General features: G+C 40.7%; 1 protein-coding gene across 6 annotated transcripts; it reads left to right on the forward strand.

The window, feature by feature from the left end:
* The first annotated feature begins 33,028 nt into the window (after window positions 1-33,028).
* On the forward strand, window positions 33,029-60,740 carry LOC126251654 (uncharacterized). 6 transcript variants are annotated; one of them, XM_049952217.1, is made up of 5 exons: window positions 33,029-33,151; window positions 34,089-34,145; window positions 35,240-35,408; window positions 56,778-56,858; window positions 56,959-60,740. In XM_049952217.1, exons 2-5 carry the CDS (start codon window positions 34,115-34,117, stop codon window positions 59,696-59,698), a joined length of 3,021 nt encoding a protein of 1,006 aa, XP_049808174.1. In that variant the 5' UTR covers window positions 33,029-33,151; window positions 34,089-34,114; the 3' UTR covers window positions 59,699-60,740. The 6 variants fall into 6 exon arrangements, with proteins under 6 accessions (XP_049808174.1, XP_049808176.1, XP_049808179.1 ...); XM_049952216.1 differs by lacking the exon at window positions 33,029-33,151 and adding an exon at window positions 33,551-33,881; XM_049952220.1 differs by lacking the exon at window positions 33,029-33,151 and adding an exon at window positions 33,551-33,881 and having other exon boundaries at window positions 35,312-35,408.
* The last annotated feature ends 6,388 nt before the right edge of the window (window positions 60,741-67,128 follow it).

The raw sequence follows: 67,128 nt of genomic DNA on the forward strand, positions 1-67,128 counted from the left end.
GTAAATCTTCAGACTCAGCTTCAAATCCAGACAGAGTCTATTTCAGTAACATGCATTTTTCTTATTGTCAAAAACCTATCAATGCCATGTATCCTGAGAATGGAATTCTTGAGACAGACGAAAGGTAAAATTGACATCGAGTGTGGAAACTGTTCTCTAGTAGTAGGTCAGAAACGAGTAATAGTAAATTTGTTAAGAAGTAAGGTGAAGACAAACTTTGGTGTGCTTCAAATAGCAGTACGACCATGGACTAAAAGACAACAGTACAGTCAGACAGGAGACATGACAGATCTTGAAATTGTTAATGACGATGAGTATAAAGACCTAATTCCCGGTCAGAATGAATTATACGTTAAAGCTAGTGAGTCCACTGAATTATCCAAACAACAGAAGAATGAGCTTTACAATTTGTTAACAGTTTACGTTCAAGTATTTTCTAAGAAACCTGGACTAATAAAAGGCTTTGAATATCGAATGGATGTCCTGCCCCATTCAACCTACTGTAGAACAAGCTATTCCATTCCATATGCGAGACGCGAAGCTGTCAAGTGCGAGATCAGGAAAATGTTACGCTGGAATGTGACAGAAGTATCTCATTCACCTTATTCAAGTCCTTTATTGTCTGTACTAAAATCAGATGGTAGCGTAAGGCTAGTCCTAGATGCAAGATTAATCAATAAAATTATAGTACCCATGAGAACGAGACCTGAGGCTCTTGAAGAGCATCTGCAGAAGTTTCATGAAGTTAAGTATTTGAGCACCCTCGATTTGAAAAGCAGTTACTGTCAAGTAAAACTTGCGTAGGAGTCTAGGAAGTACACTGCGTTTATATTTGCAGGTAGATCTTACCATTTCAAAGTTGTACCGTTTGGACTAAATGTGAGTTCCGGAATTTTTATTTCAGCCCTTGACTATGTACTAGGTCCTGAACTTTTAGATGAGGTAACAGTCTATGTGGATGACGTTCTTGTAGCATCGAAAAATTGGGAAGATCATGTGGCCCTTCTGCAAAAGGTATTTCAACGATTCAGAGAGTATGGTGTTACAGAAAATCTTACGAAATCCAAGTTAGGAAAAAGTGAAATTAAATTTTTAGGACATATTATCGCCCATGAAGGAATTGAACCTGACCCGGAAAAATTGCCTGTTATAAAAAAACTTTCCAACCCCTGTTACAAAAAGACAACTGAGGGGATTTATCGGTCTTGCGTCATTCTTTAGACGTTTTGTTTCCAATAGAGTATTGAACAATCCTGCTCTTCACAACCTTTTGAAAAAGAATTCACATTGGAATTGGACGCCGGAATGCCAAGACGGATTTCAGAAAATTAGAGACAGTTTGGTTAACAGTAACATTCTCCATCATACTCAGATGGATAGGGAATTTTGCATTACTGCAGACGCTTCCTTTGTGGGTATCGGCGCTTGTCTTTTCCAGATTCATTTAGTAGATGGACACGAGCAAATCCCAGTGATTAGCTTTGCGAGTCGAGTGTTATCTGAGTGTGAAAAGTCTTATTCGGTTATGGAGTTGGAGGCACTCGCCGTTGTATGGGCTTTTAGGCGATTTAACTATTATATCCGTGGAAGAAAAATTACAGTCTATTCAGACCATCAAGTCTTATCATTTCTCCTTACATGCAAGTTGGAACATCCCCGTCTTACTCGATGGTGCTTATTCCTACAGGAATATAACTTTGACATTATGTATATAAAAGGTAAAGACAATGTTATAGCAGACGCACTTTCTCGCTAACCTGAAGGCTTACCAGAAACCAGCGAACTGGTGGAACAAATGTCTAATTATAAAATTTTGTTAATGAAAGATCCAATTCACAGATTCTTCAAAATACAGATCCAAAATGAAAAAAGGTTAAACAAATTCTTCACAACAATCCAGCCCACAAGTTGTCAAAGTTTTATAAAGTTCATAACCAAGTGCTATTTCATAAGACGTCAGAGTCAATTGAGAGGTGGTGTGTTTGCATCCCTCGAAATTTCATTGAACATCTTCTGTAGTACACTCACATTTCATGGAGTCACTATGGACCAGAGAAATGTAAAAGGAAAATCTTGACTTACTGTTATGTTCCGAATCTACATCAGAGAATCCATAAATTATTGAGAAACTGTGTCATCTGTCCAAAGGCAAAATCCTTAAACATTTCCACTTCAATACCACTAAATCCAATAACTGCTGAAAGGCCAAACCAGCTTCTTAGTATTGATTTGGCAGGTCCACTACCCACCGGTAGGAGAGGCGCTAAATACTTAGTAGCAATCCTGGACAATTTTTCTAAGCACATAAGACTGTACGCAGTGAAATCTGCTTGTGCATATCCGATAATTCGTCGCATTGAAAGTGATTATTTCCCACGATTCGGGGTTCCTGAGTCAATCTTGTCGATAATGCTTCAGATTTCACATCACGCCCGTGCTCGCCATGGAATCAATCAAATTTTGATTCCCGGTTTCGAATCTGACAGAAAGAATCTTCAAAGAATTTAACAGATTTATAAGGACGTACATTTCGAATAACCAATCTAAGTGGGTAGACTTCGTGACACCTTTCGAACAGATTGTAAACCACCTTCCTCATCTGTCGACCGGATTCACGCCACATGAGTTAATGTCAAAATCAAAAGAAAGGAATGAGTGGATAGACCCCCTTCCAAAGTTACAAGACAACGAATTGGACCTAGACGCAAAAATCAGGCAAGCTCTCATATCATTGACAACGTATGCTAACCTCCGAAAAAAGGCATTTGATAAGAAGGTAAACAGAGTTATCAAATTCAAAGAAGAAGGTATTAGTCAGGACTCACTTTAAACCACCCCTGTTGTTAAAGAAGAATCGTAAGTGGCAACACATTTTTGAAGGCCCCTTTGTGATAATAAGGAAACAACACATTGGTAGCTATTTGTTATCTGACCCTGCCACGAATAAAATCAAAGGTTTGTTCCACCATCATGATTTAAGAAAATTTTATGACGCCAGGAAATAAGTTAATTTAAGCTTTCAGAAAATTCTAAGGAATTGGAAATCAGAATTAACGAATTAATGGCAAGAACTTAACTGAACTTACTACGGACGTTAACCGGTGCTAAAAGGAAACCTTATTTATTAAAACAATGTGTCTGGAAAATAAAATACAGAATAAGTTGTAGACAAGTATTTATATGAATAATCTTTATGTAAACAGGAGGTCATGTCCTAGAGGCGATTTCCAATTTTAGTTATAAGTTAGTATGTAAGAAAAATGATGTATTAATTAGCACCCAGGTACTAAAATGAGGAAAGAGGAAGGAGCGATAATGCACTTCTCTCGCTAAATAGTAAATATAAAAATGATGATTATATGCTCTTAGTAAGTGAAATTTAATCGAGGACAAATTAATGACCTGTTTTGAAAGAAAATACTTAACGTCCAGACAAAGGAGGAAAGTAGTGTGAAAATATTCGATTCCATGAGGTTATTCCCTAATTTCAAATGTGAAGTAAGTAAGGCACCACCTGTTAGCACAAAGCAGTCGGTAGAATTAACTTGTAAGTTCTAGCACAGGGCTGTGCCAGCGATAAAATAACATCTCTTTGAAGTAAACAGATACCTAGGATTAAGCATGAACAGCTTGATAACGCAGCACAATTGTTCTAAAAAGACCTGACGTTAACCTTAAGTAAAAGCGTGATGGAATAAAAAGGAAGTTAATTATATAACGCAAATTACATCTACATCTACATTTATACTCCGCAAGCCACCTAACGGTGTGTGGCGGAGGGCACTTTACGTGCCACCGTCTTTACCTCCCCCTTCTGTTCCAGTTGCGTATGGTTCGCGGGAAGAACGACTGCCGGAAAGCCTCCGTGCACGCTCGAATCTCTCTGATTTTACATTCGTGATCTCCTCGTGAGGTATGAGTAGGGGGAAGCAATATATACGATACCTCATCCAGAAACGCACCCTCTCGAAACCTGGAGAGCAAGTTACACCGCGATGCAGAGCGCCTCTCTTGCAGAGTCTGCCACTTGAGTTTGCTAAACATCTCCGTAAAGCTATCACGATTACCAAATAACCCTGTGACGAAACGCACCGCTCTTCTTTGGATCTTCTCTATCTCCTCCGTCAACCCGATCTGGTACGGTCCCACACTGATGAGCCATACTCAAGTATAGGTCGAACGAGTGTTTTGTAAGCCACCTCCTTTGTTGATGGACTACATTTTCTAAGGACTCTCCCAATGAATCTCAACCTGGTACCCGCCTTACCAACAATTAATTTTATATGATCATTCCACTTCAAATCGTTCCGTACGCATACTCCCAGATATTTTACAGAAGTAACTGCTACCAGTATTTGTTCCGCTATCATATAATCATACAATAAAGGATCCTTCTTTCTATGTATTCGCAATACATTACATTTGTCTATGTTAAGGGTCAGTTGCCACTCCCTGCACCAAGTGCCTATCCGCCGCAGATCTTCCTGCATTTCGCTACAATTTTCTAATGCTGCAACTTCTCTGTATGCTACAGCATCATCCGCGAAAAGCCGCATGGCACTTCCGACACTATCTACTAGGTCATTTATTTATATTGTTAAAAGCAGTGGTTCCATTACACTCTCCTGTGGCACGCCAGAGGTTACTTTAACGTCTTTAGACGTCTCTCCATTGAGAACAACATGCTGTGTTCAGTTTGCTAAAAACTCTTCAGTCCAGCCACACAGCTGGTCTGATATTCCGCAGGCTCATACTTTGTATTTCAGGCGACAGTGCGGAACTGTATCGATCGCCTTCCGGAAGTCAAGGAAAATAGCATCTACCTGGGAGTCTGTACCTAATATTTTCTGGGTCTCATGAACAAATAAAGCGAGTTGGGTCTCACACGATCGCTGTTTCCGGAATCCATGTTGTTTCCTACAGAGTAGATTCTGGGTTTCCAAAACCGACATGATACACGAGCAAAAAACTATGTTCTAAAATTCTACAACAGATCGACGTCAGAGATATAGGTCTATAGTTTTGCGCATCTGCTCGACGACCCTTCTTGAAGACTGGGACTACCTGTGCTCTTTTCCAATCATTTGGAATCCTCCGTTCCTCTAGAGACTTGCGGTACACGGCTGTTAGAAGGGGGGCAAGTTCTTTTGCGTACTCTGTGTAGAGTCGAATTGGTATCCCGTCAGGTCCAGTGGACTTTCCTCTGTTGAGTGATTCCACTTGCTTTTCTATTCCTTGGACACTTATTTCGATGTCAGCCATTTTTTCGTTTGTGCGAGGATTTACAGAAGGAACTGCAGTGCGGTCTTCCTCTGTGAAACAGCTTTGGAAAAAGATGTTTAGTATTTCAGCTTTACGCGTGTCATCCGCTGTTTCAATGCCATCATCATCCCGGACTGTCTGGATATGCTGTTTCGAGCCACTTACTGATTTAACGTAAGACCAGAACTTCCTAGGATTTTCTGTCAAGTCGGTACATAGAATTTTACTTTCGAATTCACTGAACGCTTCACGCATAGCCCTCCTTACGCTAACTTTGACATCGTTGAGCTTCTGTTTGTCTGAGAGGTTTTGGCTGCGTTTAAACGTGGAGTGAAGCTCTCTTTCCTTTCGCAGTAGTTTCCTAACTTTGTTGTTGAACCACGGTGGGTTTTTCCCGTCCCTCACAGTTTTACTCGGCATGTACCTGTCTAAAACGCATTTTACGATTGCCTTGAATTTTTTCCATAAACACTCAACATTGTCAGTGTCGGAACAGAAATTTTCGTTTTGATCTGTTAGGTAGTTTGAAATCTGCCTTCTATTACTCTTGCTAAACAGATAAACCTTCCTCCCTTTTTTTACATTTCTATTAACTTCAATATTCAGGGATGCCGCAACGGCCTTAAGATCACTGTTCCCTGTTCTGCACTTACAGAGTCGAAAAGTTCGGATCTGTTTGTTACCAGTAGGTCCAAGATGTTATCTCCACGAGTCGGTTCTCTGTTTACTTGCTCGAGGTAATTTTCGGATAGTGCACTCAGTATAATGTCACTCGATGCTCTGTCCCTACCACCCGTCCTAAACATCTGAGTGTCCCAGTCTATATCTGGTAAATTGAAATCTCCACCTAAGGCTATAACATGCTGAGGAAATTTATGTAAAATGTATTTCAAATTTTCTCTCAGTTGTTCTGCCACTAATGCTGCTGAGTCGGGAGGTCGGTAAAAGGAGCCAATTATTAACCTAGCTCGGTTGTTGAGTGTAACCTCCACCCTTAATAATTCACAGGAACTATCCACTTCTACTTCACTACAGGATAAACTACTACTAACAGCGACAAACACGCCGCCACCACCGGTTGCATGCAATCTATCCTTTCTAAACACCGTCTGTGCCTTTGTAAAAATTTCGGCAGAATTTATCTCTGGCTTCAGCCAGCTTTCTGTACCTATAACTATTTCAGCTTCGGTGCCTTCTATCAGCGCTTGAAGTTCCGGTACTTTACCAATGCAGCTTCGACAGTTTACAATTACAATACCGATTGCTGCTTGGTCCCCGCATGTCCTGACTTTGCCCCGCACCCTTTGAGACTGTTGCCCTTTCTGTACTTGCCCGAGGCCATCTAACCTAAAAAAACCGCCCAGTCCACGCCACACAACCAATGCTACCCGTGTAGCCGCTTGCAGCGTGTAGTGGGCTCCTGACCTATCCAGCTGAGTCCAGACTATAAACAAGCTGAGAAAAAGAACATATGAGTAACATGGATATATATATATATATATATATATATATATATATATATATATATATATACCGGGTGATCAAAAAGTCAGTATAAATTTGAAAACTGAATAAATCACGGAATAATGAAGATAGAGAGGTACAAATTGACACACATGCTTGGAATGACAGGGGTTTTATTAGAACAAAAAAAAAATACAGAAGTTCAAAAAATGTCCGACAGATGGCGCTTCACCTGATCAGAAAAGCAATAATTAGCATAGCAAAGTAAGACAAAGCAAAGATGATGTTCTTTGCAGGAAATGCTCCACCATCATTCCTCAACAATAGCTGTAGTCGAGGAATAATGTTGTAAACAGCACTGTATAGCATGTCCGGAGTTAGGTGAGGCATTGGCGTCGGATGTTGTCTTTCAGCATCCCTAGAGATGTCGGTCGATCACGATACACTTGCGACTTCAGGTAACCCCAAAGCCAATAATCGCACGGACTGAGATCTGGGGACCTGGGAGGCCAAGCATGACGAAAGTGGCGGCTGAGCACACGATCATCACCAAACGATGCACGCAAGAGATAAAAAAAAAAAGTTCAAATGTGTGTGAAATCTTATTGGACTTAAACTGCTAAGGTCATCAGTCCCTAAGCTTACACTCTACTTAACCTAAATTATCCTAAGGACAAACACACACACCCATGCCCGAGGGAGGACTCGAACCTCCGCCGGGACCAGCCGCACCGCAAGAGATCTTTCACGCGTCGGGCAATATGGGGAGGAGCGCCATCCTGCATAAACATCGTACTGTTCCAGCAGGTGTTTATCAGCCAGGCTGGGGATGATGCGATTCTGTAACATATCGGCGTACCTCTCACCCGTCACGGTAGCAGTTACAAAACCAGAATCACGCATTTCCTCGAAGAAAAATGGCCCGGTAACGGTAGATGTGGTAAATCCAACCCATACCGTGACTCTCTCGTCGTGCAATTGAGTTTCCACGACAGTTCTAGGATTTTCGGTAGCCCAAATTCTGCAGTTGTGGACGTTGACAGACCCTCGGAGCGTGAAATGAGCTTCGTCGGTCCACAACACGTTACTCAACAAATCGTCATCTTCCACCATCTTTTGAAAGGCCCACACCGCAAATGCCCTCCGCTTCACTAAATCGCCAGGTAACAGTTCATGACGCCAATGGATTTTGTACGGATAGCATCGGAGGGTACGCCTGAGGGCCAACCAAACAGTAGTGTATGGAATGCCGGTGCGACTACACGAGCGCTGACTTCCCCGTGCATAGACGAACCCACTACAGTCTCCATTTCTTCCTGAACTGTCTCAGCAGCATTACATCTTGTGCTCGGTCGGCCACTACGGGGTCTATCGTCCAAACAACCCGTGGCTTCGAACTTCGAAATCATTCTCGCCACAGCTGCGGTTATGAACGGACCTTTACCCGTTCGAATCCTCTTCCTATGGCGATAGGATCGTAACACTGAACTAGCACATTCCCCATTCTGATAATACAGCTTCACTAAAAGCGCCTTTTCAGGTAACGTCAACATGCTGCGACTGCTAGCGCATCTGATTCTCTCTCTCATTATAGCTCCTTTTATACACGATTGTCATGCGCAGTCACTGACGTTTTGCTGCCCAGCGCCATCTGTCGGACATTTTGTGATATTTTTTTTTTCTAATGAAACCCCATGTCATTCCAAGCATGTGTGTCAATTTTTACCTCTCTATCTACATTATTCCATGGTTTATTGAGTTTTCAAATCTATACTGACTTTTTGATCACCCGATATATATATATATATATATATATATATATATATATATATATATATATATATATATACCGGGTGATCAAAAAGTATATATATATATATATATATATATATATGTATATGTATATATACGAGGGCTATCCACAAAGTACATTACGTTTTGGAATTAAAAATAAGTAAAGTATTGGAAAAATTTTTATTATATACAGATGAAACCCACACTTCAATACTACTTTTCTACATAGTTGTCATTTAAATTAAGGCACTTATCGTAGCGATGGACGAGCTTGGAAATTCCTTCGTCGTAAAATTCGGCCGCCTGCGCCTTCAACCACGTGAAGGTGATGGCGACTGTCTTTTGGGACAGAAAAGGTGTGATTTTTTTGGCTTTCCTGGAAAGAGGCACTACAATAAACTCTCAAAGGTATTGCCAAACTCTGCACAACCTCTGTAGAGCAATACAAAACAAGCGCAGGGGAAAGTTGGGCTCAAAGATCTTGCTGATTCACAACGGCCGGGCCCAAACGGCAAATGCCACTCGTGAAGTTCTCGAATCTTTTTAAGTGGGAGTTGTTTCCTCATCCGCTGTACAGTCCCGACCTGGCACCGGGCGACTTCCACTTATTCCCAGCAATGAAGAAGTGGTTGGCTATGCAGCATTTTGATGACGACGCACAGCTTCAAGAAGAGGTAACCACGTGGTTGAAGGCGCAGGCGGCCGAATTTTACGACGAAGGAATTTCGAAACTCGTCCATCGCTACGATAAGTGCCTCAATTTAAATGGCAACTACGTAGAAAAGTAGTATTTAAGTGTGGCTTTCATCTGCATATAATAAAAAAAATTTCCAATACTTTATTTATTTTTAATTCCAAAACGTAATGTACTTTGTGGATAGCCCTCGTATATAAATTAATACACAAATGCGTTATGCATAAACTTTCATTATGCATAAACTTGACTTAGTCTAAGAAATGAACAAAGAGCAGTAAGCAAGCTGCAGCAAGATACATAATAGACACACATGCTTGAAGTGATAGATTTTATTTTAAGTGCGCACTGCAATATTTATTGTTTTCTCTGTGATGATGTGAATATTGAATCTCTTTCCTAAGTGCAAATCCTTTAAGATCATTGATCCTATCCACTCCCCAGGATCAACTTGCAAAGATGCACGTGTGCTTGGGAAGTGAGGCACTACGTATAAAAATGAGTAGGTTCGCGACGCGCAAATTGTTTTTGTATTGCGCAATGTAAATTAAATTTTCGACCTCGTTGAGGAGTAATTTAAATTCTGTCGACGATCCGCGAGTAGGCCCGCTTTGCCCACTATTCTTTTTCGACTGTTTGTATTTCTACACGAAATCCAGAGGCGGATTTGCTATTCTCAAATCTGTCCTCGAATTTTCTTTAAAGACAAGCACATACGAGAGAAACTTTGACATAAATGAAGCACCACTCACAAGTCACTAAATAAGATGAGCATTGAAAAATGTATTGGGCCTACAAAATGAATAAGAGAGCGTGATAAAGATTACTATGAATGAAATTAATTTGTATTTGGAATGAGTTTAGTCAAAAAAAAAAGGGCTTTTAATAGCTTACCTGTGACCATAGGCATAAATGGTAAAAGAAAAGACTAATTAAGAAACAATTGTTCTGATTCAAAGTGGTCAATTAGATTATTTCTCGATTTAAATCAACTCCTGTAAATATTAGCATGTAAATCAACTTGTAAACGCAGTGTAATGTTATGAAGTGAGGATTTAATCGAATACAACGTTAACGCAGACGCTCACCATAGTGCAAGTGAAGTTGTAAAGTTCGACGATTTTCAGTGGCAGTATTCTACTGCACCATATGTGTGATAAATTCATTGTGGTGTGCGGTGTGTCATAATCAGTGTCATCCCACACATGTAGTCGTAGCGGTAGCTACCACTCACCTGTGAATCCGTAACTGGATAGTGGACAGGAAGTGATGTGAGGCAGTTTCGATGGTAGAAGTTCCTTCCAGTAATCTAAAAAGCACAAAGCCACGATCCGACGAACAAACGCGACGCACGGCACATCAAACGAGAAATCAACGCTCTGCAAGTAAGCTACGGTCACACGCGCGCGCAGACTGAATTTCAAGACTACTCGCAACACTGGAGGCGGAGAGCCACCATGTGACGAAATAATGCAGACGGTCAACCACCAACAGCAGCTGCTGTGCGCTACATCCTGTACCAAAGACATTGACACCCAGTACTGAAAACATTTTTGTATATATCATAAACCTCCTGAGAGACTCTAAGATAGAGAAGTTAGCGTAATTAGTATAATGACTGATTATACACAGAGATAAGTCACAAGTTCACCTCAGAACACGGTTGAAATGTAAACTTTAACGAGAGGTCACGATTCGAATGAAAAGAAGCACTCGATCCTACCTATATCCCATCCCACATGTATATAAAATTAGTTTTGTAAGCTATTATAATATAAGATATTTTATACGTTTCATATGTGAAATAATTCAGGGAGCCACTCTCGAGCCCCGAAAGTGAAAGATACGGACTTTCTTGTCGAAGCCATCGCCAGTTGCCGCTCTACAATCCAAGTCTATCATAAATAGTGTATATGCGACGAAAATAAGTTTAAAATAAGTGCGATAAAGGACAAAGCAATCAATTGACAAGACGATGACAACATAATGAATACACTCAAAACAGAAAGTTGTGTACCAGTTGTGATAGTCAAATTACTTTTGCAATGATAAATGAAGTGTGACTCTTTTTCCTTATAAATTTTGTAAATATGTGTACTTATAACCTTAATTTTAAGAATCATTAAAAAAGACTGAATCCATACAAAGACTGATAGAAACACAGAATAAATTCACAATGATCTACCGTCAGTAATTACAAATTCTAATGTTAATTATTTTATTACGGAATGCATGTGAAATGAAAACTTTAAATAACCTGCATGTTACACCCGAAAATTACAAATATTCCAATGGGCATGAGGATGAAAGTAATACCTTCGGTATTCCTTCCCTCCTCATGGGAGGCAGTGTAATATTAGTAATTTTCGCCTCACAAACATTAATATACGCTCAATAGTAAACGCCTGATGGCCTAAAGTTATCGAACAATTATAAAGTAAAAGAAATGAACCATCGTATAGCAGCGACAGAATCTATTATTCTTTATCTTTGCCGTTCTTGCGCAGTGTCTGTAAATCTCTATGTACATGTATCGATTAATGATACAAAAAAGAATTCTGTTGTTTCAAGACAAATGAGGCATTGGACGCCTCACCTTTTACTGTTTGTATTTCACGAAAGGCGGATGCGGACTTGCTGCGTTCCGCATCGGTATTTTATACTTTATGTGAAAGTATTGAGTAAATAAGTTAATTTTTATTTTTCCAATCAGAAAACATGTAGTTTCTTGTAACTGATTACGAACAGACAGCATCAAAAGGACATTTTGACTGTTATGTGTAAAGTATTTAACCACAATGGTCATCTATTGTAATTTAATATGAAAAGGTACGTAGCATTAAAAAACGTTTGTTAAAGATAAGTGTGTTTATTTTAGTAAATTAACCTTGATGATTTCCATCTCCTCATTTACTTGAATGTTAATTATTTTGTGTTAGTTCATCACCAGAAATTACGATCACGCTGATGGGCCGAACGCAGCATGAGGCAGAAGGAACATTATCGTTTCCCTATTATTTCTGAATCAGCTCTTTTTTTTTTAATTGTGTAGTGTTGCATCTCTTTTAAAGTCTATAAACCTTCTGGTCCCTTAGTGTTGTTCCGGGTATGACTACATCGCGACTATAAAAATGCACAGAAATTATAATGTTTCTTCTGAGCGATCTCAAATAAATCAATCTGCTGCTCTTGTTCAAAATAATCCAACCAGGTATTTCATGCTCAACGTATGTTATTATAATAGTGTAATCAATCCATGATTCTGTGGCCAAGTGGCCCACCAAAATATTCACTTTCTCGACAATTTTCAAAAAATATAAAATAACAATTCTTTTTCTTTTCTTCCCGCCAAGAGCAACGCTACAAGTTGTGAAGGAATCTAGGTCCTAGTAAATTGGATGCAATTAAGAACTTTCTTACCGCGTACCAGAAAACAATTAAAATCTTTCCTGGATTTAGCGTCATTTTTAGGTGCTTCGTGCCAAATCAGTTTCTCAGCTTTTAAAGAAGACTCATGCTTGGGTTTGGACGGAACTATGTACACGAGATTTTAACAGAATAAATGAAGCACTGTTAAACTCAAATATTTTGAGTCATCCTGATCTTAATGAAGATTTCTGTATTGCAAGCGATGCATCATGCAGAGGACTTGGATCGTGTCTTTTTCAGGTAATAGGAACTGGGAGTAACCAAAAGGTAAAAATTAATGGTATGGCTGCTCGAAATCTGAGATGGAAACCTTGGGAATTGTATGGGCTTCTAAGTAATTTAACTATTTTTGGAAGGCTTCTGAAGGTATACACTGCTGGCCGGTGCGGCCGAGCGGTTCTAGGCGCTTCAGTCTGGAAACCGCACGACGCAGATTCGAATCCTGCCTCGGACATGGATGTGTGTGATGTCCTTAGGTTAGTTAGATTTAAGTTGTTCTAAGTTCTAGGGGACTGATGACCTCAGATGTTAAGTCCCATAGTGCTCAGAGCCATTTGGTATACACTGACCACCATGCGTTAACTTTTTTAATGACATGCAGACTCGTACATCCACGTTTACCGCGATGGGCAATGGCCTCGCAGAACTACTCGTTCGAAATAGTATACCTTAGAGGTAAAGACAACGTAACTGCAGACGCGTTTCACGGCTACCTCTGGGACCATCTCATGTCGTAGATAATCTGGAACATACGAACGATTATCACTTCATATCATGCGTCAGTATTATCTAGATCTGTGTAGGAATATGTCAACAATGCAGAAGGCTGACAGTAAGTGGAACAAAGTAAGATTGACAATAGCAAACAACCCTGACCATCCTATTGGAAAGCATTATAAACTTTATCATGACGTCTTATTCCACCGTCGTCGTTCAGATAGTAATCAATGGTGTGTCTTTATTCCACAAGAATCAGAAGCAAATCTAATCTGGCATACACATTTTGCTTGGGTACACTATGGCACGAAGAAATGTATACAGAAACTAAACACTTAATGTTATTTCACAAACATGCGGAGGAAAATCCACTAGCTTATCCAAACATGTGCTACTTGTCTAAAGGCAAAGCCTGAGAATCTAAGTTGTAAAGTAGAATCGCATCGGATTATTCCCAGTATAAACAAACCGTAGCAAACAGTCGTAAGTGGACCGTGTCCTAGAAGTATAGGCGGCGTCAGTTAAATACTCAGTCTGTATGATCTTTTCTCAAAATATGTGAAACTATATGCCATAAAATGCGCAACAGCGAACACAATCATTAAACGGGTAAGCAGAGATTACATACCTAGTGTTGTCAAACCTGTCACCATCCGCCGGCCGGAGTGGCCGAGCGGTTCTAGGCGCTACAGTCTGGCGCTACAGTCTAGGCGCTACAGTCTGGAATGTAGCGCCTAGAACCGCGCGACCGCTACGGTCGCAGGTTCGAATCCTGCCTCGGGCATGAATGTGTGTGATGTCCTTAGGTTAGTTAGGTTTAAGTAGTTCTAAATTCTAGGGGACTGTTGACCTCAGATGTTAAGTCCCATAGTGCTCAGAGCCATTTGAACCTGTCACCATCCTTTCGTACAATGCATAATATTACAAAGGTTGTTAGCGGAGGAAGTTTTAAAAATACAATGACATCAAAATTAACCTCATTTCAAGATTTAACCCTCAATCTAACCCGTGTGAAAGGGTATTCAAGGAACTAAACAGTTTTATGCTAACTTACATACCAGGGAATCATTCCAAGTGGGTAAGCTATCTGCCTCTTTTCAAGGACGTTTACAATAATTGGCCAACATATGACTTTAATTGTACACCTACAGAAATTATGTTAGATGTAAAGGAAAGTAGCAAATGGTGTGATCCTGCCGAGCGCTGTTGGCAACCGGCGTGCTCTTAGCCCTTGTGAGACAAATTGGGGAGCTACTTGATCGAGTAGTGGCTCCGGTCACGAAAATGGGGCGAATTGACATGCAGCTGTTGAGCCGCTGACTGCCCAGATGAAGCAAGGGGTTACCAATAGTGTCTCCTCAACGACTCTTCAGCAAACGTTGGTGCGTATGGGCCTTCGCAATAGCCTCCTGGTTCGTGCACCCATGCTTTTCATCGGAGACGAAGGCTGGAACTTGAACGCCAGTACCGCAGCTTGGCGTCCACTGAGTATCGACAGATGAATCACGGCTCCATCGGCGTGAAATGTCTGAAACACATGCAACAATTGTCGGAAGGGTCCAGGCCGGAGGAAGGAGCGTTATGGTTTGTGGAATGTTTTCATGGCATTCCCTGGGCGGCCTCAGCATTCTGGAGGCCACAGTAGATCAACAACAAGTGTGCATCTATCCTTGTGGACCACGTCCACCTTTGCATGGAGTTTGTTTTTCCTTGCCACAATAGCATCTACCAATAGGACAATACAACGTGACACAGCTCGCAGGCCACGTGCGTAGTTTGAAGAGCACAAGGATGTGTTTACCGTAGTCCCCGGACTCCAAACTCCCCCGCTTTAAACCCAATTGAGAATCTGTGGGGCTCGATGGATCGATCTGTTCGCACCATGAATACTCAACCGAAAAACCTAGCGCAGCTGGTCGCGGCAATGGAGTCGGCATGGCTCCAGATCCCTGTTGGTACCTTCTAGTATCTCACCGTGTCTCATTGACTTCCTGCACGTCTCGCAGCAGTAGGCGCTGCAAAAAGTGACTATTCAGGCTTTTGACAGGTGGGCACATTAATGTGACTGGAGAGTGTATGCATGTGTAGACGATCTAGCGTATAGCGCTGGAGGCTCCGTGACGCTATTTGCTGACGTTGCTATTGTTTATAGAAAGGTCGCAATGTCGTAAGACTGCAATGAAAAGCAAGAACACCTGCAGAGGTTCGACTGCTGGTGCAAGGACTGGCAGTTGACCCTGAACGTAAATGAACATAACGTATCGTGCATTTTCGTGAAGAGATCCACTTTTCTATCACTTTCTCCAAGTCACCTAATCATTTGAACCTGTCTTGATTTTTCTTTAGTCTTGCTTTCATTATCAACCGCAACGCCAGAACCGCCTCTCTGGTGCTTTTCCCTTTCCCAAAGCCAAACGGATCATCATGTAACACATCCTCAATTTTCTATCCCATTCTTCTGTATATTGTTCTTGTCAGCAGTTTGGATGCATGAGTTGCTAAGCTGATTGTGTGATAATTCTCACGTTTGTCGGCTCTTGCAATCTTCGGAATTGTGTGGATGATATTTTGCCGAAAGTCTGATGGTATTTCGCCAGTTTCATATATCGTACACACCAACGCGAATAGTCGTTTTGTTGCCAGTTCCGCGAATGATTTTAGAAATTCGGATTTATTTATTTATTTACACGTCCAGTTCCGTAGGACCAAATCGAGGAGCAAATCTCCAAGATCATGGAACATGTCAGTACATGAAATTACAACATAAAAGTAATAATATATAAAATAAAATCTTTATGAATCCAAAGAAGTCAAGCCATAAGTTTTAAACACAATCAACAATATAACACAAGAATCACGTTAATTTTTCAAGGAACTCCTCAACTGAATGGAAGGAGTGACCCATGAGGAAACTCTTCAGTTTCGATTTGAACCCGCGTGAATTACTGCTAAGATTTTTGAATTCTTGTGGTAGCTTATTGAAAATGGACGCAGCAGTATACTGCACGCCTTTCTGCACAAAAGGTAAGCAAGTGCCATCCAGATGCAGATTGGATTTCTGCCGAGTATTAACTGAGTGAAAGCTGCTGATTCTTGGGAATAAGTTGATGTTGTTGACAAGAAACGACAGCAAAGAATATATATATTGAGAGGCCATTGTCAAAATATCCAAACTAGTGAACAGGGGTCGACAAGAAGTTCGCGAACTTAACACCACTTACTGCGCGAACTGCCCGTTCATGAGCCAAAAATATCCTTTGAGAATGGGAAGAGGTACCCCAAAATATAATACCATTCGACATAAGAGAATGAAAATAAGAAAGGTAGATTAATTTCCGTGTCGAACGATCACTAACTTCAGATACCGTTAGAATAGCAAAAATGGCAGCATTAAGTCTTTGAACAAGATCCTGAATGAGGGCTTTCCACGATAGCTTACTATCTATCTGAGCACCTAGCATTTTGAACTGTTCAGTTTCCCTAGTCATATGGCCATTCTGTGAAATTAAAATGTCGCGTTTTGTTGAACTGTGTGCTAGAAATTGAACTGACTCTTACTGTGATGTAGCATTAGTTTATTTTCTACAAACTATGGACATCTGTCATGAACTGCACTATTTGAAACAGAGCCAATGTTGCACAAAACACCCCTTACCACCAAGCTAGTGTCGTCAACAAACAAATATTTTAGAATTACCCGTAATGTTAGAGAGCATGTCATTTATACAAATAAGCAACAGGAGTGGCCCCAACGCTGATCCCTGGGGCACCCCCAGTTTGATGGTACCCCACTCATACCCCACATCATAGCCATTCTCAAAACTGAGAATAATAACCTTTTGCCGTCTGTTGTTAAAGTAAGAGGTGAACCAATTGTGAACTGCTCCCCGTATACCCTAATGGTCCAATTATGATATGTTATCTATCCCTTCCCTCTTACTTGATCTTAAGTTGCCCAAAGCTCTTTTAAATTCTGATACTGGATCCCCTATCTTTTCTACATCAACTTCTCCCAAATACGTGCCCAAAATGATCAAGACAAGACAATCAGAGACATTAGAACTCACACAGAGGTTTACCTACAGTTATTCCTCCCACGCACCGTCGCGAATGGTACAGGGAAAGAGGGAGGGAAGGAGGATGATAGTGGTACTACAAGTACGAGGGTGATTCAAATGAAAACCTTAAATTTGTAATAACAAATCGAAATTTTGCGCCGTTATCCTGTAAGATGGTAAGCCCGCTACGAACAGCGTGCAGAATGGCCTGTAAGTAGCAGCATAGTGCACGTGCACACATACCGTCGCAGTATCAGTATAAAGATAGCCGCCCCACTTGCGACTTGCACCAGGGAAGAACAGCGTTCTGTTATTCGGTTTTTGCGTAGTGAAGGTGTGAAACCTATTGAAATTCATCGACGAATGAAGGTTCAGTACGGTGATGCATGTCTGTCACATCAGCAAGTCTACGAATGGAGTAGGAAGTTCGCAAATGGTGTGACCTCAATGGAAGATGCTCCTCGTCCAGGTCAGGCAGAACGAGTTGTGACTCCACAGAACATTGCAGCAGTTGAAGCCATAGTGAAGGAAAACCGCCGAGTGACACTAAATGACATTGCAGCATGTTTACAGATTAGTCATGGGTCAGCACACTACATTATGCATGATGTGCTTCAGTTTCACAAAGTGTCTCCAAGATGGGTGCTACGGCAGCTGACGCCTGAAATTAGAGAACGACGTGTTGAAGCTTGTGAAGAACTTCTTCGGCGCTTTGAACGAGAAGGTGATGGCTTCCTTGCAAGAATCGTTACTGGGGACGAAACCTGGGTTCGTTTCCACCAACCGGAAATGAAGAGAGCGAGCAAGGAATGGCGCCATTCCTCATCACCAATACCAAAGAAGTTTCAAACAGAACCATCAGCAGGGAAGGTTATGCTGACTCTCTTTTGGGACGAAAAAGGCGTCATTTTGGAGCATTACATGCCTAGAGGGACCACTGTCACCATTGCATCATACACAGATCTCTTAAAAAATCATCTGCGGCCTGCAATCAAATCAAAGGGACGAGGATTGCTGTCAGCAGGTGTCCTTTTGCAACATGACAATGCAAGGCCCCACACTGCCCATACAACAGTTGCAACAATCACAGACCTGCATTTTGAGTGTCTTCCTCAGCCACCATATTCACCAGACCTTGCCCCAAGTGATTTCCATATGTTTGGACCACTCGAAGAGCAATGGGAGGAAAGAAGTTCCGTTCTGAAAAAGAGGTACGCCACGCGGTGCATGAATGGTTACGCAGACTACCAAAAGATTTTTTTTCTAAAGGAATTTATGCATTTTGTAAGCGCTTGAGGACTTGCATTGAGCGTAGGGGAGATTATGTTGAAAAGTGATACAGCTTTGTACCACTTCTGCACAATAAATAATATTTTAAAAAAATGTTTAAGGTTTTCATTTGACTCACCCTCGTAATAAGTATCCTCCGTCCCACACCGTAAGGTGACTTGCAGAGCACAGATGTAGAGGTACTGCGATTGCGACAGTGAATTAGCGTGATCACAATCGCCGGTGACGCAAAGTGGAAGGAAAGAAGGAAGACTGAGGTTTAACGCCCGTCGACAAGAGGGTCGTTACAGACGGAGCTAAATCTTGAAAATCAAATTTTTGTTGCCTCTGGAAGCCGTTAGATAGGCAACCTGCAACTGTTAGTGACTTCCAAGATAATCACTTGGTAATATAGATGAAGAGAGTATCTCACTTGTGGACTGGTATTTTGAGAATCTTTCAGAACTGTATTTCAAGCATGAGTTATTAACTAAACATTCTGCAAGGTGCATTGACTTAAAAGGCAGCTTCTGTGAAAAATGAGTGCATTTCTTACGGACAGCACAGTCTTTCTACACACGTCTGAGAGCTTTTTATCTTGCCCTATACTCCAAAAGGCGATAGAAGATCACTGACAACTGGAAGCGCTGTTGCCAATTTTCATTTGCAAAGTGTTGGACCTTCCGCACACGGAGAGACTCAAATGAAACCCACAGCCGACACGAGTTGGTAATCGGTCGACTGCGAATCACTTCCTGTGTAATCAAATAGGGTGCCGCCCACGGCGCGACGGCAGAGCGACTCACCAATAAATCACTTGCAACGCGTTGTCTACCAGTTGCCAGCAACTCGGCGCTCGCGTTGCCAAGTAATGTGAGTTGCGTTGTGTGCTCGAATACATCTCTCTACTGGTTTAATGTGAAGAAAAACGAGCGGGTTGTGAACATTAGCTCTCTACGGGAAGTGGAAAAACATCTTATTTTATACAACTACAAGCTCCCGGGCCTTTGTAGGGGGGATGTGACATAGCAAGCTTGATATGAAGGGGGTTTTGAAAATAAATATAATGTGTCATGGCGGAAAAATCAACTGCACCAAACATTGTAGTAGTGCAAACTCGTTTTATAAAGACCTATGAATTTCGAATCTGTCTTTTGCAGCTCCTTGGCTGCTACAATAATAGCCTGCAGTTTGTTTCTCTAGATGCACCGATGAATCCAGAGTTTTGTTCGTTTCTCATTCGTGAGTAAAAACATTAGAAAAACACATCTACATCTACATCACTACTCTGCAATTCACATTTAAGTGCTTGGCAGAGGGTTCATCGAACCACTATCTCTCTACCATTCCACTCCCGAACAGCGCACGGGAAAAACGAACACCTATAACTTTCTGTTCGAGCTCTGATTTCTCTTATTTTATTTTGATGATCATTCCTACCTATGTAGGTTGGGCTCAACAAAATATTTTCGCATTCGGAAGAGAAAGTTGGTGACTGAAATTTCGTAAATAGATCTCGCCGCGACGAAAAAGTCTTTGCTTTAATGACTTCCATCCCAACTCGCGTATCATATCTGCCACACTCTCTCCCCTATTACGTGATAATACAAAACGAGCTGCCCTTTTTTGCACGCTTTCAATGTCCTCCGTCAATCCCACCTGGTAAAGGTGGGTAAACAATTCCAAACTAAAGAAGGCTATTAAATGCGAACCACCTAAAAAGAGAAATCCTCTGGTGATTTTGTATGATGTACCTGTAGCTCTGACTGAAAGTGATATATATGAAACCTTGTATAATTAAAACTTTGATGACAATGAATGGGAAACTTTTAAAAACGAATTTAAGCTGCGTTTTAAAACGGGACCTCGGGAACGAGATGTTGTCCATCACGTCGCCGAGGTCTCCGGCAAGATGTGGCGCAAACTTACCGCTATGGAGAAAGTATATATAGGATTCCATTCAATAAATGTCAGAGACTACCTAGTAGTCCCCCGATGCCACAACTGTGGCGACCTGGACCATGTCCACAAACACTGCGAAAGGAAGCCGGCCTGCTCCAGGTGTGGGGCAGAAGACCACACAAGAAAAAATTGTAATAAGAATGTAACCTGCATCCCATGCACAAAAAGGGGAAGGAAACCCTGCAACACCACTGGTAGGAACTGCCCAACGTATAGGATGCTGGAACAAAGATTAATTTCTAGAATTGACTATGGCTGAGGCCATACCTGAACTCAGGAAGCCAAAAAGGAAATCCCCAAGCAAGAGGTTGAGGGACGCTCTGAGGGCAAACAATTCATTCAAAAAATTACGCAACCACGACCTATGGTTATAACAATGAAAGACGTCTGTATACAAACTGATCCATGTGTAGAAGACGTTCCCTCTCCTCCCTGCTGGGGACCTGGGTCGAACCAAGAACCTTCTCGGCCACTCAGGCATCCTGTACTTGGGAGTTCACGACCACACAGCAAAGAATCAGTAATTACCGAATACGTCCAGTATAACGAAGTGAGCAGCTCAAAGCCATCCCCTGACTCACCAACCCAGGGACGAATGGGAATTGACCCCCAACGAATATACCCCAACCTGGAGCATGCACTGCAACTATCCAGATTGGAGGAGCCGGCAATCCTCACTACTGCATTAAGACATGTGGTACGTGTCGGCCATGAGTATGGCAGAGATGTCACCTTTCCAGTAATGGAGGCTGTGGACAGACTCCAGCTCAAGACAATGAATCTCCCCACCGACTTTGGAGCCCTGCGATATCTAGTCAAAAAGGTCTTTGAAAGAAGAAATGAGAAATTCGACATAGAGGAATTATATCATCAATCAGTAATAACTAATGGTAGAATAGCCCACGACTGGTCCAAAAACTGGCCAGAATCACATATTCATACCTATTTCCCACGTGAACCAACTAAACGTGGGTCAGATAAACACACACAATAGTAAACTAGTCTTGCAGGAACTTCGGAAGGTGGTGGAAGAGAAGAGTCTAGATGTACTCTGTTTACAGGAACCGTACTCCCAAGCGGGGCGGATCCCATTCATGGCTGCCAATTGGCAAATAATTCACTCTGGTGCAGAACCAAAAGCTGCAGTAGTAATTATTAATAGATCATTCAGGGCTACGGTCCTCGCGCAGTTTTCTGACGAACACTGCAATGTCGTGGAATAGCAAACACCTACGGAGTGATCTACATCTCCAACATATACTTCCAGTATGGAAGAGAAATAGACGAGTTCTTGGAGAAACTCACACAGGTTGCCACGGCATTGCGGGGACGGAGGATGCTCGTGACGGCAGATATAAATGCAAAGTCCCCCCTATGGTTCAGTGGCACGCACGACGATCGGGGGCTAAAGGCTGAAGAGACAATTATGGCATTGCAACTGGTGGTTGCCAACCAACAAGGAACCCCCCCCCCCCCACCACCTATACTGGCGGCGGGGGAGATGGCACAAATATAGATGTTACGTTAGTAACACCAAACCTTACCACAAAAATTAACAACTGGAAAGTGTGGGACAGAGCAACCACCAGTGACCATAACCTAATTACATTCACTATTGGGGAAAGGGAGTGCCACTGGGACATGGGGTGGGAGCTGCAGCTCAACTACAACAAGATCAACTGGGACCGTCTCGTGGAAGAGTGCAACATCCCAACATTGCTGGAGGGTGACGAAAACGTGGAAGAGTGCGCCGAAGAACTGGTACAAGCGATCACCAGGGCGGTGCGAGCCGCTGTACCAACCAGGAGGAGAGCCGTTGCGGCCACCCCCACACCATGGTCGGCTGAATTAGGACAGATGCGCCAGGCTGTAAGGAGGACGAGGAGGTACTACCAGCGGAGTGTCGTCTGGGGAGAAAAACAAAGATGGCTGCAGATCTACAGAGAAAGTAAGGATCAATTTCAACAGGAGCTCAGGGCAGTCAGACTTAGAAGCTGGGAAAACTATGTGAAAAGCCAATTGGCTACAGACCCTTGGGGAGTCCCATACAAACTGGTACGAGAAAAAATAAGATCACCCATGGTGCTATCCACCGTCAGGGACGGGGACCGGATGACGGGCACGTGGCAGGAAACTGCTGAGGCCCTCCTTCGGGTCCTGTTACCTGACGATGTGGAGGAAAACGAGACAAGAGAACAGAAAAGAATAAGAAGAGAAGACCGAAGGGACTACAACAACAACATCAGAACTTACCCCTTCTCTGAGGAGGAAGTTGCTGCCCAGATTAAGGCCCTTAAAAAGGGAAAAGCTCCTGGCCCGGACGGCATTACTGCGGAAGTGGTGCAATTCCTTGCCCCCCAGCTCGTAGCTCCTCTCACTAAGTTATACAACGAGTGCCTGAAACTCGGGAAATTCCCAGAAATATGGAAGAAAGCAAATGTAATCATTATCAAAAAGGGTCCAGATAAAGATTCCACAGAAATCAAATCCTACAGACCCATCTGCTTGTTAGACATACTGGGCAAACTTTTTGAGAGGCTACTGGCAAACAGACTGACAGCACACCGCATGCTGTGCGGGATGAGCGACAGACAATTCGGTTTTCGGTCTGGGCGTTCTGCGTCTGACGCAATCGCCCTGGCTGCCGAGGTCTGTGGCTCTACCCCGCACAAGTATGTCGTCGGCATCATGGTGGACATTAGTGGCGCCTTCGACAACCTGTGGTGGCCCTCACTCTTTTCCTGCTTGCGGGAGAAGAACTGCCCAGGGCTACTATACGGCTGTCTGAGGAGCTACTGTGCAGACAGGGAGGTCTGGCTATCGGCCCCTAGCGGCATAGTCAGGAAGACCGTGACCAAAGGATGTCCTCAGGGCTCTGTCCTGGGACCTCTCTTTTGGGACATTAACATGGAGCCACTACTTGAAGACCTAAAGAACTGTGACGATGTGCTAGAGGTCATAGCATACGCGGACGACCTCCTTTTGCTGGTCGGCGGCCGAAGCCGTGAGGATTTAGAGCCAAAAGTGGAGAGAGCCGTAACTGTACTTACATCGTGGTGCCACAAAAGCAAAATGACGATTGCGCCCAACAAATCAACATACCTACTTCTTAAAGGCCAACTGGTCAGAAACCCTACTGTAAGAATTAACGACATGCCAGTTCTTCGGCGCCGCGAGGCCCGTTACCTGGGTGTAATCATCAATGAGGGGTGGTACTTTGCATCACACATTGATACCGTATCCCAAAAATCATTGGTATTATTAAATAATCTCATTGGAATTGGTCATTAGCGGTTTCACCTTCCACCCAACCTAATCAAATTATACCATAATAGTATCTTGACCTCCATAGTAGGATACGGATCAGGAGTCTGGGCACACAGACTCACGAGGGTCATGCCTGCCATGGCCGTAAGAAGAGTGCAGCGGAACATGCTTCTACGTCCAGCAGGGGCCTACAGGACAACACCTGGGGGAGCGCTGTTAGTGCTAATGGGGATCTGTCCACTGGACATAAAAATACGGGAGCAAGCCGCCTGGTACTGGTCGAAGAAGGAGAACAGGGATAAAATCAGGGAAATACTTGGGGTTTACGCTGGGGGCAAGTATGCCATCAAAAAGAGAGGGATTGAACTCTGGCAGGAACAATGGAACAATGAGGATACGGGACGCAGAACCTATGAGCTGCTACCGGATATAGAGGAAAGGTTAAAATTCACATTCTTCACGCCCACGAGAGGAATGCTGCATTTTCTTACTGGACATGGACCATACCCGACATATCTATGTCGGTTTGGGAAGCAGGCTACACCAGCGTGTGACTGTGGTGCTGCGCAAGGTACCCCAGAACATGTGGTGTATGAGTGCCACCTCTTCGAGGATGTAGCCCATGATCTACGACAACAGCTACCGAACAATGACACGTACCACATATTAAGGCACGAAAACACTTTTAACACCTTAAATAAACTCACTGATGAAATATCAAAAAAAGTGCTAAAGAACTTCTTAAGGGACAATCATCAGTAAAAGGCAAATATTTTCACCGATTTAGACTTCGTACACCCTTCCTGTACCGCCAGGTAGGGACTTGGCCAGCCGCCTCACGGCTGGAATCCGCCTTACCCTGGACTAGGAGGGAGGGGGGTACATAACACCGGAATTGGAACGCACACCGATTATGACATATTTAGTTAGATTAGATGTAGAAGATAGGATAATAATACCTTAGAATAGACCGCAGCGATATAAAGTTAAGGGCCAGCCCAGTGCCAGGGGCACGCCCACTGGGATTAGCTCAGTGGGCCGGGCCAACACCCAGTAGGTTTATAGTAGCACTGGCACACTTGTAACGCTGCAGGTAGCAAGTAGTTCCCTTAGATTAAGTAGCTTAGAACCTCATAGCGGTAAGATTAGAGTAATAATAATAGTAACAATAAAAGTACCTGTAGTGTAGAATAGTAAGCTGCATTTACTGTATCATCATTAGGACCCACTAATGTAGTTAGGTAGTGGGTTACATGTATAATGTAATGAATTGAATAAAGATTTTTTTTTAAAAAAAAAAAAAAAAAAAAAACGAGCTGCCCTTTTTTGCACGCTTTCAATGTCCTCCGTCAATCCCACCAGGTAAAGGATCCCACACCGCGCAGAAATATTCTAACAGAGGACTAACGAGTGTAGTGTAAGCTGTCTCTTTAGTGGACTTGTTGCATCTTCTAAGTGTCCTGCCAATGAAACGCAACCTTTGGCTCGCCTTCCCCACAGTATTATCTATGTGGTCTTTCCAACTGAAGTTGTTCGTAATTCTAACACCCAGGTACTTAGTTGAATTGACAGCCTTGAGAATTGTACTATTTATCGAGTAATCGAATTCCAATGGATTTCTTTTGGAACTCATGTGGATCACCTCACACTTTTCGTTATTTAGCGTCAACTGCCACCTGCCACACCATACAGCAATCTTTTCAAAATCCAACTGATACTGGTCTTCGGATGACCTTACTAGACAGTCAATTACAGTATCATCTGCGAACAACCTAAGAGAACTGCTCAGATTGTCACCTAGGTCATTTATATAGACCAGGAACAGCAGAGGTCCCAGGACGCTTCCCTGGGGAACATCTGATATCACTTCAGTTTTACTCGATGATTTGCCGTCTATTACTACGAACTGCGACCTTCCTGACAGGAAATCACGAATCCAGTCGCACAACTGAGACGATACCCCATAGGCCCGCAGATTGATTAGAAGTCGCTTGTGAGGAACGGTGTCAAAAGCTTTCCGGGAATCTAGAAATACGGAATCAACTTGAGATCCCCTGTCGATAGCGGCCATTACTTCTTGCGAATAAAGAGCTAGCTGCGTTGCACAAGAACGATGTTTTCTGAAACCATGCTGATTGCGTATCAATAGATCGTTCCCTTCGAGGTGATTCATAATGTTTGAATACAGTATATGCTCCAAAACGCTACTGCAGACCGACGTCAATGATATAGGTCTGTAGTTCGATGGATTACTCCTACCACCCTTCTTAAACACTGGTGCGACCTGCGCAATTTTCCAATCTGTAGGTACAGATCTATCGGTGAGCGAGCGGTTGTATATGATTGCTAAGTAGGGAGCTATTGTATCAGCGTAATCTGAAAGGAACCTAATCGGTACACAATCTGGACCTGAAGACTTACCCGTATCAAGCGATTTGAGTTGCTTCGCAACCCCTAAGGTATCTTCCTCAGAGCCCGAATTTCCGCTCGACATGCCGAGTGTAACTAAAAGGTGCTCAGGTGTGACAAACAATACTTACTTTCCTCCACGATCGCGCACGGTAATTGCAGTTTCTCGTGTGTTGCCAACTAGTCGGCAACCAGTTGTTACTGTAGATCGCCAGCCCGTTTCTTTTCAATCTAGCCGCGCGGGATTAACCGAGCGGTCTGCGGCGCTGCAGTCATGAACAGTGCGGCTGGTCCCGGCAGAGATACGAGTCTTCCCTCGGGCATGGGTGTTTGTGTTTGTCCTTGGGGTAATATAGGTTAAGTAGTGTGTAAGCTTAGGGACTGATGACCTTAGCAGTTAAGTCCAATAAGATATCACACACACATTTTCAATCTTTCCATGTGCGGACGACCTAAAAAGGCTGCCGTCAGTACTGACTGACAATCACAGGTGCCTAGAACCGGGGAACAAGATTGCATTACGTGATTGATCGTGGTACTCAGTCGCACGAAGGGGGCAAGCAAATCCAAATCAGCTGTAACGGGTTCCCACCTGGCCAAACGGACTATAGTACCATAAGTCCTTTCAAAATGTCATCCTTCATTAATGCACCGGTTTTCAACATTCGACAGGTAAATGAAACTTCAGCGCCATAGTTTTATTAAAATACTGTATCATCCTAGGACTCCATTGTGATACAAAACTTTTTACAGCCCCTGTCTCCTACAAATAAAATAAAATAAAAACCTAAAATTTACCTATGGTATGAGTATCTTTAATGTTTCTAAGCAAGCCACCTTCCAATCTTAATTTTATTTAAAAAAAGAGCTATACTGATTTTTTTAAGGAGGGAAATTTTACTGTCTGGGAAGCAGCTTCAGACTTACCACGTCATATCTCAAAAATAACTGAATTCACTTTAATACTATTTTGTCTCTGGTTACCAAAACATCTAGCTTAGCAACAGATCTTTCCAAAGTTGCATGTCACATTGCGTTTACTATATATAAGCTATGGAAAAGGCTTTTTTTTCAGATTTTACAATATTTAACTTGTGAACTTTGCACATGGTACAGCCCGTTAAAACTTTTCGTGGTATGTCTATAAATGTGTACTGAATTTTAATTAGTGCCGGAGTTATTTTTCATCTTTCAGCGTGTTATTTTGGTTGGCGAGTCGTCGATAGAAGTCAAGTACAGCTTCAGGCGTGTCCCAGGGAAGGACAATCCCTTGTTGTCCATTTTCTGTATAATTATGTGGCAGACAACATGATTGATTGCAGATGATGCAGTTGTTTGTAATGAGATACTATTTCAAAAAAGCATCACAAACATCGTCAGACCTTGATAAGATTTCAAAGTGTTGCAAAGACTCGTAATTGGTTTTCAATGTTCAGAAACGTAAATTTATGTTGTTAACACAACGCACGAATATAGTATCCTGTGATACAACATCAATAAATAATTCACAACTGAAATCAGTCGACTCGTACAAATACCTGGGAGTAACTATTTATAGGGATACGTAATGGAATGATCACACAGGTCCAGTCGCAAATAAGGCGGGTGTTCGGATCATTTGCAGTGTACTGGGAGAATGCAATCTACAAGGAGGAATGCTTACGAATCACTTATACTTATCATCTTAGAATATTTCGTAAGCTTGTGGGAGCAGTATCAAATGATGCTGACAGATGATATTGAACATATGCAAAGAAGGACAATACGACTGGTCACAGGTTTGTTTTACATACCGGAGAGCTCACAGAAATTTTGAGAATCCTTAATTGGCGGACTGTTGACGATAGACACAATTATCCTACGAAAATCTACTTACAATAATTTCGAGGACCATTATTAAGTCAATCCTCCATCGCCCTACGTATCACCCCCGTAGCCATTACGAAGAGAAGGCATTTAAGCAGTCATCCCGCACTCCATAGTCGATTGGATCGGGAAGAAACTCTAACATATAGTGTAATTCTAAGTACCCTCTGCCTGTAAGTACCACTTCGCAGTAGTTTGCAGAGTATGTATGTAGATGCAGGCGAAATTTTCGCCTCCAGAAGAGTTTCCAGCTTCAGGAGTCGCAGGTAAAATCTTCCGCGCAGCTGATGGTTCAAATGGTTCTAAGCACTTAGGGACTTAACATCTGAGGTCATCAGTCCCCTAAACTTGTTGTTGTGGTCTTCAGTCCTGAGACTGGTTAGATGCAGCTCTTCATGCCACTCTATCCTGTGCAAGCTTCTTCATCTCCCAGTACTTACTGCAACCCACATCCTTCTGACTCTGCTTAGTGTATTCATCTCTTGGTCTCCCTCTACGATTTTTACCCTCCACGCTGCCCTCCAATGCTAAATTTGTGATCCCTTGATGCCTCAAAACATGTCCTACCAACCGATCCCTTCTTCTAGTCAAGTTGTGCCACAAACTTCTCTTCTCCCCAATCCTATTCAATACCTCCTCATTAGTTACGTGATCTACCCACCTTATCTTCAGCATTCTTCTGTAGCACCACATTTCGAAAGCTTCTATTCTCTTCTTGTCCAAACTAGTTATCGTCCATGTTTCACTTCCATACATGGCTACACTCCATACAAATACTTTCAGAAACGACTTCCTGACACTTAAATCTATACTCGATGTTAACAAATTTCTCTTCTTCATAAACGATTTCCCTGCCATTGCCAGTCGGCATTTTATATCCGCTCTACTTCGACCGTCAGTTATTCTCCTCCCCAAATAGCAAAACTCCTTTACTACTTTAAGTGTCTCATTTCCTAATCTAATTCCCTCAGCATCGCCCGACTTAATTAGAATACATTCCATTGTCCTCGTTTTGCTTTTGTTGATGTTCATCTTATATCCTCCTTTCAAGACACTGTCCATTCCGTTCAACTGCTCTTCCAAGTCCTTTGCTGTCTATGACAGAATTACAATGTCATCGGCGAACTTCAAAGTTTTTATTTCTTCTCCATGGATTTTAATACCTACTCCGACTTTTCTTTCGTTTCCTTTACTGCCTGCTCAATATACAGATTGAATAGCATCGGGGAGAGGCTACAACCCTGTCTCACTCCCTTCCCAACCACTGCTTCCTTTTCACGTCCCTCGACTCTTATAACTGCCATCTGCTTTCTGTACAAATTGTAAATAGCCTTTCGCTCCCTGTATTTTACCCCTGCCACCTTCAGAATTTTAAAGAGAGTATTCCAGTCAACATTGTCAAAAACTTTCTCTAAGTCTACAAATGCTAGAAACGTAGGTTTGCCTTTCCAAAATCTTTCTTCTAAGATAAGTCGTAGGGTCAGTATTGCCTCACGTGTTCCAACTTTTCTACGGAATCCAAACTGATCTTCCCCGAGGTCGGCTTCTACCAGTTTTTCCATTCGTCTGTAAAGAATTCGCGTTAGTATTTTGCAGCTGTGACTTATTAAACTGATAGTTCGGTAATTTGCACATCTGTCAACACCTGCTTTCTTTGGGATTGGAATTATTATATTCTTCTTGAAGTCTGAGGGAATTTCGCCTGTCTCATACATGTTGCTCACCAGATGGTAGAGTTTTGTCAGGACTGGCTCTCCCAAGGCTGTCAGTAGTTCTAATGGAATGTTGTCTACTCCCGGGGCCTTGTTTCGACTTAGAAATACTTAAATCTAACTAACCTAAAGACATCATGCACATCCATGCCCGTGGCAGGATTCGAACCTGCGACCGTAGCAGCAGCGCGGTTCCGGACTGAAGCGCCTAGAACTGCTCGGCCACAGTGGCTGGCTTCGCGCAGCTGAAGGGGCGACACATTGAGAGTGGGGATGGCGGCTATCTCTGAAACAACCGGTTTTCAGTTATATCGTTTGTTTTTTTTTTTCACGCCAGCTTAACACATTTGTTATAACCGAGTCCAAATACCGAAAAATACCGGTTGTTCGGAACTAAAACCGCTCAAAATAACCGATTTTCGGTTTTCTGTTCCTATTATTTCCTGCCGTAAGTGGAAAAATCGAACAAAAATTGAAAAATTTTCACTTTCTTAGTTTCGAAGTACACAGAGTCAAAATATTACGTTAAACAGTCAAATACACTCCTGGAAATTGAAATAAGAACACCGTGAATTCATTGTCCCAGGAAGGGGAAACTTTATTGACACATTCCTGGGGTCAGATACATCACATGATCACACTGACAGAACCACAGGCACATAGACACAGGCAACAGAGCATGCACAATGTCGGCACTAGTACAGTGTATATCCACCTTTCGCAGCAATGCAGGCTGCTATTCTCCCATGGAGACGATCGTAGAGATGCTGGATGTAGTCCTGTGGAACGGCTTGCCATGCCATTTCCACCTGGCGCCTCAGTTGGGCCAGCGTTCGTTCTGGACGTGCAGACCGCGTGAGACGACGCTTCATCCAGTCCCAAACATGCTCAATGGGGGACAGATCCGGAGATCTTGCTGGCCAGGGTAGTTGACTTACACCTTCTAGAGCACGTTGGGTGGCACGGGATACATGCGGACGTGCATTGTCCTGTTGGAACAGCAAGTTCCCTTGCCGGTCTAGGAATGGTAGAACGATGGGTTCGATGACGGTTTGGATGTACCGTGCACTATTCAGTGTCCCCTCGACGATCACCAGTGGTGTACGGCCAGTGTAGGAGATCGCTCCCCACACCATGATGCCGGGTGTTGGCCCTGTGTGCCTCGGTCGTATGCAGTCCTGATTGTGGCGCTCACCTGCACGGCGCCAAACACGCATACGACCATCATTGGCACCAAGGCAGAAGCGACTCTCATCGCTGAAGACGACATGTCTCCATTCGTCCCTCCATTCACGCCTGTCGCGACACCACTGGAGGCGGGCTGCACGATGTTGGGGCGTGAGCGGAAGACGGCCTAACGGTGTGCGGGACCGTAGCCCAGCTTCATGGAGACGGTTGCGAATGGTCCTCGCCGATACCCCAGGAGCAACAGTGTCCCTAATTTGCTGGGAAGTGGCGGTGCGGTCCCCTACGGCACTGCGTAGGATCCTACGGTTTTGGCGTGCATCCGTGCGTCGCTGCGGTCCGGTCCCAGGTCGACGGGCACGTGCACCTTCCGCCGACCACTGGCGACAACATCGATGTACTGTGGAGACCTCACGCCCCACGTGTTGAGCAATTCGGCGGTACGTCCACCCGGCCTCCCGCATGCCCACTATACGCCCTCGCTCAAAGTCCGTCAACTGCACATACTGTTCACGTCCACGCTGTCGCGGCATGCTACCAGTGTTAAAGACTGCGATGGAGCTCCGTATGCCACGGCAAACTGGCTGACACTGACGGCGGCGGTGCACAAATGCTGCGCAGCTAGCGCCATTCGACGGCCAACACCGCGGTTCCTGGTGTGTCCGCTGTGCCGTGCGTGTGATCATTGCTTGTACAGCCCTCTCGCAGTGTCCGGAGCAAGTATGGTGGGTCTGACACACCGGTGTCAATGTGTTCTTTTTTCCATTTCCAGGAGTGTAGAAAAAAAAAAACCTAGTCCGTCCATGGTTCTCAATTCTTCTCGAAAAGTGATAAGCAGTTCAATACCACAAAAAATCACTGGTATTCTCCTATTATTCTAATTTTTTCATGCTCTGCTCTAAAATCATGTTGTAATCAAGGATCATGTCACTACATGGGCATCACGAACGGCGAAAACTGAGGTTGAAGAATTCTGTTTTTCTTGTTAATTTGTCTGTTCCCTAGGCCTACAAGGGGATGAATGCATAATATGTGGGTACGGGCAGCAGATCAGTTACTTTCTATTTTTATTGTATACTATGAATGAACTGTTGTTTAGTTTTTAATTTATTACCGTTACTATAATTTCTTTCCTCATTTATTGTTTCACAGAAATGCAGCCAAATCTTTAATTTTTAAGCAAATCTTGCACACTGCAGGTACACATGTACCGTGAGCCATTGCACGTGACAGTGCTGTACCAGTTCTTATGCTATATGTTTGTTGCTCGTCTCTGTCGGCATTGTTAATTAAATAGCAATGATCGATTTGCCCATTTTTTTATAACATCGCAATATTGCAAACCAACGCTAATTTTACTAATAAAAATTAGGCCTTCTTCAAGAAAGGGTTTATTTAACTATGGCGATTTCATATTTCGGTTTTTTGCTCGGTTATTAGTGAAAACTAAAACACATTTGTTATAACCGAGTCCAAATACCGAAAAATTATTCGGAACTAAAATAACGGTACCGGTTTAACCGGTCGGTTTTTCCAATCCCTGATTGGGAACCGACAACACCAGGCTCCCATTGGTGTATTGGTGATGAGTGCATTGCAGCACTTCGCTGTCAAGTGACAGCTACTTGACATCGGACTTCAGTTAAAAGCAGCTGCGAGACAGAAAACAGCGCCGCAGGGATTTGCACGTCGCTTGTGTAGCCACGGATTCGGGAACATCGGTGCAATGACAGCCAACCCGACGTGTCACTCGGCTGCGCAGCGCTCCTCGTGAATGGCATTCCGCGGCAGCCGCTTCCCCGTCGCGTCGCCCACACATGGTAAAATGTGCGCTCTCCCTCCCCCCCACCACGCCCCCCCCCCCCCTTTTCCTAGTCGCCCAGCCCCCGCAGAGCGCGCTTGCCCGCGTGCGGCATCTGGCGACTCCACCCTTGGCTTGCGTCGCCGAAGCGGCCTTCAGCTCACACCGAGTTTCCAAGCGGCACTGTGCGGCGGCGCTGCTGTGCTCATTCGTGTGCGACAAACGAGCGCCACAGTTGGATAATATGGATGTAATCAGAAAGGTAAGATTATCGCACATACCTAATACAGGAAGACAATGCTCTATGCAGTGACACTCTGTTATTTAAACATATTTTATCACGAGGCGATAACGACATGACTCCGTTGAGTCATGCTGCAGCTATACAGTCGAAGCTGTTTACCAACAATGCACGACAGTGTAACATCGATACCTATATGGGTGAAAACAACGTTGGTAGATTAATACGCGATGAGGACGAAATATATTCATACATGTAACCGCCAAACAAACTATTAATAGTATTTGATAAATGTAATTACGACACCGTTTCTTATAATGTGCTGTCAATACGATAAACATCGATATTTTGCTGGGGTGATGCAAACATGAAAGCTTAACTTTGCATTGTGCGAAGCGGAAAGACAGTGGCGCACTTGCTCTCCTTGGTCGTGCGCACACTAGCTTGGGCATTTTCGGGCTTGGGAGTCTGTTACGTTACAGTTTAATTTTAGAAAGCAGGAGCGGGATGTGCCCGTATCCCCATACGCCACTGTATAGTCGACCGCTACACTCCGGCACGACCCTATACCGAATATGGACCAATCTCGAATTTCGTCGCCGGGCGCCAAATTGAGAAGGTGTAAACTTACTACTCTGAAAATGCTTAATTTTAGCATAGCGTGTGCCATGTAGGGGGGCTTTCGTGCGTGTGTACCGGGAACGCATCCGCTCGGGCGAGTGCGAAAAGTGCAACGCGGCCGAACTCCGGTGTAAGCTGTGTTTTTGTGACTCGAGAAATTCGTAAAGGGTTCATAAGCGTAAATGTTGCGTTCTGTGAAGAACTCAATGTGCAGCTGAAACCTTTCTGTCTTGAGATGTCTCTTATGTTTTATTTCAAACCTCTGTTTTTCGTTTTCAATTGTTTGAACGTTGTATCAGAAATACGAGTGCAAATAAATTTTTGTTTTCGTTATTAGGTTAATGACAACAAACAAGTTCATTAATGTTGCCGGAACAAAGCTTCCCTGTTGCAGGTAGATCATCAAATATTGCGTGATTTGCCTTTGTGTATTTTTCCCTTCATTATTTAACACGGCTTAACAGACAATTAATACAGTATAACAATAACACAATAATACAGTGGAATTCCTAATACGATATTTGATTTTTTAATTTAGCTGCATTACGTTTTATATATTTCTTTATTTCCTCAAATCTCTAATACTTGAAGTTCTGTGTTGTGTGAAGTAGTGCTGGGCTAACTTCATCTGCTTTCCCAGATTTGAGAATGTAATTGTAATTTTGAAATCTAATAAATCATTTGATAATTTACTCCTGTGTTTTTTAGTCTAATTTTGAATCTTAATTTTTTTTATTGTTTCTTGAAATTGGCGATAGACTTACCAGTGGAACAGGATGTATAAATTAAGTGCCGTTGTAAGCAATAAAATAATTATTTTCAGATAAATTTCAACACCGTCTAATTCATTCATTTAGAAATACCAAAATATTCTTGGCGTTTCTGTTCAGACAAATAATTAAATTCCGCAAATCGTATCATGACACTGTTGAAGTAGAGTTATTGTGGAACTAGAGTTGTAAATGTATAATGACATGTTAGTAAACATATTAGCTACAATGATGAAACTGCTGTCATGCCCTTTAAATTATTTCGATAGAATTCGGATTTCCCTTGTTTACTGCATGGCCCACGCATCTGACGAATAGAGAGGGCCCTTGTGCGACATAATTGCAATTATGTTTGTTACATTTAGGAAACCTGTGCATCAGATTTACAATTGTTTTCGATTGCCATTCAGGGAATTACATAATCAGTGGCAACAGAATTATCACTCTGACGTTAGTGATTGTCCACATTATGCCCTCATGATTCTCTTGTACTTAATTAAACATCCTGTCTTGTAATTCGTGTACATACATGTGGTAATTTATTCTAAAAATGTTGCTGAATTATCTACAGTCAGTGTTTCATTTCTTACATTTTCATTTCTTGACACAATTTAAAGGTGTACTCAAAAAATAACACCCACAAACACTTAAATTATCTCTGTATAAGTTATACCAAACTAAAAGACAATCTTAACCCCTTTGACATCTGTGCACACAGAAATTATGCAAACAGAGGACATCGGCAATAGTAAGTCACTGGATAACGACCTGTCTTTGAACACTTCTGCAGAAATTGCTATGACTGTGAAAGAAGAGCCCTGTGACAAGGCCGCTCCAGTTTCACCACCCAGCAGATCCTCGTCTCAAGAGCCCAGTGCAGCTGACAGGTAGTTACTCCAAGAAATACCTTACTGTTCTTGTTATGCTGTTTTATGTATATTTTTGGTGCATTAAAATACCATAGTAATAACAAGTTAAAAAGTCTCACAGTTGTTATTTATGTGGGATTACCAGATTCAGTGTTTCTCAGAACTATGACATGTAGCGATTCAAGCACAAGCAGACTTGCAGTCATTCCAGGGCTGTGCTATTCTTGCTGTTTCATTTTGTGAGCCTAGATGAATTGATGTGTTTTTGTAAAAAATTATAAAATCCTGAGGGTATGCATCCCTACCAAAATAACCACAAATTTATACTGCACAGCAGAATAACTTTAAAATTGTAGGAATGTGAACACCTTTAAGAAACTGAAAAAGTCTAGCTGTTGCCAATTAGGCCTACCATAAAACATTTCAATACCCACGAACAAAAGTAGTGAAATTCTCATTATGTGAAAGGTGTGGAAAAGGAGTACTAGCCAAGGTGGCAAAAATTGCACGCTAGATATAACAGAGAAAAAGGAATTGTTAGGCTGTCATTTAACTAGATAGATTGGTTAACTAGATGTGTCTCCATGGGAGGGGATGAGTGTTACAGTCAGTAGAATCAAGTAAAAATCAGCAGCTTCTCTGGGGGACCCATCCCATTAACATGTGATGTTAACACAAAACAGTCTAGTCAGTAGAGGCTATTAGCAGCCATTACCACAGAAACATTATTTATATTTTTGGACATGCAAATACAAAGTATACATTTATTAAATTGTCCAGCAGTCTAGTTTTGTGTGGATCAACAAATGTTAATTTACAAACACAGTGTCAACGACTAATGTTTTTGAGATATGATATAAATTATCATCTGTAAACCATCTTCAGTGGTTCAAAGGTACCAGTAAATCTGTAGATATCCAGGACAGCTACTGCTTGGTTCACAGTTGTTACCACACCTTTAAGATGATACAAATGAGATGATGAGATGCTTAACTATTCATCTGCTCTTTTTTTTTTTTTTTTTTTTTTTTTTTGGCAAAGTAATTTTAAAATCCAGAAGAACAGTGAAGTAATCTAACTGTATTTATTCTCCCTTTTACACTGAGTGTAATGATGAAATTGAAAGCAATGTTTACATACAACTTATGGTGAGCGTTCCTGTACTGAAAATCTCATTGACTGCAAAAGGTATTGGGTGCCTGCTTTTAGTAGTCCACACACTGATCAAGTGAAAGCTGGGCTTCATCTGCTTTTGAACTCTAGCATTAGTAAGTGGACACTTAGAAAGGTGACACCATTTCGTGGATAAGTTGATAGAAAATTCTGCCTGTTGTTAACTTAGAAGTCTCTCTGTGTTGATCTGCAGATGGGGTTAAAAGCATTCTTTCACATCTACATCAATACTATGCAGATCACTGTTCCACTTAACGCAGTTGTATGGCTTAGTCTGATGAGATAATGCAGCTAAGATCAAAAAATTATTTTCTTTTCTATGAATTGTACTGTAAGAATATTATGTACCACTGATGATGGAACACATTGCAGAAGCCTCTCGAGGTACCTTGGGATCCTTACACTCTTAAATTTTCTCCCTGGTGGTATTTGTAGGTAATAATAACAGTGTACTTAGGCTTAACTGTGAAACCATAATTCTCAAAGTAAAAACAATTTCCATCTGCGCTACACATCTCCATCACAGTTTGAGATGGCGTTATATGTTCAGGTACTTGAGTTTATAAATCGTTGCTGTAGACATGAAACTGAAAATCCTCTGATAGCAAAAACAAAGCAAAATAATAACTTACTAGCTGCACTTTCTATAATTTGTCAGAATATTTGGACCAGAAGGTGTAAATATGAGACAAAACTTTCATTAGTATATTTTACAGAACTGGCCTGCGGTGGCAGTTTCTGCCTATTAATATATATGCCAAATCCTTAGAGGCTCTCTCTCACAATAGGAATTACAGAGCATGATGTGTGATGAATTGTTAAATAAAACAATGAAAATAATCAATTTTTGACAATATAATATAACTGGATAGATAAAAAATCTACTCACCAAGCGATGGCAGGTCAACACACACATAAGAAAAGGTTTTACTGATGCGAGCTTTCGGAGCCAGTGGCTCATTCTTTTGGCAGAACGGTTGAAGGGGAAGCAATAGGGGTGAAGACAAAGGAATGGAGAGGTTTAGGAACATCCATCACATACATGGTCTGTGTGCTGCTAAACGTTTCCTAAGTCAGTGCCCATCTGATTCCAAACCTGTAACATCCTTCCTGCTCACCTTAATTGACTTTATATTTACCAACAATTACTTCACCTTTGAGGGGCAGACATACAAACAGGTCAGGGGTATGGCCATGGGAACCAGCATGGCTCCTTCCTGTGCTAAACTTTTCATGGATTGCTTGGACGGGACTTTCCTGGGATCCATAAACTTTCAGCCCCTGGTTTGTTTTAGATACATTGGGGGCATCTTTGCCATTTGGACTCATAGTGAGGCTGACCTGTTAAAATTCCTGGAATCCCTAAATACCTTCTCACAGCTAAATTTCACGTAGTCCTATTCCAAATCCCTTGCCACTTTCCTTGATGCCTATTTCATCCTCACTGAAGGCCAGCTACACTCTTCTGTCCACATTAAACCAACTAACAAACAACTATAAAAGGAAGAGACACCTGACTCATCATATACCAGCTGTTATATAACACTGTTCGGCCTTTTACATCAGCATGATTACCATGAAGTTATCAGTTAGGATGAATGGGGTGTATACCAGAAAAACAAAATTTTCTATTGCAGAGCATGCTCTACAATGTGACAATCATGATCTCAGTGCCTGTTTCACTATCTGGATTCTTCCCCCAGACACCAGTTTCTCAGAACTCCACAGGTGGGAACTAGTGCTACAACAGGTCCTTGGTTCTCGCCACCCACCTGAACTTAATTTATGTAACTAATCCTTTCTTTCTTTATGGTAAATACTCTTTCCTTCACTCTATTTTAGTTTTCTATATCATTCATTTTCTGACCTGTCAATTTTTTGCCATCCCTCTCCCACCTCTGTTACATACAATGCACTTAACTTTTGACTCTTATTAACTCATGCATTATGTTCTAGCAGTAATCTCTGTTTTGCATAGTATCCTGCCTTCCATCTTTAAGCTCTCAGGTTTTCAAATGTCGTCCAGTGCATTCCTCAACAATCATTCTGTCCTTCTAATCCTGTCTTGCAAGCCTCCTGTGACCCAGGGTTCTGGCTGCACCCCCTCCAATTCCTTTCCCTTCATACTTCTTCCTTCAGCCCTTCTGCCAGAAGAAGGAACCACTGGCTCCAAAAGCTTGCATAAGTACAACCTATTATTACATGTGTACTGTCCGGCCACCGCTTGGTGAGTAAATTTTTTATCTATCGAGTTGAATTATTAAATAAGTGTTATTGTTACGCTATTGATTTAGCAATTTATTAACTTCCCCTGAAAACCCTGTTATGGATATCAGCAACAGAGTATGCGACATGTGTACCATCTTGAGAGAATTGATGTGGAAGATAAGTTCTATCTGTGCTCCACACCAAAGCAGTGTCATCCAATAAGAACACAATGAACAAAGTTCTTCAGGGTATTTTATATCACTTACATACTTTAATGATTTAGGAATATAATGAAAAGTTCAGCATTGTTAACACTACACCAGAGATAACATGTTTGTGAAGAAAATATACTTCTTCACTGTTGCATTCTATAATTGCCACATGTTGTGTTATAATATGTTATGTGTGAGAGTCTTTTTGCTGGGCAATTGCCCTTGTTAGAGTGCCAATGTTTGATCCTCTACTTTGAAATGCCTCTAATGTAGACACTGTGCAAAATCATTTATATGTTAGTGTTTACTAGCTCTCAACATATAAGTTGTTAAGTGGTGCTCTTCCTCAACAAATAGTGTGTAGCAAAATATTAAATTCATGCACACTGTCTTCTGTTTATCATCATCCTGGTTCACTTCCCATAACAGCAAAAGAGTTAAACCTTATACTCTTCCCTTTGCTACTGGCTTTAGAATCAATCCATTAAGATGGTGTGTTTTTCTCATTGTAGTCATTAACATTATCTGTATGTTCCATACCAGGCAAGAAGGCAAGGTCATTAGCACACTGGACTTACATTACTCACTTGGAAAGAATGAATGGACTTGCATATATCAGGAATATACACAATAGCACTAAACACCGACAGTACTACTTTTTTACTGTGACATGCACACCCCTTTCATCATGGATTTGTGGCCTGACTAAAATGTATTTAAAACACTGTTCATAAAAATATCATATGTTCTGTCATGTAGCATGTAATGTAAATGTGCATTGCGGAGAAGCACTTAAAAAGTGTAAATGGCTGATGCTATTCATGTAGACTTACATGAAGTAGCAAGATTCTCGAACAAAAGTTTCACAAATGATAGTTATATATATATATATATATATATATATATATATATATATATATATATATATATATATATATATATATAACAGAGGGAAACATTCCACGTGGAAAAATATATCTAAAAAGAAAGATGATGAGACTTACCAAACAAAAGCGCTGGCAGGTCGATAGACACACAAACAAACACAAATATACACACAAAATTCAAGCTTTCGCAACAAACTGTTGCCTCATCAGGAAAGAGGGAAGGAGAGGGAAAGACGAAAGGATGTGGGTTTCCTTTCATCTTTCCCTCTCCTTCCCTCTCCTTCCCTCTCCTTCCCTCTTTCCTGATGAGGCAACAGTTTGTTGCGAAAGCTTGAATTTTGTGTGTATATTTGTGTTTGTTTGTGTGTCTATCGACCTGCCAGCGCTTTTGTTTGGTAAGTCTCATCATCTTTCTTTATATATATATATATATATATATATATATATATATATATATATATATATATATATATATATATATATATATATGACACAGAGGCTACTTTCTCAAACAGTTGACTCTATTGTGGAGAAAAAAAGGAATAAAAAGTGGGGAATAATGAGACTATTCCAGAATTAAAGTAATGAGTAAATCAGAAACTTCTCTTAAATGGAACTAGCATTTATTTCCCTCTCTTTTTGACCTTCTGTGCCTATCTGTGACTAGGGTTGTCTGTGCTTTCCCTGTTTATATTCTGTATAGTCTCATTTCTTCCAAGTCTTTCTTTTCTTTCACTGGATGGAGGGGTGTTTGAATGAGAATGATAGCATACAATCAGTGGAAACTCCAAGATGGAAAACAAGAATGTGAAACGGATAGATTGCTGCTTGCCACATAGAGAAGGCTAAAGCTGTAGTGCCCAGAGGTGACAATGGGCAGGTGTGTTTGAGTTATGCATGTGTGTGTGCTTTTTCTAACTCTGATGAAGAACTTAGTCCCACAGGTCATAGTATCTAGCAGCATTTTTCAGTGTGCTTGTCTACTTCTTAACACCTCCTCCTATGTGGTGATTAGCAGTTTATCAGCGTCATAAGTTTTGTTTTCAAATATATGTGGTACAGAAAGCGAAGTTGTTTATACTAAATACACACAGTTCTCACATGTCACTGCATTTGAATAAAACTTATTTCTTGAAAGTATTTCATTGACAGAAAATATAAGACAATGAAGCATGACATTACAATTACATTTCGTTTGGAAAAAAATAGTGTAGCTTTCTTAGAAATGACTTCCCCAATGTTATTTGTTTTGAAAACATTTACATGTCAAGTAATTTCTTATTCTAGACAATCGATTATGACAATATTGTTGCAAATAGGCTTATCAGACAAAAGTTTTCTATGCCGTGTACAATGCTTTTTTGTATATACATATGTATAAATGAGTTAAGCAATAATCACAAAAATTGTGTTACTTTACTTATTCGATTGTGTCACTGGTGATGGTTTACACTAGTCTAAACATGCACCACAATGCACTCCCTCACACACAATTTTGTTAGGCAACAGGTCCTTGATGATACTTCTGCCTTTGTGTTTTTACATTTTTCTTTCTCGAAAACTGAGTCAACATCCCTCCAGGAACCATTAGGTTTTGATTTCAGGAAAGTGGAGGGAGTTTACTGCACTGTGACAGACCTTGGATATAATATTTTACAGTAAGAGGCATTATATTTTGTGCGTAGTCTAAACTGTAACAGAGATGTTGGTTATTAATTTATGTTAATTATTTACCAAACCTTTCTTCATGTTCTCTAAATAATCCTTCACCAAGTTTTATTAAGAGCAATGCTTTAAAATGTTCTTTTTTCCTGTAATAGAAGCACCATTTTCTGGTAGAAAATAGGCTTCTTCATTTTGTATTTATTTATTTCTCAATAATTGTAAATATGTCTGGTTCTTTCCATGATTATGAATTCTGCTATTAGTGTAATAATTATGTTCTTGTTCATGTGTATAACAGGCCAGTAAATGTACTCCGATTTTTAGAATGGTCCTTACAGTGAGCCCAGTAACTATTTATGGTTATTATTCTAGTGAAACATCAGTAAAAACTTCCTTTAGACAAAAAAAGTTTCTTGTTTGGAAATGAGAAACAGAATCAAAAGAGATGTAGCAGATTTCATGCCAAGAGTCCTACGACTACAAGCTGAAACAAATATACAAAACACAGATCCAAAGTTGAATTCCTCAGTGGAACTGCCAAAAGAGAGAAAGCAGATATTGTTGGTAAAATTATTTGTCTAATGGTTTGTAGTGATGCTGTAGAAAGAGGAACAGGTGAAACATGATTTTCCAAAATATCAGGAGTTTTAAGTAGGTAGCTAACAAGAGAATAATCTTACCTTCAAGGTAAACTGCAGGGCCTCCATTTTAGTTCAGATTAAAAAAGGAAAGAATACAACAGGAGAAATCTCAATCAGTAATATGTAGCATTACATGTGCTGTGCAGGTTTTATGATGTATATCTTTTTTGCCACATTTACATATATGAGTAATTCCCAAGTGTCCATCCAGGTAAAATATTAGAAATAATATGATGTTTCAGGTACATATCTGTCTGCCAGCAGACTGATGAACTGAAAAGTGTGGCCTGTTTGCAGTGACTGTATGTAAAATATCAACCTCCTCACCCCCCCCCCCTCCCACCCAAAAAAAGAAAATAAATAAATAAATAAATAAAAATAAAAAATCCACACACCCATGGTTCATCTACACCAAACTGAATACATTTGTTGGAACACAATAAAGAAACTACTGTTTCTATAGCCATACAGTGATCTATGCCAAATTCATTCTATGTGTGAAACACTGAGCTATGAATAGGAGCAGACTGGTTTCCGTGCATTGTTCAACAATCTGCACTGTCAAGTAATGATCCAAACAACATCAGTAACATACATGGTTTCAAGAGCCTAACATGTCTGCCATAAAGAGAGACAGTCTTTCCCCAGGGGCTATGCACTGATTTACGAAGGTAGAAAAAAGCTTGCTCAATTAACAGCTTACTATGACTTTGTTATACAAGAGGCTGCAGAAATTTGCATTGCACACTACTTAATAAGCTATGAAAACAGGTAGATGTAGATGAAGTGAATGAATTCTGCTACCTTGGAAGCAAAATAACACATAATTGATGAGGCAGGAAGAACATAAAAAAGAGAGAGAGCTAAAAAAATAATAGTAAAAAAAAGTTTCGAATATTTTGAGAGGTGGTAGTACTCATTGAAACAAGAAAGAAAGTAAGTCCAGTAAACATGGGTCTGGAAATGCATACTTCCTGAGATAAACATGTTTATCAGAAGGGCTGCTTGATGCTTGTTTGTGAATATTAGCACAGTTGTTGCATTGGCATACTGTGAAAGGTGTCAGCAGAGTGTTATGATGTTTTACTGACAGTACTGTATCTACTGTTAGGTGATCTGCAGTCAGTTGTGTGGTTCAAGTCATGTTGCAGGCTATGTTAGTTTGTGTCATGTTTGTGTGCCTCATCGTACGGTAATGTTAACCCTCGGTACGTATCATGGTGTTTTACCTTCTTCCAAATGTTGATTCACTTATGTGTGAAATGTTATTGTACTGTTTGTATATACAAGTGGTGTAGTACAGTTACATATTCTCTCTTCTACTACTTGTTAGCAATGGAAGCCTATTACTCAACAAGTGAAATGACAGATATGATATTCTGCTATGGTGTAGCAAATGGACATAGGCTGTGAGCCCATGTCCTCCGTGTTGAAAAATTTACGCAGCACAGAGTGCCCTATTCAGCTGACTTTTCCAGCATTTGAGGGACACAGGTACCCTTGCACCTCAGAAGACTGGCAGTGGATGGTCCAGCAATCTGCTTGCCTAACATGGAGAAGAGTGTGTTACGTTTGGTGGAAGAAACCCCTGGGACCAGTGTGCAATTATTAGCAGCAGCAGAAAGTGTGTCTCACTTCCTTATCTTGAGGGTATGTCATGAACAGTTGCTGCACCCATATCGTCTACAGTGCGTTTGGACCCAAAGGTCATAGGATCATCATGGCAGATGGCGATTCTGTCAATGGCTGTTGCAAAAATGTGCTGCAGATCCACTACTCACATCCAAGATTTTATTTACCAATGAAGCATTGTTCACAAGAGAGGGTGTTGTGAATTTCCATAACCAGCATATATGGTCAGATGCAACTCCCCAAGCAATTAAGGAAAGAGGTCATCAACACCAATTCCCAATCAACATACAGGCAGGCATATTTCGCAACAGATTAATAGGGCCATTTGTGCTACCACAAAGGTCAACTGGGGTGCATTATTTAGGCTATCTCAAAATGTATTACCTACCTTGTTGGATGCTGTGCCATCGCTGCAGTGAATACAAATGATCCCACATAACTTATTCCTTGGAGACTCACTGTCTGTCCAGTTCTTCTAGGATTGCATTTTTATTATGGGCAGACTAATTTCAGATTGCTTCAGAACCTTTATTCTGTCTCTATTTCCATTACTGAAGGTGATCACAGCATTATTGAAAAAAATCTTCAGTGTTTTCAAATCCACAAATATGTTTTCGTGCAGACTGGTCCATACAACACTATTGAAAGACTCATTTACATTTTGAGTTTTTGCTGTAAGCTAATTTTTCAGAAGATCTGCCTGTACTAGATCTCTATGCACTGGCTTTATTACTGCTACAGCATCTTCAAGGAGGTGTTCTGATGGGTATATTACATTCCTGCTGCCCCAGCTTTGCAGTATTTACACCATTCAATTGGACACTAATAGTGCAGTGGCTTCATATCACTTGATGTCTTGTGGAAAAAATGTTGCCCTACTGCTTTTCACATTCCTTCCATGTTGTTTGTTGTATTCTTTCTAATGGCTTGGCCATATTATCACTTTGTTGACTGATTGTTTTCTCAGTCAAACGTCCTCTAATAGTCTTGCCATTGTCAAGCTTTTTGCAAGAAAAGTTCTGCTGGTTTTATGCAGTCAGATACCCATTCTTTTCTGCAAAAGACAGAGGTACATTATATTTTTTGCAGTATTAGGTCTTCATAGGGCCTGCTGTCAATTATTGATTTGAAGGAACTGGAATCACTATCGCCAATGAATTTAGCATAGTGAACCCAACATTGTTCTAGAGACTGCTGAAAGATGTTTGCAGATGAGGCACTGTCCATAGCTCTCTACTGGATCCTCATATGTTTTCTGACAGTTGTGTTCAGGTAGTTGTTTCTTTTCACTATTAGTACCCACTTTTGGGCATCCATGGCAATGCTATGACAACACTTCAACATCAAGCACCTCCAGTATCAAAAACATATGGCAGCTGCAAAAGATTTTTAGATTTATGGCCCCTTTTTCGCTATGATCCATCAAATACTATGCTAATGTCATTATTACCATCATTTTCTTCAACTGCTTCCACTGTTTTAGATTACATTAATGTTTTGCAATTACTTTTACTGTGTCCCCTAAAGCAGCTGTTTATCTTGAAACATAAGTAGGGGCATAACAGGTTCATAAGAGCACACAACATTTTTCTAGTCCTAGGGCCTTTACTAATGCGTCTCAGTCCATAGAAATATCTGATGTTTGTCTCAAAAAAGTTATTGCTTTTACATTTTTCAGATATCAAAAATTCTTTCTTATTCTCACAGCTTGAACAAGATACTCCCAAACTAAAAACTAAACGTTTTCCTTGACGACATTTTCAGATATTACTGTCTCTCCACCACACAAATTACAGCATGCAGTTTCATTTAACATTGTTTTTAGTACACTGATATCACTGGCACTGGTTTCACTGCGCACTTCATTACTACTCACCAGCTGCTTCTATTTCCCTTATTCCTTCTCGTCTTAAGTACACTCCTGGAAATTCAAATTGTCCCAGGGAGGGGAAACTTTATTGACACATTTCTGGGGTCAGATACATCACATGATCACACTGACAGAACCACAGGCACATAGACACAGGCAACAGAGCATGCACAATGTCGGCACTAGTACAGTGTATATCCACCTTTCGCAGCAATGCAGGCTGCTATTCTCCCATGGAGACGATCGTAGAGATGCTGGATGTAGTCCTGTGGAACGGCTTGCCATGCCATTCCACCTGGCGCCTCAGTTGGACCAGCGTTCGTGCTGGACGTGCAGACCGCGTGAGACGACGCTTCATCCAGTCCCAAACATGCTCAATGGGGGACAGATCCGGAGATCTTGCTGGCCAGGGTAGTTGACTTACACCTTCTAGAGCACGTTGGGTGGCACGGGAGACATGCGGACGTGCATTGTCCTGTTGGAACAGCAAGTTCCCTTGCCGGTCTAGGAATGGTAGAACGATGCGTTCGATGACGGTTTGGATGTACCGTGCACTATTCAGTGTCCCCTCGACGATCACCAGTGGTGTACGGCCAGTGTAGGAGATCGCTCCCCACACCATGATGCCGGGTGTTGGCCCTGTGTGCCTCGGTCGTATGCAGTCCTGATTGTGGCGCTCACCTGCACGGCGCCAAACACGCATACGACCATCATTGGCACCAAGGCAGAAGCGACTCTCATCGCTGAAGACGACACGTCTCCATTCGTCCCTCCATTCACGCCTGTCGCGACACCACTGGAGGCGGGCTGCACGATGTTGGGGCGTGAGCGGAAGACAGCCTAACGGTGTGCGGGACCGTAGCCCAGCTTCATGGAGACGGTTGCGAATGGTCCTCGCCGATACCCCAGGAGCAACAGTGTCCCTAATTTGCTGGGAAGTGGCGGTGCGGTCCCCTACGGCACTGCGTAGGATCCTACGATCTTGGCGTGCATCCGTGCGTCGCTGCGGTCCGGTCCCAGGTCGACGGGCACGTGCACCTTCCGCCGACCACTGGCGACAACATCGATGTATTGTGGAGACCTCACGCCCCACATGTTGAGCAATTCGGCGGTACGTCCACCCGGCCTCCCGCATGCCCACTATACGCCCTCGCTCAAAGTCCGTCAACTGCACATACGGTTCACGTCCACGCTGTCGCGGCATGCTACCAGTGTTAAAGACTGCGATGGAGCTCCGTATGCCACGGCAAACTGGCTGACACTGACGGCGGCGGTGCACAAATGCTGCGCAGCTAGCGCCATTCGACGGCCAACACCGCGGTTCCTGGTGTGTCCGCTGTGCCGTGCGTGTGATCATTGCTTGTACAGCCCTCTCGCAGTGTCCGGAGCAAGTATGGTGGGTCTGACACACCGGTGTCAATGTGTTCTTTTTTCCATTTCCAGGAGTGTATTTCCTCTGGTGAACACATATTATAGAGCGAAACATAACTCCCAATGAGCAACAAGTCCAAATATACACAGTGAAAGGAGTAATGTACCTTACAAAATATAGATGATACCATGAATTATACCACAAACAGGAAGTGACATTGCAACAACCAATATAGCCAACCTCTGCAGCAGGATGTGTACTGTAAATTAACATAAATCACTGTCTTCTAAAGTAAAAAGTGTTCATGGAACCTGTAGAAATTATTTGTGCAGTACATAAATTAACAATACTTACAATCATCCAAAATCAATGAAACATGCATAAAATTCATTAGAAAAATCCAAACAACAGTTTTCCATTAAAAAATCAACATTTTATACCCATACCACCTTTTGCACTTCCCTTATTCACTCAAGCATGTTATGTTTCTATGAGTGAGGCATCAATGGCTAACCAAACCTCTTTTATTGATCAACAGAGGATTCAATAAATTATGTGCCTGTGTTGCAAGATAAAATGCCAAAATAAAATAGCCTTCTTTAGCCTGACGAATTCTTATCAGTATGTGTACTCAGAAATTTAGGAAATACAAAAGAGAGTCAAATATAAACCAGCATTTTTTTAAAGTTTATTTAAGCTTCAGAAAAATTCACACAGACAAACATATTTTTCTATAGTCTTCTTAATGAGAAACACATTTTTACCACCAGATGGACAGTTTCTTAGTCCTGTTTTTGTAAGATGAACATGGTTGTGACAGCAGTCAGTTGTAAATGGACACTTCAACTACTCCATCATTGCCAAATCTGTGTCCTTCGACATTTCCTTTGGTGATCCAAAGAAATTAGAATCACAGGGTGATAAGACTGAACTAAAGGGAGGATGTTCTAGAGTGGTCTAGAACAGTTTCTGTATTTTTATTGAATCTGGGTAGCTGTGTGGGGTCAAGCATTGTCATGAAGCACAGTCACATCCCAGATTGGAAATGCATGCCTTTTCTGATGATATGCTAATTTTGTTTGGTCCTAAGGTTGGCAGTAGTATGCAGCATTCACAGTTTGACATTCATGTAGAAAATTGATGGAAGCACTCCTTTAAAATATAAAAAGACTGTTTCAAGAACCGTGGGGAGACAGCTTTTGGCTTTCACATCTGCAGATTTGTCCATTTTGCACCATTACATTGATAGTATATCGGTAGCAGTTTTCACACCTCAAGATGTAATGTGTGCACTGTGGTAAAGAGATGAGGCACCCACCTTGCAGACACTTCCCAAATATCTGTAGTTGTCGGTGACAGTTGCCTGAGCGTCACTGTAGCTTATTACAACCTCAATAGCAATTACAACAACTATTATTTGGTTTTAGTCTTCAGTAAGCTGGCTAACTGTGTGGATATTCTCCTCAGTCATGCTGGTCATCAGGCAAATTTGGTGAGCTGCATTCTCACTGTTTCTTGTGCTTGGAAAAACTTTTTGTGCCATGTGCATGCTTAAGTCTTTCTCAGGGTATTGTTCCCGAAATGTGGCGCAAGTTTTTTTCAGAATTTCAGACAGTTTTGTGCCCCCTGTTGTGAGATATTTAATCATAATGTGTTGCACAACAGATGACAGTACCTCTTGTTCTGACGTTGTGATTCTGACCAAAGAGACTGTACAACAACGTTCTAGCTGTAGAGAACAGTCACTGGAAATGAAAGCAATAATGAGCAAAGATTGTACTGCTCTCCGTTTACAAAAAGGCACATATAGCAAGAATCCTCACTTATATTTGATTCACCCTCATATTAATCTTTTTCCGTGATGGGAGCTTTATCCAATAGTACAAAAATGGTACTTTCATACCCCATCTGTGATTTCATTTCTGGGTTTGGTTAACAGGACAGTTAGCTTTCTGATGCCTTTATTGTTGGTCGTTTCACCTATGGTATTCCTTATCTCACAACCAATCATTCACTTGCAAGATTTAACATTCTGGTGTGTCCATCTAGCAACAGCTTAATTTAGGTGGTGTGTGTTGGAGACTTCATTACCATTGTTAATAGTCTATATCATAATTTCCATTTTTGACAACACGGAGATAAAAATTGGAAGCCAGCCCAGCAGTGATAATGGCACAGTAAATCATCTGATGTACACATGTAGGCTCGTTAATGTTCCAGCCCCATATTTTCTCTGAATATGGACGAGATCTGGCTCACTTTCCTGTGTTTAAGAATAAGGTATTCACATGGAAGACAAATTTTGTGAGATGGAAGAATTTTAAAAATGTTTGCTGATTTTGTTGTGTGTAGCAATGAATAATACCACAAACACATGTTCACATGTTCTTTTAATCTTTTCATTATAATTGACCTAACAACATAAATAGAAAGAAAGAAATTGGAAGAGGTGTAGTGATTATTAAATCTTAATGAAACCATCGGCTTACAGAAATACATGGAGCATTGATTGTAACTAAATATGAATACATTTCAAAATTTTCCACGTGATAAATAAAAATGTACTACTCATTAATTAAAAGCTGGAATTTAAATTGTAGCATATATTTTCATACTCAATGCTCTTGTTTTCTGATAAAAAATTACAATTTTACTGATCTGAAAATCTGTTTTATCTTTACACTTCACTCTTATCATTTCAGTTTCTACACCTACATCCATACTCTGCAACCACTGTCAAGTAAATTGCAGAGAATGCCTCCCATTATACCACATACACATTCTCTGAAAGTATTCTTTTGTTTGTGTGCAATTTTTGAAATTTATCCTACTCTCTTAACCTGCAGTGGGCTGACAGAGAGGGTGATACAATGGGTATAATTTGATGTAGTCAGAAAAGCTTTCACCTTAAAGTAAAACATAAGTTACGATAGGAATGTTCTTCATAACCTTATTTGAATATCAGACCTTTAACTGCTATAAATTAAAATTGAAACAAATGTGCCCTCGGTCACTATTATTTTTAGTCTTGTTGACCAGGTTTCAACATTTCTAAGAGTGCCTTCATCAGAATTAAAACAATTAAAATGGCCTATAACATAGTTACAAATTTATAGGAAAAGACATTTTTATATAAAAAGTGTAAGTAGTGACTAACAATAAAAGACAGAGACAGTACCTACATGTCACATATAAAATAACTAACAGGCAATGTGACATGTAAGTACTGATTCTGTCTTTTATTATTAGTCAGTACCTACACTTCTTATATAAAAATGTCTTTTCCTATAAATTCCTAACTATGTTATAGGCCATTTTAACTCTTTTAATTCTGATGAAGGCACTTTTAGAAGTGTTGAAATTTGATCAATAAGACTAAAAATAATAGTGACCGAGGGCTCATTTGTTTCAATTTTAATTTAGAAACAGTCACTGAACCAAGCAGCCATGTTTAAAACTTTGCTATAAATTATTTGGCTTATAGGATAAGTTTGCAGTTGTATGATAAGTAACTGGTTTTATGTTTGACCCATTCCTCTGTCTTTTTATTGAATGCCCATTGTTCTGTAAAAATGAAAGTAAATCTTCCTCAAATAAGATAATCACCTTCAGTAATATAATCACAAAATTGAGCTTAGAAACAGAGACTGAACTGCTCAAAGAGTTTGCACCATTTGAACATCTGTGGGTTTAGACTGATGGGCTGTAGGGATTGCAAGAATAAGCCTTATGATTGTAAAAAAAGAAATAACTTTACTATGAAATAAAAAAATAAAGTCAGTCTGTTCAAAAGTGCTCACATTTGCAAACCTGTGAAATCAAAATCTGCTGCTGGGTAGCATTGTGTGCCATGTTGCTCCACCTCATGAATTTCAATGTGCTTTGGTCCTCATTACCATGCTGTCTGCAAGGTGGTTGAGATGTTATTGCTCAGGCTTGTCCCACTCTTTGACAGTAGTTATCCAGCAGTCATGTAGTGTGCGAGAAGGGTTCCAGCAATAACACACTGCAAGTTTCAACTGATCCCAAGCATTGTCAATCATGTTTATGTCAACACATACCTCATGTTATTCCAGTCAGTTGATTCGTGCCTACTTAAGGGATATGTAAGGAGGGCGTGGTACACTTATGCATTATTATCTTGAAAGATTAACCCATCACCAAAACATTGACTGTACACCTGGGCAATATGTTGTAATATCCTGTTCCAGTACTGCACAGTCCTCAATTTAACTTTGTTAGCAGTGAGTGGTGCCTGGCCCAAAACATGAGTGACCCATATCCCATCCCAGCATTCGCTTTAACTGGTTTAGGAAAATCACTGAAAACCTGCATTTGGATGGTGGAACAGGGATTTGAACAGCTGTACTGAATGAGGGTCTATTGTTTCACCACTGCCCATCTTTCCTTGGTAAAACTGCCAAGTAAGTGCCTTGGCTTTAAGACCATTTTCACTGAATGAAGAAATATTTTCAGATAAGTAGTGAAATCCAGACAAGGTATAACTTCTTGTACAATACACTGAAAACAGATTTGGAAATATTTTGGTGAAAGGCTGGTGACAAGGAGCCATTCTTTTCAGAAAAATCCTAAAGAATGTTATTCAGTTTGATACAACATAATGGTGTGAAATTAAATAATTGACTACTAGCAATGAGGACAAAAGTGGGAATCCATATGAACTGAATACAAATAGGACCATTAGAAATAGGTAGTCCCAATAGTCTCATAGATTTATTATTTCTTTTTGTTCATACATTTGAGAAATGATAAAAATAGATTTATTTTGACTGTATTTAAGCTGGACTTTGCAAATTCATATTTCAAACTGATACTTTCATTATTATGTTTTTATGTAACACACATTAAAATAGACCAAAGTAACTTATATAAACAGAGATACTGCAGAAAATTAGTTTTTGTTAAAAGGACTCAGTCTATGTAAGAAATTAGTGTTAAAATTCTCATCTGGGCACCACTATTTACGTTTGCCATTTTTCCCTAAATTCTTCATGCTAAATATTAAGGAGGTCCCTTAAATGGAGCAGTGGTTTATTTTCTTCCCCCCATCCTTATCCAGTCCACACTAATATTCTGTCTCCAATATTCTGTCTTCCATCCAATGTAAAAACTTGAATACAGTGTAAATGTTACAGAATTGATGAGACAAAAAAAGAAGATATTGATGATGGAGAAGGATAGATAATCAGATTTTCCTTGACCAAAATTTCATGTTCCTACAACAATAGCCATACCAAATAGATATAACATATGTAGTATTGCAATTGCAACCAAGACTGTTTTTAACCAATACTGTTAAGCACTGGTTTGCTGTTATGCTGCATATGGACTGGAAGAATTTCTATATAACATATGAGTATTTTTGGATGAAAGGACATGATACATTTCACATGATTAGAGAGACACCACAAACTAATTCATGGCTTGCACAGTAGGTTACACATTTAGATAAGTCCACAACTCATGGTCTAGTGGCTATTGTAGCTGCCTCTGGATCACAGGGTCCTGGGTTCAATTCCTGGCTGGATTGAGGATTTTCTCTGCCCGGGGACTGTGTGCTTTCCTCATCATTTCTTCATCATTCATGAAAGTGGCTAGATTGGACTGTGTAAAGATAGGGACTTTGTATGGGCAGTTGAGCACAAATGAAACATCATCATCACCACATTTAGATAATTTATACACTGCTATTACTGAAGTGATATGTTTTGGTATTGATTGTCTTGAGGTTAAAAATATGTTTCTATAGCCATTTGGGAATGTATATATTACATTTGTATAAATGCACTGCCTGACAAAAAGCAAGCATCCTGAAGACACCATCAGATGTCAATGTAACATCATATGCATGCATACCATCAGCAGGTATGTAAATGATTAGAATTGCAAATCTCTATGACAGATAGAAAAACCTTCTCAGTTCATTAGTGCTGTTCATTTTTAGTGTTGTTGGGTATTTAAGGGGCATGAACAGCATCAGATTTTGAGTGATCACTGTCAAGGACACATGGATGCCACATGCTCATGTAAGACAGTGTTGTCAGCCCCTGACAGAGTTTCAGGCTGCGGGTCCCCATTACGTCGGCTGGTTGAATTGTGCAATATTCAGATTTGTGGGGCATTTGTATGTGACAGTGACCCAATGTTGGACTGGATGGGAATGTGAGGGCACATATATTCATCACTAAGGTTTCGATCAAAGACATATGAGAACCATACACGAAGTTCACTGAATTGTGCAATGGACATATTGTACCCCCTTGACATCTGTGCCTGCCACCCAAGAACAAGTAATTGACTCCCTACAGCATTCTGTGTCATCCCACATTATTTATTAATTTATTATTAAGATTATCAGCAGCTGGACTAAGGAATTAATATCCCATGCATAGGCTGCTATTATCACTACAAATGGCTGCTTTTGGAGTGGTGCCATGACCAGGAAGCATGGACTGTCGATGAATGATATTGCATTGTGTTCAGCGATGAACTGCAGTTCCACACCACCCTGAATGACCATTGTCGTTGGGTATGGTGGCACATGGTCAGAGGTCCTTTTCTTCCAATGTTTTGGAGAGGATCCATGGTGTTACTCATTGCGTAATAGTGTGGGCACACCTGGATATGACTTAAGGTCATGGCTGGTAGTGACTGGGGGAACTCTGACACTGACAGCACAGCTGTATGTTATGGACATCCTGTGTTTTCATGTGTTACATCTCAAGTGACAGTATCATGGCACTCTTTTTCTACGGAACAATGATCATCCACATATGACGTGTGTATGAACTGTCTGCCTGATGTTGAGGTACTCAAGTGACTAGCAAGATCCTCAGATCTGTTACCCATAAAACATGAGGGCTGTCATCTCAGACATCTTTTCTGTCCCTGTGCCAGGATCCAGGATATCAAAGGCCATTTACAACTGTTTTAGAATAGCTTGCCTATGAAGAGGAAACTATTTTCATGGTACTCTTCCAAACCAAATCAGTGCTTGCATCCAGGTCAGAGGTGGTGCAACATCATACTGCTAAGTGGGCTTATACAGACTCAGTATTATACTCACTGAAATAACATCACATATCCTCTCAACTCAAGAATTTTCATTTCATTTCCACCTCCCCTTCTGGGTGCTTCAGACATTAGTCGAGTCCATGCAACGACATGTTGTGGCACTTCTGCTTAAATAATGGAAAATCTGGATTTACTTACCAGTATGAATTAGTAGTGATTGTAACTCTCCCATAGAGGAGGTGCTGAGTGGCAGACAGGCATATTTAAAAGCAGACTTTTGAAAAATGCAACGACATGTTGTGGCACTTCTGCTTAAATAATGGAAAATCTGGATTTACTTACCAGTATGAATTAGTAGTGATTGTAACTCTCCCATAGAGGAGGTGCTGAGTGGCAGACAGGCATATTTAAAAGCAGACTTTTGAAAAATATCAGTTTTTGCACAAAATCCTTCATCAGACAAGAACCAAACACAGCACATACATACATGCACAACTCACAAATACATGGATACTGTCATCTTTGGGCACTGTGGCACCACTACGCCCAGGGACAGCAGTAGACTTCTGTGTGTGTGTGTGTGTGAGAGATAGAGAAAGAGAGAGAGAGAGAGAGAGAGAGAGAGAGGGGGAGGGAGGGAGAGAGAGAGAGAGAGAGAGAGAGAGTTGTGCGTGTAAAAATGTGTGTGTTTGTGTATGTTTTTCTCACTGATGAAGGACTTTGTCTAACAGTCTACTTTTAAATGTGCCTGTCCATAGCACAATACCTTCTCTTTGTGGTGAGTAGCAATCTACACTAATCCATATCATTATTTCATTTGTGCTTGAAACCGTATTAAAATAAAAGCAAGTATTTTAAGATATCCCAATACTTGTTCTACACAAATATGACTGCATGATATTCAGTGACGTGCCAAAGCAAATGGTATAGGCACGCACATTCAAATACAGAAACTACTTGAGACATTAGTCGAGTCCATGCCATGTCATGTTGTGGCACTTCTGCTGCCTACACGATATCAGCCAGGTGTACCACTTTCTTTGGCTCTTGAGTGTATGTTTTCTTAAATATGAAAGTGGCTGGTATCCAGATGGTTTATATTGGGATTATTATGTCATACTTAACATATAAAAATACACTCCTGGAAATGGAAAAAAGAACACATTGACACCGGTGTGTCAGACCCACCATACTTGCTCCGGACACTGCGAGAGGGCTGTACAAGCAATGATCACACGCACGGCACAGCGGACACACCAGGAACCGCGGTGTTGGCCGTCGAATGGCGCTAGCTGCGCAGCATTTGTGCACCGCCGCCGTCAGTGTCAGCCAGTTTGCCGTGGCATACGGAGCTCCATCGCAGTCTTTAACACTGGTAGCATGCCGCGACAGCGTGGACGTGAACCGTATGTGCAGTTGACGGACTTTGAGCGAGGGCGTATAGTGGGCATGCGGGAGGCCGGGTGGACGTACCGCCGAATTGCTCAACACGTGGGGCGTGAGGTCTCCACAGTACATCGATGTTGTCGCCAGTGGTCGGCGGAAGGTGCACGTGCCCGTCGACCTGGGACCGGACCGCAGCGACGCACGGATGCACGCCAAGACCGTAGGATCCTACGCGGTGCCGTAGGGGACTGCACCGCCACTTCCCAGCAAATTAGGGACACTGTTGCTCCTGGGGTATCGGCGAGGACCATTCGCAACCGTCTCCATGAAGCTGGGCTACGGTCCCGCACACCGTTAGGCTGTCTTCCGCTCACGCCCCAACATCGTGCAGCCCGCCTCCAGTGGTGTCGCGACAGGCGTGAATGGAGGGACGAATGGAGACGTGTCGTCTTCAGCGATGAGAGTCGCTTCTGCCTTGGTGCCAATGATGGTCGTATGCGTGTTTGGCGCCGTGCAGGTGAGCGCCACAATCAGGACTGCATACGACCGAGGCACACAGGGCCAACACCCGGCATCATGGTGTGGGGAGCGATCTCCTACACTGGCCGTACACCACTGGTGATCGTCGAGGGGACACTGAATAGTGCACGGTACATCCAAACCGTCATCGAACCCATCGTTCTACCATTCCTAGACCGGCAAGGGAACTTGCTGTTCCAACAGGACAATGCACGTCCGCATGTCTCCCGTGCCACCCAACGTGCTCTAGAAGGTGTAAGTCAACTACCCTGGCCAGCAAGATCTCCGGATCTGTCCCCCATTGAGCATGTTTGGGACTGGATGAAGCGTCGTCTCACGCGGTCTGCACGTCCAGCACGAACGCTGGTCCAACTGAGGTGCCAGGTGGAAATGGCATGGCAAGCCGTTCCACAGGACTACATCCAGCATCTCTACGATCGTCTCCATGGGAGAATAGCAGCCTGCATTGCTGCGAAAGGTGGATATACACTGTACTAGTGCCGACATTGTGCATGCTCTGTTGCCTGTGTCTATGTGCCTGTGGTTCTGTCAGTGTGATCATGTGATGTATCTGACCCCAGGAATGTGTCAATAAAGTTTCCCCTTCCTGGGACAATGAATTCACGGTGTTCTTATTTCAATTTCCAGGAGTGTATTATGCATCACAAGCATTAGTTTTAATTTGTAATAATATTTAACTTCTTTTGAAATCATACTTGTGTTTACTTCAACTCATGATCTTTTTGGCTATATACATATTCATTAGACTTGTTTTTTCTTTTTCCAGAGATGATACTGGGAGTCAAAATTCAGTTCCTGTATCCACATCTACTTGTTTGCCCAGTCCCGGAGAAAGAGGCAGAGGAAGGTATAGTATCTGTTCATTTTGATTTTTAATTATTGTGCATTGTAACTGCAAACTGGCAGAAGCATTTTGTTTATATGTTGCGATAATTTCTTTACTTCAGGGGACGACGCAGATCTCGCTGGAAGCTCAAATTCCATCACCAGGCTCTTCCACCAGAATATCTGGACCACTATGAAGCTGCAATGGCTCAGCAGGATGCAGCTGCTGCAAAATCTGCCCAGAGCAAGCAGCAACGTCCAGTTCCTCCCCTTGTCCCACGCCGCCCCCCTGTCATCAAGCGGGAAGCTGAGGGTCAGTGTACATCGACTTCCCCACTGACTGCTGCAGCTACTGCAATTGAAAGACTGCATATAGTAGCAGCACCTAGTGATATATCTGGCAAAACCTATATGGATTTTCAACATAGAACTGAAGACAGTGTAATTACTGAAACATCTCCTAGATTTGCAAGACATAATGTCAACAGAAACAGTGAAAGGTGTGTTCCACCAAAAGGACTTTTGGGAAGCCTTTTAGCAAACACTGATAGTTGCCTCCTTGCAGATACAGGAATCAACAAATCATCTTGTGAGAGTGACCACAGAAGATCATCAGTCATCATATCATCTGTATCGAGTGGAACTGATATGAGCAGCAACAGCTGCTTAAACCATTCTACAGCATCAAGTGCAAATGTATGTTCTAACACTGCAAATAAGGTAATGAACTATCAGGACCTGCCATATATGGGAGAAATAACTCTTGACAACATGAAGCCACGGAGAGGAAGAAAACCAAAGAAAGCTGACATATGCCATTTAATTTACAAGAATTATGGCACTGTTTTTCCTGGCATGACTGCAAAGGCTGTTGCAGATACTACTGAAGAGTGGCATGGAAGACAGTTAAATCAGCCTGAACCAGCCATATGTAACACATCCACTGATGTCACAGCTGGTACCAGTGTTGCACATGACTCATCATTTTTAAGGGCTAAGAATGGAATTCTTGAATCTTTTAAGGCCAATGTACCACTCAATCACAGTGATGTGCAGAACAGGATTATCAGCAGTTTACTGGAAAAGCGACTGACAGCTGTGTCACACGATCCTAATCGAGGAACTACAGTAAGTGCAGATTATTTACGTAATGTTGGTAAAGTGGAATCTCGTGTTGACACAGAGAATTGGGACAAAGCCCAAGGGACTTCAGTATTAGGTGATGATGAGGAACCACTGAATCTTTGCATGAAAGACTTGAATCAGCTAAAAATTAGACTGTTAAGGAAACATGACAATTTTTATGAGTCAAGAACCAGTGAAGCTACCACAGTAAAAAGTGAACCCCCGTCACCGAGTGAGGCAGACCACACAGAAGAAAGTGAATCTCTGCTTGATGACTTTCCCAGTGAGTGTGTGATTGCAAATAGTGAGCCCAAAGTCATGCTTTCTGCAACACTGGATAATGAAGGTGTACAAGAAGGTTTAAATATGTTTCCTCCTTCAGTGTGTCCAAATCCGTCCTCAGTGTCAGTATTTCCATTTGATCCTAACAGTGCTGTCATTCCACCTATGCCTTCTGGATATGTGTACTGGCCAAGTACAGGAGTCTTTGTGCATCCAATGGCTCTTCAATCACAACTTCTATATTACCAGAAGTTAGGCGCAATACCCTTAGTGCCTATTGCTCCAGAACAGAGTCAAGGGTTTGTCCAATCACCTTTGCCATCAGTAAACATTTTGCCACAGGTCACTGCAACACCATCTCCTACCCGAACAAATCCTACCAAAATTGTTCCTGGGAAAGACCCTAAGTCAACACACGGTAAAACTGTGATTCCTAAAACATTTTCAATGATGGTAGAAGCCAATCATAAAAATTCTACTAATTCCACACCCACATTGTCTGAAACCAGTTTTACTAGGATGAAGCGACTGGCACCATTGGGCAACCCTCCAGCCTCTGGAGCCCCAACAAAAAAGAAACGCTCTGCAATTTTCATTCCACCCATGCCAAGTGAAAATAGTACTAACCCCACAACTGAAGTCAGCATATGCAAATTCAAGTTTACAGGAGGGGCTAAACCAAGCCTTCAAGAAAAGAAAATGCTTTCTGTAGATTCTGGAGGTAATTTTCGTTACTACAGTGGAACAGGTGATAAATCTATGAGAGGGTATGAATTCTTTCCAAGAGAATCACTTCAACAATCAAGTGCAGCGTCATCATCGTCTCCATCTGAGAATTTTCTTACAGCTGCTTCAACCATGAGTGGAGGTGACAGAAATATCCCTGTGAAAGATAATCACACGCAAGGAATTTTTCCACTAGACAGTTCAAGAACTCATGTTCAGCAATTTCCGGTGTGTAATGATATGCTAACAAGAGAACTGCAGAATGCTAATGTACTGAATAGGACTTCTGAACAAAGTGGGGCTCACTTCAGTACTGCACACAGCACTGATAATATCTTCAGGCCTGCAGATGTCGGTGAGGAAAATTCTTCACAATATCATTTATCACGTCGCAAACGGAAAACGAGAAAGTCTTTGGCTCGAGAAAAGTTGGAGCAGACCTTTAAGGAAAAAGGATTTCTTATACAGACTCAACAGTTGGAATCTGCAGAAGGAGCCACCTACTGCAAATTCAGGCAGTTGAGAAAATTCACTCGTTACCTTTTTCGCTCATGGAAAGATTATTTACCAGGTAATGTTCGTGAGATGTCCATTGCAGCAGGTGTATCAGGAATTGATGGTTCCCCACATCAGAGTCCTGAAGGAGCAGTATCAGAAGGAGAATTGTCTTCTAGTAGTCGTTCCTCACCAGCTACACAAGACCCTCCTGAACAGCCTCCAGTTGACTAATTTTCTGCTCATGAATCATGTAAATCTCTATATAAATTTATTCAGATTTTTGTAAATACGTAAAACTTCATAAACATTTGGAACACTTATTGATATCACGTCATTTCATCTCTTAGGCAACAAAAAACTGAATTTACTGTATTTCATCTCTTCTCATCTTTATCTGTGTTGTTGAAGAGTTAATATTTTATTTTTGTGAGTCATTGTCCATTGTTTTGTTTTTTCAATGAAGCTGTTTAGTTCCTTGTTTACAATCTGAAGAACTGTTGTTACATTTGTAACTGATATTAGTTAAGTTGGGCACTTTAATATATGATTCAGAAACATGAGTAACTTAAAATGCTGCTGTATAAAATGTGACGTGTGGAGCAATAACAGAAAACAAAAATATGGTCTGTACACTGTTCACTAGCCTTATGGATAATATCAATTCATTTACACTGTTGTGTTAATTTAAGAAGGCAACAATTGTAAAATTAATTAATTTTTCATGTTAAAAGAAATCTATTTATTATTGTTCTGTAAAATAGATAAACAAAGTATTACACAATTATGAAAAAGGCTGTGAAATTTATTGCCATGTAAATTGTCTACAGTTCTTTCTCTTAGAATGTAGTCAGTTAATGTGTTTAAAACAATTATTTCATAGTGACTGAGTAACAGAAACAGCTTTTCTTTCTTTACCGTGCCAGAATGATTAATTTTTAATCAGTTACATAGGTTTTTTAAAATTTGTAATGCTTAGTTCAGATTGCTGCAATTACCGCCTTTTTCTTCCAGAGTCATCACTCATGTTCATGCATGTTTCCTTACAAGTAGGAAAGTGGTCTGTTTTGCTTGTTTTTGTAATAGTATGTTTGTGGACTTCATTAAGTTACAGTGATTGCATTTGGTTTCAGTCTTAACGATTGTGTGTGCACTGATTAGATAGGCTAAGTGAATGTCTCCTTAATTTTGATCTCCAACTGCATTTCAAGATTGTTTCTAGGTTCAAGAGCTTTAAATGGTAGACACACGATAAAGTATCATGTAAATATGTTATACCAAAGACCATAAAATTTAATTTTTATGATTTCAAATGTTAATGTTGAAATATAAATCAATAACACATACTTATGCTTCTCCATTCTTTTTTTTTGGGTGGACATCTTTACATGGACATAATCCATAACAAACTATTACACATGAACCATATAATGGGAAAAATTTCTAGAAGTTATCATACTCTTAGTTACGTAATATTGATGAATAAACAGCTGTCATCATTGTATATGCTTTCAGACTGCACAGTAATATGACATAGCAAAAATTTGACATGGCAGTTTCTCAGAATAGAATATTTCACCTGTAATGCAGTTTACAGTAATGGAAATTACAAAATGTGGTGAATAGACAATACGTTATAGCACAGAAAAGCACACATGTGTGTAACTGTGGCAACACTGTTGAGGCTGCAGAGTTTTTTTTGTGTGTGTGTGTGTGTGTGTGTGTGTGTGTGTGTGTGTGTGCTGTTATGTTTGTTTATGCACTTTCCATCAATAAGCTGCAGGTGAGCAGCTTTCTGCCCTCATTTCCCAAAATAATTCTACATTTAATAAAAATATGTTTAATGTTTTAACACCTTTTATGAGCCTAAAGGGTAAGAGAATATTGTGATCATATGGAACAGATGTATGTGAGGTCATTGCCACAAACCATTTGTATCACTGCCACTATTACTATCTTTTAAAATCATATTTTTTACACAATCAGTTGTTACTTCAGTACTCATTTGACCAAACAGAGTAAATGTGTAAATGCATGAAAACACAAGTAGTCAAATAAATTTTAGTAGGCTGGGCCCAACTTAATTACAGTGCAGTAATTTATGGCACATTTTTAATGTTTGAACATCTCCCTCTCCTAAACTGTTTATTAAATATATAAAGTGAAATAACTATTGGAAATTAAAAGTGCCTCTGTAGCTTTACAATGCAGTACTGTACCATACTCAAGTGACTTTCCTTGGGATGCATTCTCTGGCTCCTTATTTGACTACATCAGCTCAAAAGGGTTAATAATTAAAACTTATAGCCTATTCACAACTAGTATATGTTGCTTCTTATGGCTGCAAGGCATAATTGCACTTAATCATAATAAATGTTTCTGTGTTTGTAGATTATATCATAAAACAATCCTTCGGGAGATCTTTTCAGAAATGAATTACAAATTGCATATCAGTACATGAAAGTTACAAGTAAGCTTTTACAATATTATATTTATATATCACCTGTGTGGCACAGTGAGATAAATCCACCGTTACTTATAGGAAAGTGACTTACAATCAATATTTTACTCTACGGTCTCAATAAACAGATAAATTCTTGCAGTTAAGATGTTGCATTTAGTTAAGTTGTGCTTGTCAGTTTTGTCACAGTGATTTACAGCTACAAGAATACTACTATCACTACTAAATGTTTCAAGTTGTAATCCATATCAGCCATTTATTACAAGGATATAATCATTACATATCAATCTGTTCAAGCTCACTTACATAAGATTGCATTTATTGTCTGTTATTTTCATGATGCTGTTGTAGAAAGCTTTTATTTTGACCTCTTTTTATCGTCAGTTGTACATGCACAATTCCGTTGCGTGAACTCTGGAAGTCAATAATAAGAATATGTTTGCCCATTCTATTATTTACAAGCATGAATTTGTATTATATACCTTCCTGCCTTGGAATTTCAAATTTAATAGATCATATCCCTCTTTTTGGATCATTGACCATTGCTATCTTTGCCTATGTTGAAGAGATATCTTGAGACACATCATGTGCATCCTTGCTTTATATGTTTCCTAATCTACCAATCATAACTGTCTTAGGAAAGACTGAAACTGTACTTCCAATCTGTACTTCATGTTTTATTTATTATGTGTATGTTATGCCCTGCACCCTTTTTTGTATGTTTAGAAAAACAGTTAAGTCTTTTACACTATTTTGCCAGTGTGACGAAGTCACTAATTTATATAAGTTACAGATAACTACCCACAAAAACAAAAAACAGTAGTTCTATGTATATTACAGATTTTGCTGTTCCTGGGAGTCAGTTGTCTTCACAAATCACACAAACTGTGTGAGTAAGTCTAAGAAATTTAAGGGTCCAATAAATATAATGCCTTAGTCCAGTCAGTTGGAGATGTGAATTAGTCCATTCGGTTGGAGATGCAACATACCAGAACACAAATGACAATATATTCCCACTCATGGTACTTAAGTAACATTGTACTATGATCATTCTAAAACAGAGTATTTTTGAGATTTTAAATATTATCTTTATGCATCATTGTTGTTGTTGTTGTTGTTGTCTTCAGTCCAAAGGCTGATCTGATGTAGCTCTCCTTGTTTTAGTCAAACTGTGCCATAAAACTCTTTTCTCATCAGTTTCATTAAGTTTTTTTCATTAACTGTCTGATCTTCAGTATTCCTCTGTAATACCAAATTTTAAAAGTTTCCTTGCCTTTTGTTTGTACTGTTTATTGTCCTCATTTTACTTTTAATCATAAGAGGTGAAATACTACCTATGTTAGCATGAATGCCACATTCTTCATATCTCCAGGTGTAACATTGTCCAGTAGCTTCCCTACCACATAACTGTACTGTACTAAGTAACTTAAGACAAACATGTTTGGTACTGAAGAATAAGCAGCTGACAGAGAATTAATTTTTCTGCTGTTCAGGAAACTAACAGTATTAAAGGAAGAGCAGAAACGGATCATATCTAACCTCCTTTTGTTGTTAATTCCAAAAAGTGAAAAATCAGCCCTGAAAAATTATAAGCTCCAAACAATAAAAACAGGAGTTCTTATAGAGAACAAGAAAAATGTTAAAACTGTGCAATGTCATATGTGTTCTTACCATTGTGACTATACAGGAAGGAAGCACATAAAGAATTTAATTTCAACAATATTAGCAAGACGGTAGATTGTGACCTGACTCCCAAGACCTGTTGAGTTAGAGACAGGAACAACGACAAGACTGATACACAGTCTAGTTTTCAGCAAAAGTCTTCTTCGGTAAAGAAAACACACCCACATTCTTACAAGCAAGTAAACCTCACGCACACAGTTCGCTACTGCCGGCACATCCGACCAGAGGACCATTTCCAGTCAGAGCTGCTGGTGGTAGCAGTCATGTGTGCATGAGATTGTTTGCTTATGTGAATGTATGTATTTTCTTTGCTGATGAAGACTTTTGCCAAAAGCTATAATGTGTAACTTATCTTTTCATTGTACATGTCTGCAACTCAATGAATTATCTTTACGATGAGAAGCAACGTATGCTTTCGCTAATATTGTTGATGTTCCAGCCTAGAGTTGTCATTATTTGAAGAATTTAATCTTGTCATTTATTGTTAGATGGTAAAGGTGAAGCAGGACAGTCTCTATTCACCCTTCACACCATAACTGTTAACTGTGAATTCAACACCTGCTCATGTTATTAGTGATGAATATGTGAATGCAATAACTAACATCCTCCCCCCTCTTTCCAGAGAAAATGCTTTAGAAATCAGACTTTCAGTTTCTTACAACAATGAAGATCGAGTTCTTGAACTTGCTCGCAGTTTTACCTTTGTATAGCTTGCGGGACTATTTTAATATCTTTTTGTCTATTTCCCACATAATCAGAGAACTTGCTTTCAATAAACAATTTTGTAACGTATGCAGTGTAGTTTAACATGTAGCTGCACTGCACTGCTGTGGCTTAATTTTTTCGTGTGTGTCTTAACAGTAGCAGTTCACCTAGTTATACTTACACTTTACACTGAGATTGCTGTTGCTCTGTCAGGTACTGACCAGTACACTACGTTTGAATAGTTTAGCATTAATGTAAGTTTGTTTTGTACAGAAATGGTATTTTGCGGTAAATACTACATTTCATGTTAAAAATAAATTTAATACAATATAGGGAAATTTAAACTATTTTTGTCTTATGCATCCATAGTACAAACTAAATTTCATTTTCTTATTATAATTACCATGCTTATTTCAAAGGTAGTGAAAAAAGCGCTTTCCTCTCACAGATAAGGATTATTTATTCTTTGTTATTATTGTTGTTGTTGAATTTGTTGTTACTGCTGCAGTTCCTTTTTACAAACCAACAAATAACTTATCTGTTCATGATGTTAAACTATCAAATGTGTTAACATTTATTTATTATATGTTTGAAGTGTAACACAATATTTTATTTAGTTAGTGTTGGGTTTTTAATACATCTGTCTGACGGAGAATAATGAACAGAGAATAGTATGTTCTTTAAGAATCCACAGTAGGGTATGAATATTTTAAGAATGAAAAAATATAAGCTCTCTCCAAATGTGGCATTAATGTTTATTCGTTTATAGGTGGAATCCAATGACTGAGACTGCACAAAAATTTGTTTTATTATAGTATGCTGCAAAATTTAAATTTGTACAGAATTTTTCAATATTTTAATCAGTATGTGTTATAAATGATGCTTGAGATACTAAACATTAACTGCACATTTATAGTACATTTATGTCTGACTACGGCTGTTGATGTTTCCGTTCAAATAACCCAATATTGCCTAGTAAGTAATTTTAATTGGTGATAGTTTAAAATAATTTAATTGATTCCTAAAGACTGCGGACAAAATCCAAATTGTTAGTTCTTGGATGTGTAAAGTGGTATGTAATGCGTCATACTGAATGTTGTCCTATGAAAATCAGTCTCTTTTCAGGTGAGATTGTAAATTATGTTTGTGGGTGTTTTGTTCTGTGATGACTGAACAGCACTAAAATTATCATACTTGTTCACCAGTTCAGTAGACGAGTATACTTTACCCTTTTACCAGAGTTGCATAAATAAAAATATTCATTTTCATGCTTTTGTTTGTCTTCTTACATTTGTATAAGATGTTATCACCTTTTGTATTTATAAGAGAAGAAGAGCCTGGAGTGAAAGTTTAATGAACATTAAAGATAAAAATTAAATACAAATAAATTTAAATTAAAGTCAAATTAAAGGTACAAAAGGAAAACTGTGAGCCTGTTGACCTGTTACCAACTATTAACCCTAGTAGTGTACATCCCTGAAATTGTCACACGAAGTGTACAATATATGCAAACTAACTTGATATTACGCATGATGCCTGATGGGAGCAAACATACAGGCATTTCCCACTTACAGTTGCTCCCATCAGCCACCACAATAAGTGTCAACTTAGTCTGCATCATGGTCACAATGACCATCAATTACTCGGTGGAGAAACTGACCCCTCTCAGGCATTTTTTCTATCAATATTACTATTAATAAATCCATAATTCAAGACGAAGTAAAAACTGTCTTGGAAACTTTTCAGTGAAGAAAGCTGAAAGTCATCTGGCTCTAAAGACTTTGTTGGCAGTTTAATGAATTGCACACATTGCATAAATATTTTGAGGTGTTCTCAGTTATTCATAAATCTGTTCATTCATTATTTCCACACTCTTGGAATACGGACTGTAGCATTAGCAGCTGGGAAGACTGAACTATTATGCACAGCTGTGCTCCAATAATAACCACTCTTACCATCGATGACTGTATTTTCTTCTTCAGTGTCTGAAGGTTTGGTAGACTGGTTAGTTTTGCCATTGACCATAACTGTTGCAGTAGCATCAACTTCAGAATCATTTCCATCACAGAACTCACTTTCACAATTGAGTTATTTTAACAGTGCTTCCCTCTTATCATCTTCTGTTAGTATAATGTCATTCCCATTTGATATTTTCACATAAATTAACTTCACATTCCACAACTGAACACAATGTGTACTCCAGGGTCACAGCAACTCTTAAAAGAATATTTCTGTTAAATTAATTAAACAAAATTGTCTCACAACTTTGAACATCTGTCCTCTACTAGATAATACTCAATGCTGAATTTAGATGGTGGCAGTGGGCTGCATAAGTGCAGTGGCACATGCACAGTAACAAACAAAAAAATTCCAGTGTGAGTGGCCCTCGTGTAAACTCCGAGGGTTAAATAAAACTTTTTTCCTACTTTTATCTGAATAAATGCAGAATTTTTCACTGTCTCAAGTGTGGCACAAGATATTGTTCACAGTCTTATCAAGGAAAACATCTTTGTATTCTCTTGAAGTAACTGTACAATAAAGGCTGCAGGACAAGAGTACTCTATCTTGTGCAAGTGTCTACATCTATGAATAACTGCTGTAACCTACATTCTTTTGAACCTGTTTACTGTATTCACCTCTTGGTCTCCCTTTACAGTCCCCCCCCCTCCCCCCCTCTCCACCTTCACCCCCACTTCTCTCCAATACTAAACTGGTGATCTCTTGATGTCTCAGAATGTGTCCATCAACCAATTCCTTCTCTTTGCCAAGTTATGTAACTAATTCCTTTTCTTCCAAATTCTATTCAGTACATCAC

Source organism: Schistocerca nitens, chromosome 4 (assembly GCF_023898315.1).
Source record: "Schistocerca nitens isolate TAMUIC-IGC-003100 chromosome 4, iqSchNite1.1, whole genome shotgun sequence".
Lineage (NCBI taxonomy): Eukaryota > Metazoa > Arthropoda > Insecta > Orthoptera > Acrididae > Schistocerca > Schistocerca nitens.

Excerpts from the sequence above, each read along its gene's own strand:
- LOC126251654 (XM_049952217.1), top strand. The coding sequence starts at position 34,115 with ATGTTGCCGGAACAAAGCTTCCCTGTTGCAG. Across the intron at positions 34,146-35,239 it reads ACAAAGCTTCCCTGTTGCAG|AAATTATGCAAACAGAGGAC; the intron begins GTAGATCATCAA and ends CTGTGCACACAG. Across the intron at positions 35,409-56,777 it reads GAGCCCAGTGCAGCTGACAG|AGATGATACTGGGAGTCAAA; the intron begins GTAGTTACTCCA and ends TTCTTTTTCCAG.